This window comes from Pelobates fuscus, chromosome 8 (assembly GCF_036172605.1).
Source record: "Pelobates fuscus isolate aPelFus1 chromosome 8, aPelFus1.pri, whole genome shotgun sequence".
NCBI classification, from domain to species: Eukaryota; Metazoa; Chordata; class Amphibia; order Anura; family Pelobatidae; genus Pelobates; species Pelobates fuscus.
In genome coordinates, this window is record NC_086324.1 from 11,691,451 (window position 1) to 11,758,873 (window position 67,423).

Consider the following 67,423-nt stretch of genomic DNA (forward strand, 5'->3'; position numbering starts at 1 on the left):
TCTTTTACACTACACACACAGAAACAAAATGCATCTCTTACACAATCAATGCACCCTTACATACACACACTGCATTCAATTACATACACAGAAACACACCTTGCACCCCTTACACACACACATTCACACACAGAAACATACAATGCATTCATTACACGCAAACACACTGCATCCCCTGTAAACACACTACATCCCTTACACAAATTGGTATCCCTATACACTACATTCTATAAGAACACACACATTGCATCCTCTACAATAACACATAAAACATCCCCTACACACATACACTCCACTTCCTGTGAGAACTCATGGGTGGGCCATGTAGGTATTTATGGGTGGGCATTGTAGGCATACTCACGGTCAAGCCCTGGGGGACCAGACCTTGAGCTGTGTAAGGGGCCCTAAAAATGGAGCTGCTTCCTGTTCGTTAATTGTTGTCTCCAGAGAGCCACTTCTACACCAGACCTGTGGAGCCAGACTGAGCCCATCATCAGCCTCTTGTCCTCATCTGGTGGTAAGTAGGCAATCCAATATATTATTAGTGGCACTAATCTCACATTAAATGGATACTATAGTCACCAGAAGCACTACAGCATAATGTAGTGGTTCTGGTGTCTATAGCCTGTGCCTGTAGGCTTTTTAATGTAAACACACTGTCTTTTCAGATAAAAGACACTTTGTGAAGACTGGCGTTGGCCCATATGGCAGAGCATATGGGGGGGTGGGGCGGCAATTTTTTTTTTGCCTAGGGCGGCAAAAATCCTTGCACCGGCCCTGGTTCAGTGCTTTATAGGTGTGAATTAGTACCTTGAATTGACTCCTAAAGGATACAGGAAGCCAATGTAAGGACTGGTAGAGGGGAAAGGTGTGAGAGGACCGATTAGAGAGGAAAATCAGTCTGGCGGCAGCATTCATTACGGACTGTAGCAGAGCAGTATGGCTTTTGGGAAGACCAATCAGGAGAGGGTTACATAAATCCATGCAGAAAATTACTGGAGCATGGACAAGCTCCTTGGTAGCATCTTGTGTAAGAAAGGGGTGGATGCTGGCTATATTTTTAAGGTGAAATCTACAGGATTTGGCAACATACTGGATTACTGGATGTGAGACCAGAATTAAGTATGACACCAAGACAGCGCGCTTGCAAGGATGGACTGATGTGGATATCACTTACTTGAAGGGAGAGGGCAGGAGGAGTATCAGTATCAGGAGGAGGAAAGACAAGGAGCTCAGTTTTAGAGAGACTGAGTTTCAGAAAGTGGGAGGATATCAGTCAGAGATGGAAGAAAGGCAAGCAGTGACGTTGCAGGACGGCAGGAGAGAGGTCCGGTGAGGAGAGATATATCTGGGTATTATCAGTGTACAGGTGGTAGTGGAATCCAAAAGAGGTAATTAGTTTGCCAAGAGAGGCCGTATAAAGAGAAAATAGAAGGGGGACCAAGGACAGAGCCTTCAGGGACTCCAACAGAGACAGGACAGGCTGCGGTCTAACAATCTTTGAAAAGCTGCATCTCGTGTTATAAAATACTGATAACAGGTATATTGTATAACATTCACAAACAATATACATTCTGATTACAAATACATAATTAAAGAAGGCCTTGTTAATTCTGTGTTTCCTGATTCAGCCAGGCTGTCATTCTAGCATTCCAACGTGTCACAGTTTGTGTGGAGGGATGTCTGATAACATCTTTTTCAAAGCTTTGGCATTCTCTCCCTCTGGAGCTTCAGGCCACCTGTTGTGATCTGTGAAGAGAATAGTTAGATTTGTTTATATTTAGAATTATTGGAATGACCCAGTGCTTAGGTTTTATATTAAAATCTTTGATTAAATCAATAAAACCCCATTTATACCTGGCACTTCCCAGGAGGAATGGTACAAGCTCTGACCGGCATCCACCTTTACCGTCTCTCCAGTGATGTAGGAAGCAGCAGGAGAGAGTAAGAAACACACCATGGGTGAAATCTGTGGATTGACATATTAAATGAGATGCAAAACACATTATCAGTAAGACAAAGGCCACCAGAGATAGGGGGAACAGCCATCATTTGTTAATTGTGTCACCAGCATGCGGTGTGCAGACACCAAATATATTGTATGCACAGATTTCACCTAGCTAGCCAAGAACGCTCGTTCCAGGCAGGAAATGATGCAGCCGGAGGTGGACTTACTTCATCGCATACTTCTTTATAATTAAATACTGCACATACAGATTCCTTGCACCAGGACAACTTTAAATCACTGAAGTTTGGAGTAACCCTTTTAATGTGCCAATTCATAAACAATGTGTGTTCACTCACTGCAGTTAAACAAAATTGTAGTGAAATGAAATACGAATGTATAAATTTAGGCAAAAAGAGCTGATCTGTTTTCTAATTTGGCTCTAGTCACAGCTTAGTCATCTGTCACAGCCACCAAAAGGTCCCTTTACCTAGTTTCCAATGGCGGAGTGGTCCAGATGTGAGGACATCTGTTGCGCATGTGGTAACTCTGATCACATTGGTGTCACTGAGGCCACAAGTCACTTTGGCAAAAGTTGCTTCCTCTGCTATAATCGATCTCATGTTCTTGTAGTAACTGGCACCACAGAGGTCTCATGTGTCCTTAAAAATGGAATTGGAGTGCTTTGCACCCTTTTTTGGAATCGTTTATTTTCCACCCATGCGATGTGGCCTCCCAAATGGCACGAACAAGTGTTTAAAGCCCATATTGGTGCTCGGTTGGTCCGATTCATTTGCTGCAAAGATTCAGTGTTCTTTCCTGCTCCCTTTCTTGGACCACTGCCTATCTGCCTTTTAGTACAGACCATTGTCTATATTTGGACGTGGACTTGACTTCTTGCTTACAAACTGTGGCTGCTTTGACCCTCAAATCCAATTGACTACACTTTGCCTAGCCCTTCCTCGAGTGATGTCTTAGACCCACCATTCACTATTCGCTGATTAATAAAGTCCCCATGACAAAGGAGACCTTCTAGAGACCTATCCAAAACCTCAGGCCCTTCAAGGAAGTCGTGTTCACAAAGGTGTGCTGTTCTCTGCAATTTTATTCAAGTTAACTGGCCAACAAGTTTGCAACAGCTATTTTAGCTTAAATTTTTCTATTTGCATTTCAGTTTACAACAATGTGTTTTAGTGAATAATCCCCTTTGTGGGTACATATCAGTAAGTTCATTAGTCCATGGTCACAAATGTACATAATGTTACCTCTTCAGGAAGACCCAGTCGCTTGGCAGGTATTTTTGGGATATGGTTTCGAAACATACTTGGACCCATATCTTTGTAATTTTCAACAGCAGTCTTTGAAAAGATTGTTCCCTGCAGAACGAATAATCAAGGTATTAATATTTAGACATTGAAGCAAAAGGCGGATATCAAACTAGTTACATTGTAACAGTGTTAACAGTCACATAGCTAATAGTTAAATTCCACTAAGCATGAGCTCATGGAGTCCACTTGTTTGATCAGGGATATAACAGCTACACAAGTAACATGGGATAGTGATGCAAGTAAAAGATGCAGATGATATTTACTCACAGGGGCGAGGGAGTTGATCCGAACACCATTGTGTGCCCACTCGATATCTAGGCTCTTGGTGAGGTTATCCACAGCTGCTCGAGCTGCTGAAGAATGGCTGTTACGGACAAAGAAGAAGTATCTTAATTATTGACATGTTAAAACATCATATAAAAGAATGGAATTATAACTACAGGTGCAACTTGTGGAATAAAGGCAGGAAATGTAAGATTTAGATATGTTCGAGCACAAATTACGCTGACAAGGAGACATAAAAATGAAAGGGCGTGAGAGAAGCATTGACAGGGAGAGACTAAAGTTATACTATTGTTAAAACAAGACACAAAATGGCTTTATTAACCCCTTAAGGACCAAACTTCTGGAATAAAAGGGAATCATGACATGTCACACATCCTTAAGGGGTTAAACCTATAAACTATAAAAGCCAGTCTTGGGTTAAAGCACAAAACAAACAAATAAAAATAACAAAGAGAATCAAGAAAGTGCTGAAGACCAAGACCGGCATTAATCATGGTAATTTAATTAACAGAGATGCACAAATAATGCTGTAATATGTGCTTTGTGGCTGATTAATAAACTAATGGTGTAAACAAACAAAATAAATAAACATGCCTTTTATAGTGTCTGTTTTGTCGTTTTTGTTTTTTTCCAGGAAGACTGATAAAGCTTTGGATAGTTGGAGGAGCAGAATGGGATTTTGTACATTAACCCCTTAATTTCCTACCACTTTGAGTGAGACAATATCAGCATAATAGTTATTTGAAGTAAGGGATGCATAATTAGATTATAACAGGGCGATTTTGTGGATATATTGCTTTGATGGAAAATGTAAAAAATAGAATTATGTAAATTTACAACATTTTTATTCTTCACTTATTTGTTCAGCCTTTATAAAAATATTTGGGGAATGAAAAGTTTTACAGAGTAATTTATCTTGTAATATTACATACAGGGTCTGAAATGTTAGGTTAAAGTACAAATAAATTTTTACGTGTTTTTTGTTTTTTATTTTGTTTTTTACATACAGTAGAGGTGACAAAAATTGATAAATAAAAATGGTCAAATAGCCAGCTTGTAGGTATTTGTAAGGAACGCAAAGGCATTACAAACAGTACAGCTTACTGAAAGTGGCAACAAAATATAAAAAGAACAGACAGGACACTGACATGAAGTAGTCTGAGCGCCTATAGCTATATGCTATAGCAGTTTTTTTTTTTTATCAATCTCTGGACTAGATTTGTGCAGGGTTAATGCAACATTGTTTGTTTCTTTCATTAACTCCAGTTGACAATTTTGAAATATTAATTTCTGTGAAGCTTGTAGAGATGCATAATTAAAATTCTTACGCTATGCCAGGAAACCCCTTCCACATGTCTGCTACGATATTCACAATGGCTCCTCCGTGTTCCTTCATCCAGGCATTATACACTGACCCAGTGAGAGATTAGGGGGTTAGTAGATCAGAAATTATTTACCCAATTCTTTAAATCCCTGTCTCACACTCCCTGCACCATGGGAATAAATATATATTCACACACTTCTATTCCAAATATTCCTCTTTATAACAAGCCCATGGCTGGTCTACGTTTAAGACAATATACCATTCACACATCCTCCATATCTGCTTCATTCTCTCACTCACCTCCTTCATCGCCGATTCAGTCAATCCAGTCAACCTCTGTCCAGACTCAGATATCTGTAGCCATATTTATTGTTTACCTGCTTTACAGCAATAAAATGTTCCTGTGAGGTTAGTTTCTATCACCGCATTCCACCCTTTGGAACTGATTGCTTCGCTGGGACTCGGGAACTGACCTCCGCCATTGTTTACCAGGAAATCAATCCTCCCGTAGAGATCCAACGTAGATTTTACAAGGGATTCTACCTATAGAGGAAAATCTCTCAGTCTGTAAATACTAGCAGGAGTCGCTGTGTATTGTGTAACACTTTCAATATGTCAGCATGTTAGTAACCTTTATGAAGCTGCACAACCCAAAAATGCTATAAACATTATGATAATCTAATAACTTTCTTACTGGTTTGATGACATGATGTGACTCAAATGTCTGCTGTAAAGAAATTACACATTTTGAATTTCAAGTTTAAAGGACCACTATAGTGCCAGGAAAACATAGTATCAATAGGTCCCCCCCCACCCTCATGGCCCCCCTCCCGCTCAGCTGAAGGGGAGGAAGGGCTCCCTCGGCACTGGGGACTTTCCTCCGGTCGTCATCGACTGAATGCGCATGCGCGGCAAGAGCCGCACGCGCATTTAGTCCATAGTAAAGCATTACTCAATGCTTTCCTATGGACACTGGCGTCTTCTCACTGTGAAAAACCACAGTGAGAAGTGCGGAAGCACCTCTAGCAACTGTCAATGAGACAGCCACTAGAGGCTAGACTAACCCATATGTAAACATAGCAGTTCCTCTGAAACTGCTATGTTTACAGTAGGCAGGGCTAACCCTAGATGGACCTGGCACCCAGACCCTTTCATTAAGCTGAAGTGGTCTGGGTGCCTATAGTGGTCCTTTAAGGCCAAATAAGAATGAAACCAATTCAGCTATTTGGACTTTTACAATCATTTTTTTGGGGGGAGAAGCCCTTTCACTCATAATCTAACACAGAATATGAATAAAGACAATGAGATTTTATCATAAAAAGCCAAATTTGCATTCTAAAATGTAGGTGCGATGTTTCCCCATACCTCTTCCTCTTTGCGGATGTTACACTGAATTGGTGTCACTACAGAGGGAGTTGAAGGGGAGATTTTAGCTGTGAGATCTATCACGGCTTCTTTTAAACGTCCAAGGTTACGGGAGGCGATGACCACACTGCAACCTGGGAGACAAATACCAGGTCACTTCCAAAAATGATCAGGTCTACCATAAAGTTTTGAGAAAAAAAATTACAATTTATACAAAAATTATATATAAAACCCTGAAATAGAAATATGAAGGGATAAGATAAAGTCAGGCGCAGCAGAAATACAGTAGAAAAATACCTGAATATCCTGCCAATGCATTCTGTATATTTAAGGATTTATTCACTAAACATTGAATTTTCATTTTAATGTGAACATTGTCAAGATGGGAGTAGTTCAGATTCTGTTCACATTCCACAATAATAACCTACTTATTGAATAAACAAACCACTGTATTGCATGCCATGTGTAACTCTCCAATTTAACAACATAATAATGTGGGATGCCTGCAGTTAGTTTTGCTAAATGCATTGACACACACTGACATTGCTCTCTGTAAACTCTCAGTAAAAGCTCCTGGATGTTCTAGTACTCCTATAGAGGGATAGAACATCCTATATTAGAATTATTGGTATTTATATAGGGCCAGCTTATTCCGCAGCGCTTTACGATAAGAGGGGAATTTACCAAACGACACAATAACAAAGTGTAACAGGAACAAAAAGTAGTTTAGGATCCTGCCCAAACAAGCTTACAATCTAGAGCAGGTGGGGTATAAAAACACATTAGGAAGGGTATTGAGGGAGACAGCAAATAGACATGGTGGGAAAGTAGCAGAACTGGAGGGGAGAGCGAGAGATATATATCTTCTATCACATCTATATTGCTCTTTATTCCCCCTGCCTTACTGCCCTTGTTATACACTGCCTGCCCTTTAGGCTGGTGGCTGAGGCTGAAAGGAGGGTCAGTATCTGCCCTTCACATGGAGCTTGGCTGGGATCCCAGTGTCTGGCAGTGATGGCTGAGGGTGATGGCTGGAATATGACAGGGGCATGGCTGGAAATCCCAGTGACTGACAGTGAAAGGAGTGGCTGAAGGTGATGGGAGGGTAAAAGGAAAGGTCAGACTCTACCCTTCACATGAAGCTTGTCAGGGATCCAGTGACTGGCAGTAAGAAGGTTTGGCTGAAGGTGTTGGGAGTGATATTACACGGGCATGGCTGGGATCCCGGTGGCTGTCAGTGAGGTGGATGGCTGAGTGTGATATGGCTGTCAGTGGGAGGGATAGCTGTCAGTGGGAGGGATGGCTAAGGGTGATATGGCTGTCAGTGAGAGGGATGGCTGAGGGTGATGGGGATATGGCTGTCAGTGGGAGGGATGGCTGAGGGTGATAGGGATATGGCTGTCAGTGGGAGGGATGGCTGAGGGTGATATGGCTGTCAGTGGGAGGGATGGCTGAGGGTGATATGGCTGTCAGTGGGAGGGATGGCTGAGGGTGATTTGGCTGTCAGTGGGGTGGATGGCTGAGGATGATATGGCTGTCAGAGGGAGGGATGGCTGTCAGTGGGAGGGATGGCTGAGGGTGATATGGCTGTCAGTGGGAGGGATGGCTGAGGGTGATATGGCTGTCAGTGGGAGGGATGGCTGAGGGTGATATGGCTGTCAGTGGGAGGGATGGCTGACGGTGATATGGCTGTCAGTGGGAGGGATGGCTGAGGGTGATATGGCTGTCAGTGGGAGGGATGGCTGAGGGTGATATGGCTGAGGGTGATATGGCTGTCAGTGGGAGTGATGGCTGAGGGTGATATGGCTCTCAGTGGGAGGGATGGCTGAGGGTGATATGGCTCTCAGTGGGAGGGATGGCTGAGGGTGATATGGCTCTCAGTGGGAGGGATGGCTGAGGGTGATATGGCTCTCAGTGGGAGGGATGGCTGAGGGTGATATGGCTGTCAGTGGGAGGGATGGCTGAGGGTGATGGGTCTGACCTAGTTCCAGCAGCTCGGCCGCTATAGATTTGCCGATGCCGGTTCCTCCCCCGGTAACAATCGCCACTTTGTGCCTGAAGAGCCCCGGGCAGAACACACTGGGAGCCGCCATGCTGGAACTACTTCCGGGTGGGCGGGGCCACGGCTTGTTTCCATGGAAACCAATACAGGGAGGGAGTCTGGGTGGAGACAGTGAGAAACACTCACACACCATATACTAAGGTCACACTCACACCATACACTAAGGTTACACTCACACCATACACTAAGGTCACACTCACACCATACACTAAGGTCACACTCACACCATATACTAAGGTCACACTCACACCATACACTAAGGTCACACTCACACCATACACTAAGGTCACACTCACACCATACACTAAGGTCACACTCACACCATACACTAAGGTCACACTCACACCATATACTAAGGTCACACTCGCATCATACACTCACACCATACACTAAGGTCACACTCACACCATATACTAAGGTCACACTCGCATCATATACTAAGGTCACACTCACATCATACACTAAGGTCACACTCACACCATACACTAAGGTCACACTCACACCATACACTAAGGTCACACTCACACCATATACTAAGGTCACACTCACACCATACACTAAGGTCACACTCACACCATACACTAAGGTCACACTCACACCATACACTAAGGTCACACTCACACCATACACTCACACTCACACCATACACTAAGGTCACACTCACACCATACACTAAGGTCACACTCACACCATACACTAAGGTCACACTCACACCATACACTAAGGTCACACTCACACCATACACTAAGGTCACACTCACACCATACACTAAGGTTACACTCACACCATATACTAAGGTTACACTCACACCATACACTAAGGTCACACTCACACCATACACTAAGGTTACACTCACACCATATACTAAGATTACACTCACACCATATACTAATGTCACAGTCACACCATATACTAAGGTTACACTCACCATATAGAAGTTTTACAAACTTACTATTTGAGTTTTACCTTTTCACTCGCACTCACCATATACGTTTTACACTCACTCACATACAGACCATGTATAGCACAGTATGTAAATATTTCTATATTTTCTTCTCCTTACACTGAGGGTCTATAATAATAATAATGAGATGAGATAATAAGGGAGTGCCACACTGTTTCATGTTCTCAAATTTCATTTAATAATCTGTTATTTGTCTCTGCAGGTTAACAGAAATATATAAACATTATAGTGCAATTATTACAATTAAACTAATCAGATCAATCGGTTAGTTTTTTCCTCCCTGAATCAAAAATCCTTGTATATGGCTGCAGCCTGTCCCATGAAAGCCCAACGATCAAACCGAGCATTAATTCAATGTATCGCCCACACAGGCAGTAACGTACTGCTCTCTGCATTCCTTACACCGAAACAGAATCTTTTTTTCAAAATCACATGTGTTAATGCAATGTGATATATTAATATATGGCAATTTCCTTTACTGAAATCCGAAAATAGGGATATTTTATTCTCTACGGCTAGCTCTAGCACCCACACACCACTGAACACAGATACTGAAAGGTATCCCAACCTCTAAAAAAGGAAAAAACTGAAAAGTTAATCCCTATTCCATCGCTAGGCTAACGTTTCTTTATTATTATTACCATTTATATAGCACCAACAGATTCCGTAGGTCTTTACAATATTATTAGAGGGGGGAATTGAACTATAAATAGGACAATTACAAGAATACTTACGGGAACGATAGGTTGAAGAGGACCCTGCTCAAACGAGCTTACAATCTATAGGAGGTGGGGTGTAAAACACAATAGGACAGGAATTTGCAATCAAATAAGGTGGGAGTGAAGCAGAGCTGGAGGAGAGAGTAGAGTGCTGCCCTTTAGGAGAGAGCAAGAGACAGGTATGTGAGGTAGAGGTTACTCTGGGAGGCCATAAGCTTTCCTAAAAAGATGGCTTTTAAGGCACTTCTTAGATTAGGAGAGAGTCTGATGGCGGTAGGCAGGCTGTTCCATGGGAGGCGAGCCACCAGCGAGAAGTCCTGCAAACGTGAGTTGGCCGTACGGGTGCGAGTAGCGGACAGGAGAATGTCACGGGCAAAGCAGAGAGACCGAGAAGGGACATACCTATGGATCTGTGATGAGATATAAGAGGGGTTAGAATTGTTCAGTGCTTTATAGGTGTGAATTAGTACCTTGAATTGACTCCTAAAGGATACAGGAAGCCAATGTAAGGACTGGTAGAGGGGAAAGGTGTGAGAGGACCGACTAGAGAGGAAAATCAGTCTGGCGGCAGCATTCATTACGGACTGTCGCAGAGCAGTATGGCTTTTGGGAAGACCAATCAGGAGAGGGTTACATAAATCCATGCAGAAAATCACTGGAGCATGGACAAGCTCCTCGGTAGCATCTTGTGTAAGAAAGGGGTGGATGCTGGCTATGTTTTTAAGGTGGAATATACAGGATTTGGCAACATACTGGATTACTGGATGTGAGGCCAGAATCAAGTATGACACCAGACTTGCAAGGATGGACTGATGTGGATATCACTGACTTGAAGGGAGCGGGCAGGAGGAGTATCAGTATCGGGAGGAAAGACAATGAGTTCAGTTTTAGAGAGACTGAGTTTCAGAAAGTGGGAGGATAGAAAGTGGGAGGTCAGAGATGGAAGAAAGCCAAGCAGTGACACGTTGCAGGACGGTAGGAGAGAGGTCCGGAGAGGAGAGATATATCTGGGTGTTATCAGTGTACAGGTGGTAGTGGAATCCAAAAGAGGTAATTAGTTTGCCAAGAGAGGCCGTATAAAGAGAAAATAGAAGGGGGACCAAGGACAGAGCCTTCAGGGACTCCAACAGAGACAGGACTTCAGGCTGCGGTCTAACAATCTTTGAAAAGCTGCATCTTGTTTTATGAAATACTGATAACAGGTATATTGTATAACATTCACAAACAATATACATTCTGATTACAAATACATAATTAAATAATGCCTCATTAATTCTGTGTTTCCTGATTCAGCCACGCTGTCATTCTAGCATTCCAACGTGTCACAGTTTGTGTGGAGGGATGTCTGATAACATCTTTTTCAAAGCTTTGGCATTCTCTCCCTCTGGAGCTTCAGGCCACCTGTTGTGATCTGTGAAGAGAATAGTTAGATTTTTTTATATTTAGAAATATTGGAATGACCCAGTGCTTAGGTTTTATATTAAAATCTTTGATTAAATCAATAAAACCCCATTTATACCGGTCACTTCCCAGAAGGGATGGTACAAGCTCTGTCCTGCATCCACCTTTACCGTCTCTCCAGTGATGTAGGAAGCAGCAGGAGAGAGTAAGAAACACACCATGGGTGAAATCTGTGGATTGACATATTAAATGAGATGTAAAACACATTATCAGTAAGACAAAAGCATAAACAAAGGCCACCAGAGATAGAGGGAACAGCCATCATTTGTTAATTGTGTAACCAGCATGCGGTGTGCAGACACCAAATATATTGTATGCACAGATTTAACCTAGCTAGCCAAGAACGCTCGTTCCAGGTGTGGTGACATTCTGTCATCAAACTAGCATGGTGACCAGGGGTCATGTGATCAAGTTCATGTAGATCTTTCTTACAGGGGGATAAGCTTTACTTTGATATGGTAATTGATATGGTAATTTACAAGTCAGGAAAGAGATAGCCACTCCCCCTCTATCCTCATTCCTCTGTTCCTTCTTGGATGTGCTACTGAGCAGATGTGCAGACGCCATGTGCTATCTTGGTGAACCATGTTACACTCTGTTGCTTCCTTTTCTTCCTTGGTGGGTGTGATGTTGGACTTGCAGCAGTGAGCCATTACTAGATGTGAAGGCCTAACCGTGGGTGAGATCAAACGTGTGGGGAAGGGGATTACTATATAGATAGATAGATTTAAAAGGGTTGTTGCTCCGTGGGTCTGGGCTGTGTGTTTGTGATACATTTATAGTATTGTGTTGTTGCCTTCTAAATAAATACCTTTTAATGTAGACAAACCTTGTGTAATATATATATTAATTTGTGATACACCACACCAGGCAGGAAATGATGCAGCCGGAGATGGACTTACTTCTTCGCATACTTCTTTATAATTAAATACTGTACATACAGATTCCTTGCACCAGGACAACTTTAAATCACTGAAGTTTGGAGTAACCCTTTTAATGTGCCAATTCATAAACAAGGTGTGTTCACTCACTGCAGTGAAGAAAACAGAAATCTTTACTCACCGTAAATTCTTTTTTTCTTACTATGGTGGCAGTAACTCATGGGTTTTGCTCCTCCCTGTGGACAAGACATTTAACAAGCATCTTGATTAAAAAGGACCCTCCCCCTTTCCCTATAAGAAGCAGAGCCGCAAAACCTACCCCAGTACGTGACAAGTAAAGAAACAGACAAAAACTACTGCAAACAAACCGAATTTACGGTGAGTAAAAATGTCTGTTTTTTCTGTCATATGGTGGCAGTAACTCATGGGATATAGCAAGATACCCATCTGGGCGGGTCTTAGGCCACAACAGCTTGTAACACCTTTAGCCCAAAAGCAGCTTCAGAGGCAGAGAATACGTCTAGCCGATAGTGCTTGATAAAGGTGTTGAAAGACGACAAGCACGCTGCCTTGCAGATGACCTCTGGAGATGCAAGTGCTTTTTCTGCCCATGAGGTAGCCATTGCTCGGGTAGAATGGGCCTTGACTGTAGCTGGAGACTGAAGACCTGTCGAAGAATACGCCAATTCGATAGCTTGAATGAGCCAACGGGATAAGGTACCGCAGGAAGCTACCTTGCCCTCGAGGTGCCCCTGAAAATTAACAAATAGATGGTCAGAATTTCTGAATTCTTTTGTTCTGTCTAAATATACAAATAACGCTCTTCTGACGTCCAATATTTTCCATCTGAGCGCTTGAGGAGACGAGGCATCGCTAAAAAACAAAAGGTAATATAATTGGCTGATTCATATTCTTTGAAGACAATACTTTATGTAGAAAAGACGGTCTTGGATAAAGAACCACCTTGTCTTCGTGAAATTTGGTGAATTTATCCGAGGAGGATAGAGCGTGAAGTTCTCCCACTCTTTTGGCCGACGGGATGGCTACCAGAAACAAAACTTTAAGAGAGTAAATCTTTAATGGAACTTCCTCCAAAGGTTCAAAAGGATGAACACTAAGAGCTTGTAGGACCAGGGCCAAGTCCCAAGTTGGAAACACCGATCGCTTAGGTGGTCTTTTGAGGCTGATGGACCTAAAACAAATCTTCTGATGAAAACATTGGATGACAAATCCTTAAGTAGAAAAAAATTCAAGGCTGATATTTGAACTTTGAGAGTGGAGACTCCCAGGCCAGCTTCAAACCCATCTTGTAAAAAATGGAGAATGTTATCTATGGATGGATGTAAAACCGGGAACTGGTGATCCTTACACCAGTGAAGAAACTTAGACCAAATCCTAAAGTATATCTTAGACGTCGGTTTTCTAGTAAGACCGCTATTCTGTCTTCTTGCAAACCTTTGTTTCGAAGGATCAGCCTTGCAGTAGCCAAGCCGTCAACCTGAATATTTCAAGCACTTTCAAGGGCAGGTCCCTGTTCACGATGAGAAGGTTTGATCTGGGAAGCTCCCAATAATTGATGGTCATCTTCTTTAGAGCCGAAAACCAGACTCTGTTAGGCCAATAAGGGATTATTCCCAATATTCTCGCTCTGTCTGTTTGTATCTTGAGGAGGACCTTTGGGATTAATGGCAGAGGTGGAAAGACGTAAGCCAGGCGAAAGTCCCACTTTATTGATAGAGCATCTATCCAATTGGGTTGATCTGTTCTGAATAGGGAGACAAAATGGTAAACCTTCTTGTTTAAAGCTCTTGCCATCAAGTCTACATCCGGTACTCCGAATCTGTCAGGATTCTGAAAATGTCTGGGTTCAATGACCATTCCTTTTGGTCCCACTTAGATCGTCGGCTATTATATTGTCGCTGCCTCTTATGTGAACTGCCGCGATGTCTTCCAGATTTTTTGTGCCCATTCCATAATATCTGCACAAAGACTGTAAAGCTTCCTTACTTTGGTTCCTCCTTGGCGATTGATATAAGAGACTACTGTACGATTGTCTGATTGGATCTTGACCGCTCTTTGAAGTAACCAAGGGCTGAGGTGATGTAGAGCGTACAGAACTGCTAATAATTCTCTGAAATTTGTAGATTCCTTTGCCTCCCTGGACGACCATTTTCCTTGGAACATGGTGGAGCCTAAGTGCGCTCCCCAACCTGAGTTTGAAGCGTCTGTAGTGACTATTAGCCAGTCCTTTGGACGAAAAAATAATCCTCCTGAAAGGCACTCTGAGGTTTTCCACCAAGCAAGCTGAGTTTTCACTTGAGGGGATAACAAGAATCTTTCGTCTAGATCTTACTCTTTTATTGACCAGGTAGTCAGGATGTTCCACTGTAATGGTCTGACCTCTGACCTTGCCCATTTGACTGCCGGAAAAGTGGCAATTAGAAGTCCCAAAACGCCCATGGCCTGTCTGAAGGAAGAACTTCCCATCCTTTGGAGATTGGAAATCGTTTTTCGGATTTTCCTCCTTTTTCGTTTGGGAAGAAAAATTGACATGGAGACTGAATTGATCTTGAAGCCGAGAAACTCTATTTCTCTTGTTGGAACGCAAACTGACTTTTTTAGATTTAAGATCCAGCCATGGTCTTGAAGAACTCTTATAGTGACCTGCAGGTCCTTGCGCAGCTGTTTTTCTGTATGTGCCATTAGAAGCCAGTCGTCCAAATAAGGGCTAATTGAAATTCCCAATTCCTTCAAATGAGCTGTTAGAGGAAATAGGATCTTTGTAAATATCCTTGGAGCGGATGACAGACCGAACGGCAGAGCCCTGAAAAGGAAATGAACGGTGGAACTTCCTCTTTTTATCGCAAATCTTAAATATTTTCTTGAAGTGGTAGCAATTGGAACATGTAGATAAGCATCCTTTAAGTCTATTTTTACCATAACGTCGCCTCTTTGTAAGAGAAGAAAAATCAAAGCGATTGACTCCATGCGAAATCTGTGATAGGGGATAAACCGGTTTATATTCCTTAAATCCAGAATGGGCCGAAAAGAGAGGTCTGGTTTTGGAACCAGAAATAAATCTTGAATAGACTCCCCGAAACTTTTGTTGTCGTGGTACTCTTTCTATCACCCTTTTGTGTAGAAGAAGCATGGTCTGACAATATAGAGCCTGAGTTCTTTTTGAAGACTGGTATGTTGATAGCAGAAACATTGCTCTTGGTTTCTCCGTAAAAATAATCTTGTGTCCCCGTTGGATAAGCCTTAGAACCCACGGATTTTTTGTGGTCTGTTCCCATACTGGAAAAAAAATATTGGAGCCTTCCTCCCCCACTTCTGGCGTCAAAAACGTCTCTCTTTATGGGAACAATACGACATCTAAGACAAATAGAAATGACAGAACCGGGATAGCGAAATCTCACGTGCTTTTGAACTACTTAGTTTTATTTTATTTTAATATGGTTTATTATGCTATGAAATGTTACACTGTATGTGAAAAGAGAAAAAAGGAAAAAGCTGACAGATACTGGAGCAATAGACACCTTAACCGGCCTCTGCGCAGGTCACAGGCTACGAAACTCAAAAAGGTACCAATAACACTGTATTGCGTGCATTCATACCTACCGTTGAATCACAAAATAGGCTTCTGCGTAAGCCACTCATGTTCTTTTGAAACCGGTCAGCACGAAAAATAAAGAATATATTTAAAAAAAGGCTCTCTTTGTCTCTGAAGGTTCTTTTGACCTCACTTTGTTCAAATCTCCGATTTTTATCCTTTCTTTGAAAAAATTGTGGTCTCTCTTGATAAGATCTCCTATTTTTATACTGGTAATTCCTGTACCCTGGTTCTTTAAAGCTGAAGTCTCCCCTATAGGGATAGTGGTTTTTTTAGCAATCTGCGCCACCTGAACATCTACTTTTGGGAGATCTTCCCAGATAACTTCGCCAGCCAGTTTGAAGATATCCTTGAAGTGTCTGGAAATGAAGACACGTTTTTCAGGGTTTTTCCATTCCCTGAATATTAGATCAACCAGGCCTTGTTGAACAAAAACCTCTTTTGGGATTCTCAGATCCCTGAGGCAGGATTGTTCGATTAACCTCTTTAGTAAATTTTTGGATTGCATCCGAAGGAAACCCCGACGGTTCACTTAATGAGGATCCTGATTCATCCGAGTCTATAGAGGAAATACATTCTCCGGAATGATGATTCAGATGTAGATGATCTTCTTTTCTTGATCCTCTGTTGTATAGGGGATTCTACCTTTTTAGACTCTTTAATAGTCTCCAAGGTTTGGGCCAGATTCTCTTGGAACCAGGTTAGGAAAGATTACATATCCTTTTGCTTATCTCTTTCCAAAGAGTTTGCAGTCACTGACTGCATATTTTCTTCCTTGATCCGTCTGGAAGAGGAGTTGCACAATCACTGCAAACTAGATGTTTGGATTTTACCGTAGCCTTTCTAAGCATGGGGGTAGCTAGTTTTTCCTTGTCCATCTCAGGATAGGCTGGGCTAGACATATCTGTTAGAGAAATATAAAACGGAGGCTTAGAATGATTGTCAAATCCCATGATTCTTCAGAAAATATTTTAAAGTAATGATTTATATTAATCTTACCTCAAAATACCTCTGAGCCGTGTGGGGGGGGCAGGTGACACGGCGTACCTCTTCTGACCTGCATCCATGCAGTCAGTGGGTACCAGCACAGCTCTTTTTTTGCGCCAGAAATCAAATTTTCACGTTTTTTCTGTGCATATCTCTTTAAGCTTCCGGATTGCGCATGCGTTTTTGCGCACCCGGAAGCTTAGGTGGAACGCATCACCACCCGGGCATGCGTTCCACCACTGTGCGCTTGCTCAGCAACAAGCTCCGCCTCCCGGAAGCCTTTTGCCGGAACCATTCTCGGCATATAGAACACCAACCTCTGATTGCTCCGTAACGAAAAAAAAAGGAGCATGGGTCTCTCAGCTTACCGCCCGGGCAGCTCTCGGACCAGATCCCCCAGACAGACAGCCCGTGTGTCTCACCCAGTGTCATGCCCCAACTACTGGTAATTCCTTGTCTCTTCCGGGTTCACGGAGTTTAGCCACACCCCCTCTCTGACGCGGTCTCGCCACGCTACATAATGCGACCGCGCCAGATACAAGACGCTGGATTATTGAACAGCGTTACCGCGATATCAAACCGGCTAAAAGTTTCTCTGCAAACATACCTGTGTACCGAACCGGACTGGAACTCGAACTAACCTCCTTTTCCTCTCCTCGGCCATGGCTAGTATATGGACTTCTCTCATCCTGTCTCAGAAAGAGACTCCCCGGAGGAGAACTCCGGGAACCTGATTTCCACCCTCTGGAAGCTAAGTCAATTGTTTCATCTGTGATAAAAGCTTTCCCTCTCTCAAGCCTGCTGAGCATTCCTTCCATAGTCTGCTCTCAAGTCCGTTAAGCATTCAGGTTCCAGCTGCTTCCTGACCTGCTATCTCTAAACCCAAAACGAATCTCTTTTGTTACAACTTCAATTATAGCTCTCTACATTTCCCTAAAACTTGCAAACACCAATGTGCTAGATTGCATGTATATAGGAAGCTGCTTACTCCAATCAAACCAACAGCGAAGTAATTAAAGATACAGTACCTGTATTTTCCTATATCATAAAATACAATTCCTATATTATTCTCTAATTTTCCTAATCATCAATTTAAGTCCTAAGAAATCTGCAGTTGCGCTCCATATCAATCTATGTAAACGTGACACCCAGTGAATGTCCTGTCCTTCCCTATCGGGACAAGAAAGAAGACTGGAGTAGGTTTTGCGGCTCTGCTTCTTATAGGACAAGGGGGAGGGTCCTTTTTAATCAAGATGCTTGTTAAATGTCTTGTCCACAGGGAGGAGCAAAACCCATGAGTTACTGCCACCATATGACAGAAAAAAATACAAATTGTAGTGAAATGAAGTTTAAGCAAAAAGAGCTGATCTGTTTTCTAATTTGTCTCTAGTCACAGCTTAGTCATCTGTCACAGCCACCATAAGGCCCTAGCCACCATAAGCCCCTTAGTCATCTGTCAGAGCCACCATAAGGCCCCTAACTAGATACCTAGTTTCCTATGACGGAGGCGTCCAGATGTTAGGATATCTGTTGCGCATGTGGTAACTCTGATCACACTTGGTGTCACTGAGGCCACAAGTCACTTGGCAAAAGTTGCTTCCTCTGCGATAATCGATCTCATGGTCTTGTAGTAACTGGCACCACAGAGGTCTCATGTGTCCTTCAAAATGGAATTGGAGTGCTTTGCACCCTTTTCTGGAATCGTTTTTTTCCACCCATGCATTGTGGCCTCCCAAATGGCACGAACGAGTGTTTAATGCCTATATTGGTGCTCGGTTGGTCCGATGCATTTGCTGCAAAGATCCAGTGTTCTTTCGGTCCTGGTCTTTCCTGGACCACTGCCCTTCCCCCTCATATTACACACCATTGTCTATGTTTGGACGTGGACTTGACCTCATGCTTACGAACTGTTGCTGCCTTGACCCTCAAACCCAATTGACTACGCTATGCCTAGCCCTTCCACGAGTGATGTCTTAGACCCACCATTCACCGATTAATAAAGTCCGCATAACAAAGTAGACCTTCTAGATACCTATCCAAAACCTCAGGCCCTTCAATGAAGTCGTGTTCACAAAGGTGTGCTGTTCTCTGCAATTTTATTCAAGTTAATTGGCCAACAGGTTTGCAACAGCTATGTTAGCTTGCATTTTTCCATTTGCATTTCAGTTTAGAACAATGTGTTTTAGTGAATAATCCCCTTTGTGGGTACATATCAGTAAGTTCATTAGTCCTGGGTCACAAATGTACATAATGTTACCTCTTCAGGAAGCCCCAGTCGCTTGGCAGGTATTTTTGGGATATAGTTTTGAAACATGCTTGGACCCATATCTTTGTAATTTTCAACAGCAGTCTTTGAAAAGATTGTTCCCTGCAGAATGAATAATCAAGGTATTAATAATTAGACATTGAAGCAAAAGGCGGATAGCAAACTAGTTACATTGTAACAGTGTTAACAGTCACATAGCTAATAGTTAAATTCCACTAAGCATGAGCTCATGGAGTCCACTTGTTTGATCAGGGATATAACGGCTACACAAGTAACATGGGATAGTGATGCAAGTAAAAGATGCAGATGATATTTACTCACAGGGGCGAGGGAGTTGATCCGAACACCATTGTGTGCCCACTCGATAGCTAGGCTCTTGGTGAGGTTATCCACAGCTGCTCGAGCTGCTCCAGTATGGCTGTTACGGACAAAGGAGAAGTGGCTTAATTATTGACATGTTAAAAAATCATATAAAAGAATGGAATTATAACTACAGGTGCAACTTGTGGAATAAAGGCAGGAAATGTAAGATTTAGATATGTTCGAGCACAAATTACGCTGACAAGGAGACATAAAAATGAAAGGGCGTGAGAGAAGCATTGACAGGGAGAGACTAAGACCGGCATACCAAGACCGGCATTAATCATGGTAATTTAATTAACAGAGAAGCACAAAGAATGCTGTAATATGTGCTTTGTGGCTGATTAATAAACTAATGGTGTAAACAAACAAAATAAATAAACATGCCTTTTATAGTGTCTGTTTTGTCGTTTTTGTTTTTTTCAGGAAGACTGATAAAGCTTTGGATAGTTGGAGGAGCAGAATGGGATTTTGTACATTAACCCCTTCATTTCCTACCACTTTGAGTGAGACAATATCAGCATAATAGTTATTTGAAGTAAGGGATGCATAATTAGATTATAAACATAACTGGGCGATTTTGTGGATATATTGCTTTGATGGAAAATGTAAAAAATAGAATTATGTTAATTAACAACATTTTTATTCTTCACTTATTTGTTCAGCCTTTATAAAAAGATTTGGGGAATAAAAAGTTTTACAGAGTAATTTATCTTGTAATATTACACACAGGGTCTGAAATGTTAGTATAAAGCAAAAATGATGTGTTTTTTGGTTTGTTTGTTTTTCCATACAGTAGATGTGACAAAAATTGATAAATAAAAATGGTCAAATAGCCAGCTTATAGGTATTTGTAAGGAACGCAAAGGCATTACAAACAGTACAGCTTACTGAAAGTGGCAACAAAACATAAAAAGAACAGACAGGACACTGACATGAAGTGGTCTGAGCGCCTATAGCTATATGCTATAGCAGTTTTTTTTTTATCAATCTCTGGACTAGATTTCATGCAAATTACATGAAAATGTCAATGTTTACACTCAATTTGTGTATGGTTAATGCAACATTGTTTGTTTCTTTCATTAACTCCAGTTCACAATTGTGAAATATTAATTTCTGTGGAGCTTGTAGAGATGCATAATTAAAATTCTTACGCCATGCCAGGACACCCCTTCCACATGTCTGCTACGATATTCACAATGGCTCCTCCGTGTTCCTTCATCCAGGCATTATACACTGACCCAGTGAGAGATTAGGGGGTTAGTAGATCAGAATTTTTTTACCTAATTCTTTAAATCCCTGTCTCACACTCCCTGCACCATGGGAATAAATATATATTCACACACTTCTATTCCAAATATTCCTCTTTATAACAAGCCCATGGCTGGTCTACGTTTAAAACAATATACCATTCACACATCCTCCATATCTGCTTCATTCTCTCACTCACCTCCTTCATCGCCGATTCATTCAATCCAGTCAACCTCTGTCCAGACTCAGATATCTGTAGCCATATTTATTGTTTACCTGCTTTACAGCAATAAAATGTTCCTGTGAGGTTAGTTTCTATCACCGCATTCCACCCTTTGGAACTGATTGCTTCGCTGGGACTCGGGAACTGACCTCCGCCATTGTTTACCAGGAAATCAATCCTCCCGTAGAGATCCAACGTAGATTTTACAAGGGATTCTACCTATAGAGGAAAATCTCTCAGTCTGTAAATACTAGCAGGAGTCGCTGTGTATTGTGTAACACTTTCAATATGTCAGCATGTTAGTAACCTTTATGAAGCTGGAGAACCCAAAAATGCTATAAACGTTATGATAATCTAATAACTTTCTTACTGGTTTGATGACATGATGTGACTCAAATGTCTGCTGTAAAGAAATTACACATTATGAATTTCAAATTTAAGGCCAAATAAAAATGAAATCAATTCAGTTATTTGTACTTTTACAATCATTTTGGGGGGGGGGGGGGAAACCCTTTCACTCATAATCCAACACAGTATATGATTAAAGACAACGAGATTTTATCATAAAAAGCCAAATTAGCATTCTAAAATGTAGGTGCGATGTTTCCCCATACCTCTTCCTCTTTGCGGATGTTACACTGAATTGGTGTCACTACAGAGGGAGTTGAAGGGGAGATTTTAGCTGTGAGATCTATCACGGCTTCTTTTAAACGTCCAAGGTTACGGGAGGCGATGACCACACTGCAACCTGGGAGACAAATAGCAGGTCACTTCCAAAAATGATCAGGTCTACCATAAAGTTTTGAGAAAAAAAAATTACAATTTATACAAAAATTATATATAAAACCCTGAAATAGAAATATGAAGGGATAAGATAAAGTCAGGCGCAGCAGAAATACAGTAGAAAAATACCTGAATATCCTGCCAATGCATTCTGTATATTTAAGGATTTATTCACTAAACATTGAATTTTCATTTTAATGTGAACATTGTCAAGATGGGAGTAGAGTAGATTAAGTACTGGTTTTCAATCCCAGATATTGTGTTCATTTTCTGTTCACATTCCACAATAATAACCTACTTATTGAATAAACAAACCACTGTATTGCATGCCATGTGTAACTCTCCAATTTAACAACATAATAATGTGGGATGCCTGCAGTTAGTTTTGCTAAATGCATTGACACACACTGACATTGCTCTCTGTAAACTCTCAGTAAAAGCTCCTGGATGTTCTAGTACTCCTATAGAGGGATAGAACATCCTATATTAGAATTATTGGTATTTATATAGGGCCAGCTTATTCCGCAGCGCTTTACGATAAGAGGGGAATTTACCAAACGAGACAATAACAAAGTGTAACAGGAACAAAAAGTAGTTTAGGATCCTGCCCAAACAAGCTTACAATCTAGAGCAGGTGGGGTATAAAAACACATTAGGAAGGGTATTGAGGGAGACAGCAAATAGACATGGTGGGAAAGTAGCAGAACTGGAGGGGAGAGTGGAGTGTGGCCCTGTAGGAGAGAGCGAGAGATATATTGTGGTGGAATCTCGGTAAAAATAAATTTAGTAGGCCGAGATCACCAAGTGGCATGTGTACGTGCATATGCTGACGTATCGATCAGTTGGTTGCACGAGGCAAGATACGATCAGTAGTGTACGGAGCATGTGCAAGAATACAGGATGTAGTATTCCCCTCCTCCATTGTGCTGGACAAGCCATGCGGTCAAGCAGGAAGTTAATTCTTATTTGTATTGATTGGTCAAGAGAATGTGCGGGTGGAGCTTAATATGGGAGGAGTTATGTGCCTATATAAGGAGCCTGCACTATTGTCCGGGGCTCAGAACTTGTGGTATTTTGGTGACGCTAGTCCCTCTGAGTCCCGATCGGTGATCCAATAAAGAATCTCTTCCTTCCTGAAGAAACCTGTGTCCATCTCTCTGTGCTTCGCTTCCGTCAGTTTCTCCGGTATCATTTGGTGCATTGGCCGGGAAGCTCATCGTTCAACGGTAGCTGAGAGGCAGAGGCGTGAGACGGTCTATCTTTGCCCACGTTCTCTACGGCTGCACCCCTGAACTTCTGCGTGGACCTCCCTTCGTCTCGGCGCCACTGGTCTGTTGTCCAGGAGATCATCGGCCTCTACGTGAGAAGTGCTGGGGTGTCCCCGTCGATGAGTGTGAACTCAGGTTCAGGAACGAGGAGGTAAGACAACTGCTGTTTTAGACGGCAGGACCCACTAGGGGTATACCGATTGTGCGGTAGGCCCAAAGGGGTTTTGAATCTGTGTATCTGCCCCCTCTGTCGGAGGGAAGGAGCGAAGGCGCACCGCTCGATCGAACGCTCTTTAGTCAGACCGTTTGATTTTGTTAGTCAGGCGGGGCTCTGGTGTAAATAGCCCTAGCCGGACACCGGTGTCTTGTCTAGACTAGCGTTCTAGGGTGTATATTACGTTCGCTAGGTCGGAGGGACCGGGAGACTAAGCGGCGCCTGTGTAAATTCGGTTCGCTAGCTCTCAACCTATCTGGGCTAAGTGGGAAGGCGTGTAAATTTGGAACCCACTAGACTTTTGATAGTGCGACTAAGAGGCGCCTGTGTAAATTCGGTTCTCTAGCTCGCTATATGTGGTGATTGGGCAGTGTGGCTAACCAAAACGGGTGTATATAGTTTTAGGTAGTCCATTCAAGGTACTGGCCAATAGTTTAGTTGGGAATTGTAAATGTGTTAAAGATTGTTTAGTAAAGTGTATATCTTGTTAGATAGCGCGAGCTCAGCCGTCTAGCGAGAGTGTTAATAGTGTGTTGCTGTATTATAGTGCACGGTACCATAACCCTGTATATTTACTGACACTGTATATAAGTACTAATCATTGTCGTCCATTGCATGTTTAACACCATAACCACTAATAATTGTATTGTGACCTTAACTTGTGCTTTGACCTATGCTAACCGTACTGTAACCGCTATTTGTAAAAGACGATGTTACTGGGGTGTGTTATAGACGGGTAATTCATATATAGAGAATTATAGCGTGGGTGACTGTATAGTTACGCCAAAGGGCATAATATTGATTATTTAGTGACTGGTGTAACAGCTGTGTGTGTACGGGAATTCCCTGAGTGTTTATTGTGTTATTGTATACGTTTCACTTGGTAACTGTACCACGTGGTGCTGTTGCCAGAGGAAACGGGTGTGACTGTTGAATAGTACGCGTGCATAGTATTCGTTGTCAGCGACGTTCCATTGATAAGTATGGGCGCGTCGCAGTCAACGATTCCGGATCCCTTAGGTTGTATGGTGAAGAATTTTAAAAAGGGATTCAAAACTTGTGATTTTGGGGTTAAAATGTCTCCTGTACGTTTGGTCACTTTGTGTACTAGGGAGTGGCCTACTTTGGTTGCGGCATGGCCGCCACGTGGCAGTTTGGATCCAACTCTGGTACAGCGCTTACACGTGGCTGTATCGGGTAGGCCTGAACTTTACGGCCAGTTTCCTTATATTGATTGTTGGAGACAGGCCGTAAATGACTCGCCAAAATGGCTTCAGACATGCCACGAGGAGCAATGTCGCCTCATGGTAGCTAGGACTTGTTTGTCCACTAGGACTGGTGTTAGGCCCATTTTGGACACGCCCCCTGAGTCCGAGATCCCTTTGCCGCCCCCTTACTTTCCGTTAAGAGGAAGTGACGCAAATGCAGGAAGTCCTGCAACCCTCCCCTCATTACCCTCATCCACTTCCGCTTCCTCCTCCAGTACAGAATCCACCCCCTCTCGTACTAAATCTCCCCTTCCGGAATCAGAACCAACCCCCATTAAATCCGAATATCCTGATTTGGCGCCACTTCAGACTTCCGGTCAAGCTTCATCTAGCTCGGCTCGAAGTGTTTTATTTACAACCTTTTCCCAAAACCAAGCTCCCACATCCCCATACCCTATTTCTCCCCGACTGGAACCTATGACTGACGCCCCTCCACGTAGCCCCATACAGACCCGACAGTTGACCGGTGCCCAACAATTAAAACACTATCAGATGCCTCTTCGTCTGAATCCTGGGTCAGCCTATATCGATGCCGCAGGCCAAATGGCACATGCTGACCCAGTCTTTGTATATGTCCCGCTCACGACAACCGATCTCTTAAATTGGAAGACCCACAATTCCTCGTATACTGAGAAACCACAAGCTATGACTGATCTGTTCACCTCAATAGTACAGACACATAACCCGACATGGGCTGATTGCCAGCAATTATTAATGACTTTATTCAACAATGAGGAAAGGACAAGAATTAATCAAGCGGCCATTAAAGCACTAGAGGATAAAGCCCGTACTTTAAACCAAGCCAATCCATCAGCATGGGCCGCAACACATTATCCCAACACCGATCCCGATTGGAATGTAAATGGTGCTGATATGGTTCAACTCAGAGCCTATAGAGACGCTATAATTGCTGGCATGAAAGCCGGAGGAAAGAAAGCTATTAACATGTCGAAGACAGTTGAGGTGATTCAGAAAAGTGATGAAGCGCCCAGTGTCTTTTATGACCGATTATTGGAGGCATACCGCTTGTATACCCCCTTTAATCCGGAAGACGCAGATAATTCCCGAATGGTGAACTCCGCCTTTGTCAGCCAAGCTTACGGAGATATTAAGCGCAAGCTACAGAAGTTAGAAGGGTTTGCGGGTATGTCCATCACCCAACTAATGGAGGTAGCGAATAAGGTATATATGAATAGGGAAACAGAAAGTAAGAAAGAGGAAGAGCGCAAGATGCGTAGAAAGGCAGACATGCTAGCGGTAGCGATCGCAGGCGTAGATAGACGGGGCCCAGATAGAGGCGATAGTAGATGGAGTAGGGAGCCTTTGAGTAGGAATCAGTGCGCGTATTGCAAGGAAGAAGGGCATTGGAGGAACGAATGTCCACAAAGAGAGCAATACGAGAGAGACCAACCCAGGGCAGGTTACGGAAACTTTAGAGGCAGAGCGAGAGGTAGAGGAGGCCCCGGAGGGAGTAATGGTAATAGAGGGAGCAATGGGAACAGAGGAAGTGTTAGGGAAGATAGGTATATTCCAGCAGCGCAAAGGTCCCGCGATAGAGAAGGCAGGGACTTTGTAGGATTGGCTGACACGGTCATGGAGGACTATTGATACCGACCGGGCTCCATCCCCCTTGGTCGAGCGGAGCCTATGGTCGATGTATCAATAGGGGGAAAAAGGAGTGCGTTCATGATCGACACTGGTGCTGAACATTCAGTGGTGACTAATCTAGTTGCTCCTCCATCTGGAAGGACTATTACTGTGATAGGAGCGACTGGAAGAAGTGCTGAAAAAACGGTTCTTAAAAGTCGACTCTGTACATTGGGAGGCCACGTAGTAAAACATCAATTCCTTTATATGCCTGAATGTCCAGTCCAATTGCTGGGACGTGATATGCTATCTAAGTTACAAGCGCAGATTACGTTCCTACCAAATGGAACAACATCCTTAAAGTTTAATGGACCTTCAGTTATTATGACATTATCCGTACCAAAGGAAGAAGAGTGGCGACTTTATACAGCGTTGACTAGCCAAAACCCTAGGAGTGATGAGTCATTATTCAACATACCAGGAGTTTGGGCAGAGAACAACCCACCAGGACTGGCCCGCAATATTCCACCTATAAAAATTGAACTAAAACTTGGGGTTTATCCAGTAAGCCTAAGACAATACCACATCCCGCAGAAGGCTAAGAAGAACATCCAATCTTATCTGGATAAGTTCATACGGTATGGTATCCTAAAATTCTGTACTTCCCCCTGGAACACCCCATTGCTGCCTGTTCAAAAGCCCGGTACAGATGAGTATCGACCTGTGCAGGACTTGAGAGCAGTCAATGATGCGGTTGTTAGTATACATCCAGTTGTACCCAATCCATATAACCTGCTTGCTTTAATTCCGGGCGGGGCTACTTACTTTACAGTCTTAGACCTCAAAGATGCCTTCTTTTGCCTCCGAATTGCCGCAGAAAGTCAATGTATTTTCGCTTTCCAATGGGAGAACGCTGTAACGGGCTCAAAACGCCAAATGACTTGGACAAGACTGCCCCAAGGGTTTAAAAATTCACCTACCCTATTTGGTTCAGCCTTAAGTCAAGATCTACTGGATTTCGAGTCCATCCCAGGAGAGTGTGTATTGTTACAATATGTAGATGACTTGTTGATAGCAGCAGTTACAAAAGAAATCTGTCAGCAAGCAACGCACGATCTACTACAGATTCTCTGGAAGGCAGGATACAAGGTGTCTAGGAAGAAGGCTCAGTTGTGTTTGCCAACTGTCAAATATCTGGGATTCCATATCTCTGAAGGTCAAAGAATTATGGGGCCAGAGAGAAAAGAAGCTGTCTGCCAAATACCAATACCCAAGAATAGAAGACAAGTGCGAGAATTCTTGGGGGCAGCAGGCTTCTGTAGGATATGGATTCCCAGCTATGCGATACTGGCAAAACCTCTGTACGCAGCTATCAAAGGTACAGAGCACGACCCCTTCTTATGGACCCAAGAACAGCAAACGGCATTTGAAGATGTGAAGAAGGCTTTGATGAGTGCCCCAGCATTAGGTTTACCTGATCATACACGACCATTCTACCTGTATGTACATGAGCAAAGAAGAATGGCTGTGGGAGTATTGACACAGTACTTGGGATCATGGCAAAGACCTGTTGCCTACATGTCTAAGCAATTGGTTGCAGTGGCCAGCGGACTTCCACCTTGTCTAAGAGCCGTAGCTGCAGCCGCCCTGCTAGTAGCTGAAGCCGATAAACTCACTCTGGGTCAAGAACTTTATGTACGAGTCCCACATGCAGTACAGACGTTGTTGGATTACAAAGGAAATCATTGGTTTAGTAACAGCCGTATGACCAAGTATCAAGCAATGTTGTGTGAAAACCCAAGAGTGCATTTAGAGACTGTAAACACCTTAAATCCAGCTACCCTTTTGCCACAACCTACAGAAAGTCAACATGATTGTTTGGAAGTAATGGATGAAGTATTCTCAAGTAGACCAGATCTTCGTGATTTTCCCATCCAGAACCCCGATGTTCAATATTATACCGACGGCAGTAGTTATGTGAAAGAAGGGATCCGCTATGCAGGATATGCAGTAACAACAATAGACAAGGTGATAGAAGCTCGGCCACTGGCGAAAGGAACATCAGCACAAAAGGCAGAATTGATAGCACTGACACGAGCGTTACAATTGGCTGAAGGTTTAAGAGTGAACATCTACACGGACTCTAAATATGCGTTTTTAACCACTCATGCCCACGGAGCTTTGTATAAAGAAAGAGGACTACTGAATTCAGAAGGCAAAGAAATCAAGTACGCAGCTGAAATCCTACAACTATTGGAAGCAGTGTGGGAGCCGAAAGAAGTCGGTATCATACATTGTCGAGCGCATCTGAGAGGAGATGGTGATGTAACCAAAGGAAATCGGATGGCAGATAGTGCAGCTAAGCGTGCTGCTGAATCAGGAAGACAGGAATATGTGGGGTATATAGCTGCTCTTATACCAACTCCACTGTCCCAATGGACTCCAGTTTATACAGCTCAAGAAGAGGAGTGGTTAAAGACTGAACCAGGAAAGTATTTGGAGAACAAGTGGTATCAGCTAGAAGATGGAAGAATAGTCATACCAGCATCACTAGCGGTAGAAATTGTCCAAAATTATCATAACGGGACACATTCTGGGAGAGACAGCACTGAAGAATCTCTCAGAAAACATTTCTACATACCAAGATTGTCCAACTTGACTCAGGCCATTGTACGAAGATGTGTAACGTGTGCTAAAAATAATGCAAGACAAGGACCAGTAAAGCCACCAGGAGTCCAGTTTATGGGGGGACTCCCCATGTCCGATTTACAAATTGACTTTACAGTGATGCCTAAGTCGGGTGGACATCGTTACCTGCTGGTAATTGTGTGCACCTATTCAGGCTGGGTAGAAGCATGTCCTACTCGTACAGAGAAAGCAGGAGAAGTTGTGAGATTCCTGCTACGAGAAATAATACCCCGATATGGACTACCCTGTTCTATAGGATCGGACAATGGTCCAGCTTTTGTTCATCAGTGCCTACAACAACTGACTCATATGCTTGGTATAAAGTGGAGGCTTCATACAGCATATAGACCCCAGAGTTCTGGTAAGGTAGAGAGAATGAATAGAACTATTAAGAACCAGTTGGCTAAAATGTGTCAGGAAACCCAACTTAAGTGGAACGTTCTCTTACCCATAGCTCTATTGCGAATCCGCAGTACCCCTACCAGAAGGATGGGCCTCTCTCCTTTTGAAATTATGTATGGGCGACCACCTCCCGTACTTGGTAACTTAAGGGGGGATTTGAGTCAGTTGGGAGAAGGAATTACCCGGCAGCAGGTTGTAGAGTTGGGTAAGACTATGGAGGAGGTACAGAAATGGGTACAAGATAGATTACCTGTGAATATTTATCCCCCTGTTCATAGTTATCATCCAGGAGATCAAGTGTGGATTAAAGAGTGGAATAATGTACCGTTAGGGCCCAAGTGGAGAGGTCCTTATGTTGTTCTTTTGTCTACCCCTACAGCGATAAAAGTAGCCGAAGTGACTCCGTGGATACATCACTCCAGGGTTAAACCAGCAGCAGTCGATTCTTGGCAAGTTACAGCAGATCCAGAGAATCCCTGCAAGATCCGGTTAAAACGCACTACTCAGTCGGAGTAACGAGGAATTATTGTGGATTACAAATTGTATTATTTTTGGGATTTGGTGCGTGAGTGAGAAGGCCATAATAAAGCCTGTCCGCCCACCGACGTATAGTTTATAAGCCAGGGAAAGTCTCGAAGGGACTCCTGTGAGGACGAGCAGAACTCCATTCCCTGCAGCCCTTACATCCTGGAAGCTGAGGTGCCTTCGCACGGACGAAGACTGAGGATGACGGCGAAAGATGTGTTAATGATAGTGTTTATTTATGTGTGTTTTTATATTCAGGAAGGTAGAGGTACCGACACTCCTAGCTGTGAGGTATGCATTAAGACTACGAGAACAGGTAACCATATTTCCCAAACCCTAATTTGGCATTCACAATACGAGTGTAAAGGAGATGTATCGAGATGTAGATACCTAAATATAGACTATAGTGTGTGCCATTTAGGAGTAGGAGAACCTAGGTGCTTCAGTCCGGAGTATCAACCTCGTACAATTTGGTTGACTCTCAGGAATGGAGATCCTCAGGGGACCCTAATTAATAAGACAGTATTAGAATCCGTACATTCTTCGGGTGTTCTGCTATTTGATGCGTGTAAGGCGATATCAAGTGGTAGAAAGCCGTGGAATGTATGTGGGGATCTTAGATGGGAGAGGACGTATGGGTCTAATGATAAATATATTTGTCCCAGTAGTAAAAATAAATATGTAAGTCCTAGATGCCCAAATAAAGACTATAACTTTTGCCCATATTGGTCTTGTGTGGGGTGGGCGACTTGGGGACAGACAGTAGACAAAGACATGATAGTGACTAAGTTGCCGACTAGCCCATATTGTAAGTCTATGGAATGTAATCCCATCCATATACTTATAAATAACCCCGATAAGTTCTTAGACAAATATGGCAATTTATTTGGGTTTCAAATATACGGGACGGGTTTAGATCCTGGGACAGTATTGTTTATAGGGATAGAGACTGATACGGTATCCTCCCAAACTCATCAAGTATACCATTCCTTTTATGAAGAGATGAGTATAGATAATAAGATCCCCCATAATGCTAAAAACCTGTTTATTGATTTAGCCGAAAGTATTGCCGGTAGTCTTAATGTTACCAACTGCTATGTGTGTGGAGGTACTAACATGGGAGACCAATGGCCTTGGGAAGCAAAGGAGGTAATGTCCGGTTCTGAGGCAGTTGACCAATTAATATCTACACAAGCCGATTATCATATGAGTGTTAGAGGTAAATCTGAGTGGAGATTAAAGACCTCCATCATAGGTTATGTTTGCATAGCAAGGAAAGGAATAATGTATAATACTTCTGTAGGAGAATTAACTTGTCTAGGGCAAAAAGCTTATGATGATGATACAAAGAATACAACCTGGTGGTCGGCTTCCAATGTCTCAGAACCATCTAACCCGTTTGCTAGATACGCCAATTTAAAGGATGTGTGGTTTGATTTATCCATCACATCTACCTGGAGAGCCCCAGCAAATTTGTACTGGATCTGTGGTAAGAAAGCCTATTCGGAGTTGCCACAGGACTGGGAAGGGGCATGTGTGTTGGGTATGCTCAAACCATCCTTCTTCTTGTTACCGATTGAAACAGGTGAGACTTTAGGTGTTAAAGTGTATGATGTGAATCATAGGAAGAAAAGGGGACCCATAGAGATAGGCGCCTGGGAAGATGATGAATGGCCTCCCCAGCGTATCATAGATTATTATGGGCCAGCCACGTGGGCAGAGGATGGTACCTTTGGTTATAGAACCCCTATTTATATGCTCAACCGTATTATAAGATTACAGGCGGTGGTTGAGATTATTACTAACGAAACATCACAAGCGCTCAATCTTCTAGCGAAGCATAATACCAGGATGAGGACGGCAGTTTACCAAAATAGATTAGCCTTGGATTACCTTTTGGCAGTAGAGGGAGGTGTATGTGGGAAGTTTAACCTGAGCAATTGCTGTCTTCAAATAGATGACGAAGGGCAAGCAATAGCTGAGCTTACTAGCCATATGGTTAAACTAGCGCATGTGCCTACTCAGGTATGGAAAGGGTATAATCCAAGTAGTTGGTTTGGTAGCTGGTATGAGTGGTTTGGAGGGCTTAAGGCAGTGGTAGGTGGAGTCCTACTGATTTTAATGTTGTGTCTACTCCTGCCGTGTCTTATACCCTTAGTAGTTAGGTCTGTGCAAAGCCTGATAGAAAATATAGCAGAGAGGAAGGCTGCTGCACAGATAATGGCAATTTATAAGTATAAGGCTCTAGATCAGGGAGAACCAATGCAGGAAGATGAGTGTTGAAGATTCACATCATAAGTTAAGTCTGGTCTGGTTCAAGGTAACTTGCGGTGTATGCAAACCAAGGTTAAGTGATGCCTCAAGTAATTGTGAAATATCAAGAGGCATCAAAGGGGGGAATGTGGTGGAATCTCGGTAAAAATAAATTTAGTAGGCCGAGATCACCACGTGGCATGTGTACGTGCATATGCTGACGTATCGATCAGTTGGTTGCACGAGGCAAGATACGATCAGTAGTGTACGGAGCATGTGCAAGAATACAGGATGTAGTATTCCCCTCCTCCATTGTGCTGGACAAGCCATGCGGTCAAGCAGGAAGTTAATTCTTATTTGTGTTGATTGGTCAAGAGAATGTGCGGGTGGAGCTTAATATGGGAGGAGTTATGTGCCTATATAAGGAGCCTGCACTATTGTCCGGGGCTCAGAACTTGTGGTATTTTGGTGACGCTAGTCCCTCTGAGTCCCGATCGGTGATCCAATAAAGAATCTCTTCCTTCCTGAAGAAACCTGTGTCCATCTCTCTGTGCTTCGCTTCCGTCAGTTTCTCCGGTATCAATATATCTTCTATCACATCTATATTGCTCTTTATTCCCCCTGCCTTCCTGCCCTTGTTATACACTGCCTGCCCTTTAGGCTGGTGGCTGAGGCTGAAAGGAGGGTCAGTATCTGCCCTTCACATGGAGCTTGTCAGGAATCCAGTGACTGGCAGTAACAAGGTTTGGCTGAAGGTGTTGGGAGTGAAATTACACGGGCATGGCTGGGATCCCGGTGGCTGTCAGTGGGAGGGATGGCTGTCAGTGGGATGGATGGCTGAGGGTGATATGACTGTCAGTGGGAGGGATGGCTGAGGGTGATATGGCTGTCAGTGGGAGGGATGGCTGAGGGTGATATGGCTGTCAGTGGGAGGAATGGCTGAGGGTGATATGGCTCTCAGTGAGGTGGATGGCTGAGGGTTATATGGCTGGGGGTGATATTTCTGTCAGTGAGGTGGATGGCTGAGGGTGATATGACTGTCAGTGGGAGGGGTGGCTGTCAGTGAGAGGGATGGCTGAGGGTGAAATGGCTGTCAGTGGGAGGGAGGGCTGAGGGTGATATGGCTGTCAGTGGGAGGGATGGCTGAGGGTGATATGGCTGTCAGTAAGGTGGATGGCTGAGGGCGATATGGCTGTCAGTGAGGTGGATGGCTGAGGGTGATATGGCTGTCAGTGAGGTGGATGGCTGAGGGTGATATGGCTGTCAGTGGGAGGGATGGCTGAGGGTGATATGGCTGTCAGTGGGAGGGATGGCTGAGGGTGATATGGCTGTCAGTGGGAGGGATGGCTGAGGGTGATATGGCTGTCAGTGAGGTGGATGGCTGATGGTGATATGGCTGAGGGTGATATGGCTGAGGGTGATATGGCTGTAAGTGGGAGGGATGGCTGAAGGTGATATGGCTGTCAGTGGGAGGGATGGCTGACGGTGATATGGCTGTCAGTGGGAGGGAGGGCTGAGGGCGATATGGCTGCCAGTGGGGTGGATGGCTGAGGGCGATATGGCTGCCAGTGGGAGGGATGGCTGAGGGCGATATGGCTGTCAGTGAGGTGGATGGCTGAGGGTGATATGGCTGTCAGTGGGAGGGATGGCTGAGGGTGATATGGCTGTCAGTGGGAGGGATGGCTGAGGGTGATATGGCTGTCAGTGGGAGGGATGGCTGAGGGTGATATGGCTGTCAGTGGGAGGGATGGCTGAGGGTGATATGGCTGTCAGTGGGAGGGATGGCTGAGGGTGATATGGCTGTCAGTGGGAGGGATGGCTGAGGGTGATATGGCTGTCAGTGGGAGGGATGGCTGAGGGTGATGGGTCTGACCTAGTTCCAGCAGCTCGGCCGCTATAGATTTGCCGATGCCGGTTCCTCCCCCGGTGACAATCGCCACTTTGTGCCTGAAGAGCCCCGGGCAGAACACACTGGGAGCCGCCATGCTGGAACTACTTCCGGGTGGGCGGGGCCACGGCTTGTTTCCATGGAAACCAACACAGTGAGGGAGTCTGGGTGGAGACAGTGAGAAACACTCACACTCACACCATATACTAAGGTCACACTCACACCATACACTAAGGTCACACTCACACCATACACTAAGGTCACACTCACACACCATATACTAAGGTCACACTCACACCATACACTAAGGTCACACTCACACACCATATACTAAGGTCACACTCACACCATACACTAAGGTCACACTCACACCATACACTAAGGTCACACTCACACCATATACTAAGGTCACACTCACACCATACACTAAGGTCACACTCACACCATACACTAAGGTCACACTCACACCATATACTAAGGTTACACTCACACCATACACTCACACTGTAATAGATTAATTTTTGCAAACCAATAAGTTTGAATGACTATCTGTTCCTGTCCAAATTAAAAATAATAAAGTTGCGTGCACGCTGAAGTAAATTCACACTGAGACACGAGGTTCAGGTTAAATGAAAGAACTTCGAGAAAATTTAATGGCATCTGTTAAAAAGTGGGTGCGCAGACCCTTATAAAGGCATAATTACATCACTAAAGAAATTCAAGATAACAACAAGTAAACATTATTAATTGGTTTAGGTGTTAAGTGGTTAGTTAAATGCCCTCCCTACTGGGTGTTATATCTAGTGTCACAACTGTCGTCATGAACTTCTCCTCCAGATTCCAGCACCATCTTGTTAGCACGAGGAGCTTCACTCGATGGGAGGGGGGCTTTGGCAGCCATTTTGAGTAGTTTGGCACTGTTCGTTTTCAAGGTTAATTTCTCAAGGCTTTTAGTAACTTCACATTTTATTAAGACTAGTTGCTACAATGTTTCACTCAACAGGAACCTAACATTTCCTGCTGACACACAATTTCTATGAACAAAGCATTCTTGTAAGACTCTGAGGCCTGAGAAAGGAATATAAGAGTATAGATTTAAAGGGGCCTAATAATTCTACAACACCATACAGATAGGTCACACTCACACCATACACTAAGGTCACACTCACACCATACACTAAGGTTACACTCACACCATATACTAAGGTTACACTCACACCATATACTAAGGTTACACTCACCATATAGAAGTTTTACAAACTTACTATTTGAGTTTTACCTTTTCACTCGCATACAAGCCATGTATAGCACAGTATGTAAATATTTCTATATTTTCTTCTCCTTACACTGAGGGTCTATAATAATAATAATGAGATGAGATAATAAGGGAGTGCCACACTGTTTCATGTTCTCAAATTTCATTTAATAATCTGTTATTTGTCTCTGCAGGTTAACAGAAATATATAAACATTATAGTGCAATTATTACAATTAAACTAATCAGATCAATCGGTTAATTTTTTCCTCCCTGAATCAAATCCTTGTATATGGCTGCAGCCTGTCCCATAAAAGCCCAACGATCAAACCGAGCATTAATTCAATGTATCGCCCACACAGGCAGTAACGTACTGCTCTCTGCATTCCTTACACCGAAACAGAATCTTTTTTTCAAAATCACATGTGTTAATGCAATGTGATATATTAATATATGGCAATTTCCTTTACTGAAACCCTAAAATAGGCATATTTTATTCTCTACAGCTAGCTCTAGCACCCACACGCCACTGAACACAGATACTGAAAGGTATCCCAACCTCTAAAAAAGGAAAAAACTGAAAAGTTGACCCCTATTCCATCGCTAGGCTAACGTTTCTTTATTATTGCCATTTATATAGCACCAACAGATTCCGTAGGTCTTTACAATATTATTAGAGGGGGGGAATTGAACTATAAATAGGACAATTACAAGAATACTTACGGGAAAGATAGGTTGAAGAGGTCCCTGCTCAAACGAGCTTACAGTTTATAGGAGGTGGGGTGTAAAACACAATAGGACAGGAATTTGCAATCAAATAAGGTGGGAGTGAAGCAGAGCTGGAGGAGAGAGTAGAGTGCTGCCCTTTAGGAGAGCGCAAGAGACAGGTATGTGAGGTAGAGGTTACTCTGGGAGGCCATAAGCTTTTAAGGCACTTCTTAAAAGATGCAAGATTAGGAGAGAGTCTGATGGCGGTAGGCAGGCTATTCCATGGGAGGCGAGCCACCAGCGAGAAGTCCTGCAAACGTGAGTTGGCCGTACGGGTGCGAGTAGCGGACAGGAGAATGTCACGGGCAACGCAGAGAGACCGAGAAGGGACATACCTATGGATCTGTGATGAGATATAAGAGGGGTTAGAATTGTTCAGTGCTTTATAGGTGTGAATTAGTACCTTGAATTGACTCCTAAAGTATACAGGAAGCCAATGTAAGGACTGGTAGAGGGGAAAGGAGTGAGAGGACCGACTAGAGAGGAAAATCAGTCTGGCGGCAGCATTCATTACGGACTGTCGCAGAGCAGTATGGCTTTTGGGAAGACCAATCAGGAGAGGGTTACATAAATCCATGCAGAAAATTACTAGAGCATGGACAAGCTCCTTGGTAGCATCTTGTGTAAGAAAGGGGTGGATGCTGGCTATGTTTTTAAGGTGGAATCTACAGGATTTGGCAACATACTGGATTACTGGATGTGAGGCCAGAATCAAGTATGACACCAAGACAGCGCGCTTGCAAGGATGGACTGATGTGGATATCACTGACTTGAAGGGAGCGGGCAGGAGGAGTATCAGTATCGGGAGGAGGAAAGACAATGAGTTCAGTTTTAGAGAGACTGAGTTTCAGAAAGTGGGAGGATATCAGTCAGAGATGGAAGAAAGGCAAGCAGTGACGTTGCAGGACGGTAGGAGAGAGGTCCGGAGAGGAGAGATATATCTGGGTGTTATCAGTGTACAGGTGGTAGTGGAATCCAAAAGAGGTAATTAGTTTGCCAAGAGAGGCAGTATAAAGAGAAAATAGAAGGGGGACCAAGGACAGAGCCTTGGTGGACTCCAACAGAGACAGGACTTCAGGCTGCGGTCTAACAATCTTTGAAAAGCTGCATCTTGTTTTATAAAATACTGATAACAGGTATATTGTATAACATTCACAAACAATATACATTCTGAATACAAATACATAATTAAATAATGCCTCATTAATTCTAGGGATCGACCGATTATCGGTTTCACCGATATAATCGGCCGATATCCGGTATTTTCGGCAATATCGGTATCGGCCAATATAGATACCGATAATACCTCCTAGGACCGCCGGGCTTATTACAAGCCCGGCGGTCCTGGGGGGGCGGGCAGCAAGCGCTGACTTACCTTTCCTGCAGCTCCATGTCTAAATCTCGCGAGACCCGCGGCCGCAGAGCGTTGCCATGGGTTTCCATGGCAACGCTCCGCGCGGCACTAAGGGCCGCGAGATTTACACTGGGGAGCTGGAGGAGCTACTGGCAAGGTAAGTCAGCTTGCTGTCGGCCCCCCACAGTACTTAACAAACCACCGGACAACCAGGGAATACTATAGCCCCCCTCCCTGGTAAGAAGCAGAGAGAGGGGACAAAAATTAACAAAAGACACCATTTAAATATTTTTAAAAACTAAATAAAAACTAACAAAAAAAACTCCCCCCACCCACATTTTACACAAATCACATCACTACATAAACACACACGCTCCATTACACACACTGCACAAACACACACACGCTCCATTACACACACTGCACAAACACACACACGCTCCATTACACACACTGCACAAACACACACACGCTCCATTACACACACTGCACAAACACACACACGCTCCATTACACACACTGCACAAACACACACACTGCATTACACACACTCACTGCATTACACACACTCACTGCATTACACACACACACTGCATTAACTATATATACACACTACACAAACACAGCTCCCACTACATGTGGCATGTATATTTTGTGCATTTACCTTTAGGATTAGTTTATTTTTTTCAAAATGGTAAATGTACAGAATATCGGCAAGTTATCGGCTATCGGCCTGAAAGTTCACAGATTATCGGTATCCGTATCGGCTCTAAAAAATCAATATCGGTCGATCCCTAATTAATTCTGTGTTTCCTGATTCAGCCACGCTGTCATTCTAGCATTCCAACGTGTCACAGTTTGTGTGGAGGGATGTCTGATAACATCTTTTTCAAAGCTTTGGCATTCTCTCCATCTGGAGCTTCAGGCCACCTGTTGTGATCTGTGAAGAGAATAGTTAGATTTGTTTATATTTAGAATTATTGGAATGACCCAGTGCTTGTGTTTTATATTAACATCTCTTTGATTAAATCAATAAAACCCCATTTATACCTGGCACTTCCCAGGAGGAATGGTACAAGCTCTGTCCGGCATCCACCTTTACCGTCTCTCCAGTGATGTAGGAAGCAGCAGGAGAGAGTAAGAAACACACCATGGGTGAAATCTGTGGATTGACATATTAAATGAGATGCAAAACACATTATCAGTAAGACAAAAGCATAAACAAAGGCCACCAGAGATAGGGGGAACAGCCATCATTTGTTCATTGTGTCACCAGCATGCTGTGTGCAGACACCAAATATATTGTATGCACAGATTTAACCTAGCTAGCCAAGAACGCTCGTTCCAGGCAGGAAATGATGCAGCCGGAGATGGACTTACTTCTTTGCATACTTCTTTATAATTAAATACTGCACATACAGATTCCTTGCACCAGGACAACTTTAAATCACTGAAGTTTGGAGTAACCCTTTTAATGTGCCAATTCATAAACAATGTGTGTTCACTCACTGCAGTGAAGAAAACAGAAATCTTTACTCACCGTAAATTCTTTTTTTCTTACTATGGTGGCAGTAACTCATGGGTTTTGCTCCTCCCTGTGGACAAGACATTTAACAAGCATCTTTATTAAAAAGGACCCTCCCCCTTTCCCTATAAGAAGCAGAGCCGCAAAACCTACCCCAGTACGTGACAAGTAAAGAGACAGACAAAAAAAACTACTGCAAAAAAACCTTTAATAAAGAGGGAGGGAAGCAGTACTGCCACCACATTAAGAAAAAAAAGAATTTACGGTGAGTAAAAATTTCTGTTTTTTCTGTCATATGGTGGCAGTAACTCATGGGATATAGCAAGATACCCATCTGGGCGGGACTTAGGCCACAACAGCTTGTAACACCTTTAGCCCAAAAGCAGCTTCAGAGGCAGAGAATACGTCTAGCCGATAGTGCTTGATAAAGGTGTTGAAAGACGACAAGCACGCTGCCTTGCAGATGACCTCTGGAGATGCAAGTGCTTTTTCTGCCCATGAGGTAGCCATTGCTCGGGTAGAATGGGCCTTGACTGTAGCTGGAGACTGAAGACCTGTCGAAGAATATGCCAATTCGATAGCTTGAATGAGCCAACGGGATAAGGTACTGCGGGAAGCTACCTTGCCCTTGAGGTGCCCCTGAAAATTAACAAATAGATGGTCCGAATTTCTGAATTCTTTTGTTCTGTCTAAATATACAAATAACGCTCTTCTGACGTCCCATATTTTCCATCTGAGCTCTTGAGGAGACGAGGCATCGGTAAAAAACAAGGTAATATAATTAGCTGATTAATATTCTTTGAAGACAATACTTTAGGTAGAAAAGACTGTCTTGGATAAAGAACCAGCTTGCCTTCGTAAAATTTGGTGAATTTATCCGAGGAGGATAGAGCGTGAAGTTCTCCCACTCTTTTGGCCGACGTGATGGCTACCAGAAACAAAACTTTAAGAGAGTAAATCTTTAATGGAACTTCCTCCAAAGGTTCAAAAGGATGAACACTAAGAGCTTGTAGGACCAGGGCCAAGTCCCAAGTTGGAAACACCGATCGCTTAGGTGGTCTTTTGAGGCCGATGGACCTAAAAAAAAAAAAATCTTCTGATGAAGACATTGGATGCCAAATCCTTAAGTAGAAAAAGATTCAAGGCTGATATTTGAACTTTGAGAGTTGAGACTCCCAGGCCAGCTTCAAACCCGTCTTGTAAAAAATGGAGAATGTTATCTATGGATGGATGTAAAACCGGGAACTGGTGATCCTTACACCAGTGAAGAAATAAAGTATATCTTAGATGTCGGTTTTCTAGTAGCGTGGAGTAAGACCGCTATTCTGTCTTCTTGCAAACCTTTGTTTCGAAGAATCAGCCTTGCAGTAGCCAAGCCGTCAACCTGAATATTTCAAGCACTTTCAAGGGCAGGTCCCTGTTCACGATGAGAAGGTTTGATCTGGGAAGCTCCCAATAATTTTTTTTTTTTTTTTTTTTTTTTTAAATTCTTTATTTTTTACGTGCATGAGTTAGTTTAACAAGCAGTCGTGTCTTGCCCCAACAGCAGGAACATATATTGAAATAGACAAAGCAGAACAGTTGTGGCACAGAAAATCGGTGCACATTTTTTGTATAAAAGTTATATGAACATATATGCATTTAACTAGTAATATTTTCGTTACATCTAGCTGTTTGCTGGCTTTCCAGGGTGTGTGGAGCCCGGTGGAGGCCCTACATAACTCGCTAAATTTAGTGCTTATGTGTTGTACCACTCTAATAAAAAGTAGGATCTAACCGGCTAGTTAACTTTGTACACTTTCAAAATATAAAAAGCTGAGCTAGGTGGCTCGCACATTTCGTCATATTTATGTCTCGAACGTATTGAGTTATCACCGCTTGCAGTACTTAAATACTAAAAATCATACATGTTATTAAGCATTTGGAAACCGTTAATTGCAAAATGATAAGCAAAGAAATACTTATGTAGCTCTGCTGACCGAAGTGGTGGCAGGGAGAGAGGTTACTGCAAACCTTCACCCTACGCCACTGGTGTGCTGGAGTAAGTAGTCCGTGTAGTGACTTGTCGATGATGGCAGTTCAAAAGTCTGTACTGTTTGTAAGGAGCAGTTCTCATGTAAAAAGGCATGATGGAGGAGCCCCACTTTACCAGGATGTGCCTGCCGGACCCTGCGCCGTCTCCTGGGCTCATCCTATCCCTTCTGGGTGCCGCTCGCTGATCGTGTGAGTCTTTGGTTCCTGGGGCTTCTGTAGCTGGTGTGTGGCTGAGAGCCAGGCATCCGGCGTGCGATGATGTTTCCCGCGGTTCAGCAGGTCGGAGCAATGTTCTAGATCTCTGAGCTTCGGGCGTGACATGTGGAGCCAGTCAGGTCTGCGGGTTATGGTTGATGAGGGTGTCTGAAATCTGCAGCGCTGGGCATAAGGAGTTTTCGCTTGTCGGAGGTCTTGCTTCTGCTGTAGCTTGCGTTGGGGTGATGCGCAGGGCCCAGTCCGCTGCCTCTGTGTGAGTTTCTTCCCTGCGGGAGCCGCTTGTATTTTCTGTGAGCTGAATACCTGCAGGGGGTCTCCATAGTAGCGTCTGCGGGTCACTGGCCTAATCCACCCGGCCACTGCCTGCGCCGCATGGGAGTGAGGTATACCCCTGCTGCATTGTAGGTTATAGAAGGCAGAGCACAGCCAGTCGAGGACTTCCAAGGAGGAAGGCATTCTTTGAGTGCTCGCGGCTTTCCTCTGTGAACCGTTACGGGCGGCCATCTTGGACTTGCCTCGCTTGACTCGTGTGTCTGCCAGATTAACGAGATCGATCGCCGTCGCTTGTCCGCTTGCTTTGCGGGGACCGGGATGACCCCCACCGGTCCAGGGGGGGGGGAGGGTTCAGCGGCTAGTCGTGCTTGTCGGGGTGTCCGGCTCCGGAGAGAGCGGCCGCCTCTCCCCAGCTCCATCTCCCGCAGGCCTCAGATAGCTTATTGGGCGGTATGTCCCGAACAGCTTCAGATGGGTATCCCCCGTTTCCTTGGTGTGTCCCCGATGTGGGTGGCACACGTTGGGGGGTCTTTGGGCTATAAAGCCGTAGTTTTTGCCCGTTGTTCCGCTTGTCCGTCGGGAGCTCTGTCCCTGCACGTCTGTTCACCTCGGCGGTCAGACTCCGCCCCCCGGAAGCTCCCAATAATTGATGGTCATCTTCTTTAGACCCGAAAACCAGACTCTGTTAGGCCAATAAGGGATTATTGCCAATATTCTCGCTCTGTTTGTATCTTGAGGAGGACCTTTGGGATTAATGGCAGAGGTGGAAAGACGTAAGCCAGGCGAAAGTCCCACTTTATTGATAGAGCATCTATCCAATTGGGTTGATCTGTTCTGAATAGGGAGGCAAAATGGTAAACCTTCTTGTTTAAAGCTCTTGCCATCAAGTCTACATCCGGCACTCCGAATCTGTCAGGATTCTGAAAATGTCTGGGTTCAATGACCATTCCTTTTGGTCCCACTTTCCCCTGCTTAGATCGTCGGCTATTATACTGTCGCTGCCTCTTATGTGAACTGCCGCGATGTCTTCCAGATTTTTTGTGCCCATTCCATAATATCTGCACAAAGACTGTAAAGCTTACTTACTTTGGTTCCTCCTTAGCGATTGATATAAGAGACTACTGTACGATTGTCTGATTGGATCTTGACCGCTCTTTGAAGTAACCAAGGGCTGAGGTGATGTAGAGCGTACAGAACTGCTAATAATTCTCTGAAATTTGTAGATTCCTTTGCCTCCCTGGACGACCATTTTCCTTGGAACATGGTGGAGCCTAAGTGCGCTCCCCAACCTGAGTTTGAAGCGTCTGTAGTGACTATTAGCCAGTCCTTTGGACGAAAAGATAATCCTCCTGATAGGCACTCTGAGGTTTTCCACCAAGCAAGCTGAGTTTTCACTTGAGGGGATAACAAGAATCTTTCGTCTCGATCTTACTCTTTTTTTGACCAGGTATTCAGGATGTTCCACTGTAATGGTCTGACCTCTGACCTTGCCCAATTGACTGACGGAAAAGTGGCAATTAGAAGTCCCAAAACGCCCATGGCCTGTCTGAAGGAACAACTTCCCATCCTTTGGAGATTGGAAATCGTTTTTCGGATTTTCCTCCTTTTTCGTTTGGGAAGAAAAATTGACATGGAGACTGAATTGATCTTGAAGCCGAGAAACTCTATTTCTCTTGTTGGAACGCAAACTGACTTTTTTAGATTTAAGATCCAGCCATGGTCTTGAAGAACTCTTATAGTGACCTGCAGGTCCTTGCGCAGCTGATTTTCTGTATGTGCCATTAGAAGCCAGTCGTCCAAATAAGGGATATCGAAATTCCCAATTCCTTCAAATGATAGGATCTTTGTAAATATCCTTGGAGCGGATGACAGACCGAACGGCAGAGCCCGTTCTTATATTATATATTTTCTTGAAGTGGTAGCAATCGGAACATGTAGATAAGCATCCTTTAAGTCTATTTTTACCATAACATCGCCTCTTTGTAAGAGAGGAAAAATCGAAGCGATTGACTCCATGCGAAATCTGTGATAGGGGATAATCCGGTTTATATTCCTTAAATCCAGAATGGGCCGAAAAGAGAGGTCTGGTTTTGGAACCAGAAATAAATCTTGAATAGACTCTCCGAAACTTTTGCTTTTGTGGTACTCTTTCTATCACCCTTTTGTGTAGAAGAAGCATGGTCTGACAATATAGAGCCTGAGTTCTTTTTGAAGACTGGTATGTTGATAGCAGAAATCTTGTGTCCCCGTTGGATAAGCCTTAGAACCCACGGATTTTTTGTGGTCTGTTCCCATACTGGAAAAAAAATATTGGAGCCTTCCTCCCACACTTCTGGCGTCAAAAACGGTCTCTCTTTATGGGAACAATACGACATCTAAGACAAATAGAAATGACAGAACCGGGATAGCGAAATCTCACTCGTGCTTTTGAACTACTTAGTTGTATTTTATTTTAATATGGTTTATTATGCTATGAAATGTTTCACTGTATGTGAAAAATGAAAAGGAAAAAGCTGACAGATACTGGAGCAATAGACACCTTAACCGGCCTCTGCGCAGGTCACAGGCTACGAAACTCAAAAAGGTACCAATAACACTGTATTGCGTGCATTCATACCTACCGTTGAATCACAAAATAGGTTTCTGCGTAAGCCACTCATGTTCTTTTGAAACCGGTCAGCACGAAAAATAAAGAATATATAAGAAAAAAAGGCTCTCTTTGTCTCTAAAGGTTCTTTTGACCTCACTTTGTTCAAATCTCCGATTTTTATCCTTTCTTTGAAAAAAATTGTGGTCTCTCTTGATAAGATCCCCTATTTTTATACTGGTAATTCCTGTACCCTGGTCTCCAGGAGAACTTCTTATCTTGAGGAAGCGCCTTTTTGGTTTCTGACATTTGCCGAATGATTTCCTCTAAGGGAGCGCCGAATAATGTTGGTTTTTCCAGTGGGAGTTCACTAAGGACCGATTTGGAAGCTGTATCCGCCGACCAAAACCTTAACCATAAGGCACGTCTTGTTACAGAAGACAAACCCATAATTCTGGATGCCAATTTAAGAACTTCTACCGACATATCCAAAAGGTATTCGTTTGCCAAATGCATGTTCTGAAACATGTGGCTAAGTTCATTAACCTGGTCAGAAGATAACATTTCTTGGACCGTATTTAGCCAAACGCCATTTACTCTGGCGACTGCTGCTCCTGCCAGTAAAGCTCTGCATTGAAAACCGGAACGTCTGATAAGCCCGCCTACAAGAGGTTTCGGCTCTTTTATCCATAGGATTCTTTAAAGCTGAAGTCTCCCCTATAGGGATAGTGGTTTTTTTTTTAGCAATCTGCGCCACCTGAACATCTACTTTTGGGAGATCTTCCCAGATAACTTCGCCAGCCAGTTTGAAGATATCCTTGAAGTGTCTGGAAATGAAGACACGTTTTTCAGGGTTTTTCCATTCCCTGAATATTAGATCAACCAGGCCTTGTTGAACAAAAACCTCTTTTGGGATTCTCAGATCCCTGAGGCAGGATTGTTCGATTAACCTCTTTAGTAAATTTTCGGATTGCATCCGAAGGAAACCCCGCCGGTTCACTTGATGAGGATCCTGATTCATCCGAGTCTATAGAGGAAATACATTCTCCGGAATGATGATTCAGATGTAGATCTTTTCTTGATCCTCTGTTGTATAGGGGATTCTACCTTTTTAGACTCTTTAATAGTCTCCAAGGTTTGGGCCAGATTCTCTTGGAACCAGGTTAGGAAAGATTACATATCCTTTTGCTTATCTCTTTCCAAAGAGTTTGCAGTACACTGACTGCATATTTTCTTCCTTGATCCGTCTGGAAGAGGAGTTGCACAATCACTGCAAACTAGATGTTTGGATTTTACCGTAGCCTTTCTAGGCATGGGGGTAGCTAATTTTCCTTGTCCATCTCAGGATAGGCTGGGCTAGACATATCTGTTAGAGAAATATAAAACGGAGGCTTAGAATGATTGTCAAATCCCAATATAAAGTAACGATTTATATTAATCTTACCTCAAAATACCTCTGAGCCGTGTGGGGGGGCAGGTGACACGGCGTACCTCTTCTGACCTGCATCCATGCAGTCAGTGGGTACCAGCACAGCTCTTTTATTGCGCCAGAAATCAAATTTTCGCGTTTTTTTTGTGCATATCTCTTTAAACTTCTGGATTGAGCATGCGTTTTTGCACACCCGGAAGCTTAGGTGGAACACATCACCACCCGGGCGTGCGTTCCACCGCTGTGCGCTTGCTCAGGAACAAGCTCCGCCTCCCGGAAGCCTTTTGCCGGAACCATTCTCGGCATATAGAACACCAACCTCTGATTGCTCCGTAACAAAAACAAAAACAAAAAAAGGAGCATGGGTCTCAGCTTACCGCCCAGGCAGCTCTCGGACCAGATCCCCCAGACAGACAGCCCGTGTGTCTCACCCAGTGAATGTCCTGTCCTTCCCTATCAATACAAGAAAGAAGACTGGGGTAGGTTTTGCGGCTCTGCTTCTTATAGGAAAAGGGGGAGGGTCCTTTTTAATCAAGATGCTTGTTAAATGTCTTGTCCACAGGGAGGAGCAAAACCCATGAGTTACTGCCACCATATGACAGAAAAAAATACAAATTGTAGTGAAATGAAGTTTAAGCAAAAAGAGCTGATCTGTTTTCTAATTTGTCTCTAGTCACAGCTTAGTCATCTGTCACAGCCACCATAAGGCCCCTAACCACCATAAGCCCCTTAGTCATCTGTCAGAGCCACCATAAGGCCCCTAACTAGATACCTAGTTTCCTATGGCGGAGGCGTCCAGATGTTAGGATATCTGTTGCGCATGTGGTAACTCTGATCACACTTGGTGTCACTAAGGCCACAAGTAACTTTGGCAAAAGTTGCTTCCTTTTGCGATAATCGATCTCATGGTCTTGTAGTAACTGGCACCACAGAGGTCTCATGTGTCCTTCAAAATGGAATTGGAGTGCTTTGCACCCTTTTCTTGAATCGTTTTTTTGGCCTCCCAAATGGCACGAACGAGTGTTTAATGCCCATATTGGTGCTCTGTTGGTCCGATGCATTTGCTGCAAAGATCCAGTGTTCTTTCGGTCCTGGTCTTTCCTGGACCACTGCCCTTCCCCCTCATATTACAGACCATTGTCTATGTTTGGACGTGGACTTGACCTCATGCTTACGAACTGTTGCTGCCTTGACCCTCAAACCCAAATGACTACGCTATGCCTAGCCCTTCCACGAGTGATGTCTTAGACCCACCATTCACCGATTAATAAAGTCCCCATAACAAAGTAGACCTTCTAGAGACCTATCCAAAACCTCAGGCCCTTCAAGGAAGTCGTGTTCACAAAGGTGTGCTGTTCTCTGCAATTTTATTCAAGTTAATTGTCCAACAGGTTTGCAACAGCTATGTTAGCTTAAATCTTTCCATTTGCATTTCAGTTTAGAACAATGTGTATAATAATCCCCTTAGTGGGTACATATCAGTAAGTTCATTAGTCCTGGGTCACAAATGTACATAATGTTACCTCTTCAGGAAGACCCAGTCGCTTGGCAGGTATTTTTGGGATATAGTTTTGAAACATGCTTGGACCCATATCTTTGTAATTTTCAACAGCAGTCTTTGAAAAGATTGTTCCCTGCAGAACGAATAATAGAGGTATTAATATTTAGACATTGAAGCAAAAGGCGGATATCAAACTAGTTACATTGTAACAGTGTTAACAGTCACATAGCTAATAGTTAAATTCCACTAAGCATGAGCTCATGGAGTCCACTTGTTTGATCAGGGATATAACGGCTACACAAGTAACATGGGATAGTGATGCAAGTAAAAGATGCAGATGATATTTACTCACAGGGGCGATGGAGTTGATCCGAACACCATTGTGTGCCCACTCGATAGCTAGGCTCTTGGTGAGGTTATCCACAGCTGCTCGAGCTGCTCCAGTATGGCTGTTACGGACAAAGGAGAAGTGGCTTAATTATTGACATGTTAAAACATCATATAAAAGACTGGAATTATAACTACAGGTGCAACTTGTGGAATAAAGGCAGGAAATGTAAGATTGAGATATGTTCGAGCACAAATTACGCTGACAAGGAGACATATAAATGAAAGGGCGTGAGAGAAGCATTGACAGGGAGAGACTAAAGTTATACTATTGTTAAAACAAGACACAAAATGGCTTTATTAACCCCTTAAGGACCAAACTTCTGGAATAAAAGGGAATCATGACATGTCACATGTCATGTGTCCTTAAGGGGTTAAACCTATAAACTATAAAAGCCAGTCTTGGGTTAAAGCACAAAACAAACAAATAAAAATAACAAAGAGAATCAAGAAAGTGCTGAAGACCAAGACCGGCATTAATCATGGTAATTTAATTAACAGAGAAGCACAAAGAATGCTGTAATATGTGCTTTGTGGCTGATTAATAAATTAATGGTGTAAACAAACAAAATAAATAAACCTGCCTTTTATAGTGTCTGCTTTTTTTTTTTCCAGGAAGACTGATAAAGCTTTGGATAGTTGGAGGAGCAGAATGGGATTTTGTACAACCCCTTAATTTCCTACCACTTTGAGTGAGACAATATCAGCATAATAGTTATTTGAAGTAAGGGATGCATAATTAGATTATAAACATATAACAGGGCGATTTTGTGGATATATTGCTTTGATGGAAAATGTAAAAAATAGAATTATGTAAATTTACAACATTTTTATTCTTCACTTATTTGTTCAGCCTTTATAAAAATATTTGGGGAATGAAAAGTTTTACAGAGTAATTTATCTTGTAATATTGCACACAGGGTCTGAAATGTTGGTATGAAGCCAAAATGATGTGATGTGTTTTTTTTGTTTTGTTTTTTTACATACAGTAGAGGTGACAAAAATTGATAAATAAAAATGGTCAAATAGCCAGCTTATAGGTATTTGTAAGGAACGCAAAGGCATTACAAACAGTACAGCTTACTGAAAGTGGCAACAAAATATAAAAAGAACAGACAGGACACTGACATGAAGTGGTCTGAGCGCCTATTGCTATATGCTATAGCAGTGTTTATCAATCTCTGGACTAGATTTCATGCAAAATACATGAAAATGTCAATGTTTACACTCAATTTGTGTATGGTTAATGCAACATTGTTTGTTTCTTTCATTAACTCCAGTTCACAATTTTGAAATATTAATTTCTGTGGAGCTTGTAGAGATGCATAATTAAAATTCTTACGCCATGCCAGGAAACCCCTTCCACATGTCTGCTACGATATTCACAATGGCTCCTCCGTGTTCCTTCATCCAGGCATTATACACTGACCCAGTGAGAGATTAGGGGGTTAGTAGATCAGAAATGATTTACCTAATTCTTTAAATCCCTGTCTCACACTCCCTGCACCATGGGAATAAATATATATTCACACACTTCTATTCCAAATATTCCTCTTTATAACAAGCCCATGGCTGGTCTACGTTAAGACAATATACCATTCACACATCCTCCATATCTGCTTCATTCTCTCACTTACCTCCTTCATCGCCGATTCAGTCAATCCAGTCAACCTCTGTCCAGACTCAGATATCTGTAGCCATATTTATTGTTTACCTGCTTTACAGCAATAAAATGTTCCCGTCAGGTTAGTTTCTATCACCGCATTCCACCCTTTGGAACTGATTGCTTCGCTGGGACTCGGGAACTGACCTCCGCCATTGTTTACCAGGAAATCAATCCTCCCGTAGAGATCCAACGTAGATTTTACAAGGGATTCTACCTATAGAGGAAAATCTCTCAGTCTGTAAATACTAGCAGGAGTCGCTGTGTATTGTGTAACACTTTCAATATGTCAGCATGTTAGTAACCTTTATGAAGCTGCACAACCCAAAAATGCTATAACGTTATGATAATCTAATAACTTTCTTACTGGTTTGATGACATGATGTGACTCAAATGTCTGCTGTAAAGAAATTACACATTTTGAATTTCAAGTTTAAAGGACCACTATAGTGCCAAGAAAACAAACTCGTTTTCCTGGCACTATAGTATTAATAGGTCCCACCCTCATGGCCCCCCCCCCCCCCCCCCGCTCGGCTGAAGGGGAGCAAGGGGTTAATCCCTTACCTTTCTCCAGCGCCGGGCTCCCTCGGCACAGGGGACTCTCCTCCGGTCGTCATCGGCTTAATGCGCATGCGCGGCAAGAGCCGCGCGCGCATTCAGTCCATAGTAAAGCATTACTCAATGCTTTCCTATGGACGCTGGCGTCTTCTCACTGTGAAAACCCACAGTGATAAGCGCGGAAGCGCCTCTAGCGGCTGTCAATGAGACAGCCACTAGAGGCTAGATTAACCCATATGTAAACATAGCAGTTCCTCTGAAACTGCTATGTTTACAGTAGGCAGGGCTAACCCTAGATGGACCTGGCACCCAGACCACTTCATTAAGCTGAAGTGGTCTGGGTGCCTATAGTGGTCCTTTAAGGCCAAATAAGAATGAAACCAATTCAGCTATTTGGCCTTTACAATAATTTTTTTGGGGGGAGAAACCCTTTCACTCATAATCTAACACAGAATATGAATAAAGACAATGAGATTTTATCATAAAAAGCCAAATTTGCATTCTAAAATGTAGGTGCGATGTTTCCCCATACCTCTTCCTCTTTGCGGATGTTACACTGAATTGGTGTCACTACAGAGGGAGTTGAAGGGGAGATTTTAGCTGTGAGATCTATCACGGCTTCTTTTAAACGTCCAAGGTTACGGGAGGCGATGACCACACTGCAACCTGGGAGACAAATAGCAGGTCACTTCCAAAAATGATCAGGTTTACCATAAAGTTTTGAGAAAAAAAAATTATGATTTATACAAAAATTACAAATATATATATAAACCCCTGAAATAGAAATATGAAGGGATAAGATAAAGTCAGGCGCAGCAGAAATACAGTAGAAAAATACCTGAATATCCTGCCAATGCATTCTGTATATTTAAGGATTTATTCACTAAACATTGAATTTTCATTTTAATGTGAACATTGTCAAGATGGGAGTAGTTCAGATTCTGTTCACATTCCACAATAATAACCTACTTATTGAATAAACAAACCACTGTATTGCATGCCATGTGTAACTCTCCAATTTAACAACATAATAATGTGGGATGCCTGCAGTTAGTTTTGCTAAATGCATTGACACACACTGACATTGCTCTCTGTAAACTCTCAGTAAAAGCTCCTGGATGTTCTAGTACTCCTATAGAGGGATAGAACATCCTATATTAGAATTATTGGTATTTATATAGGGCAAGCTTATTCCGCAGCGCTTTACGATAAGAGGGGAATTTACCAAACGAGACAATAACAAAGTGTAACAGGAACAAAAAGTAGTTTAGGATCCTGCCCAAACAAGCTTACAATCTAGAGCAGGTGGGGTATAAAAACACATTAGGAAGGGTATTGAGGGAGACAGCAAATAGACATGGTGGGAAAGTAGCAGAACTGGAGGGGAGAGTGGAGTGTGGCCCTGTAGGAGAGAGCGAGAGATATATATCATCTATCACATCTATATTGCTCTTTATTCCCCCTGCCTTACTGCCCTTGTTATACACTGCCTGCCCTTTAGGCTGGTGGCTGAGGCTGAAAGGAGGGTCAGTATCTGCCCTTCACATGGAGCTTGGCTGGGATCCCAGTGTCTGGCAGTGATGGCTGGAATATGACAGGGGCATGGCTGGAAATCCCAGTGACTGACAGTGAAAGGAGTGGCTGAAGGTGATGGGAGGGTAAAAGGAAAGGTCAGACTCTACCCTTCACATGAAGCTTGTCAGGAATCCAGTGACTGGCAGTAAGAAGGTTTGGCTGAAGGTGTTGAGAGTGATATTACACGGGCATGGCTGGGATCCCGGTGGCTGTCAGTGGGAGGGATGGCCGAGGGTGATATGGCTGTCAGTGGGAGGGATGGCCGAGGGTGATATGGCTGTCAGTGGGAGGGATGGCCGAGGGTGATATGGCTGTCAGTTAGGTGGTTGGCCGAGGGTGATATGGCTGTCAGTGGGAGGGATGGCTGAGGGTGATGGGTCTGACCTAGTTCCAGCAGCTCGGCCGCTATAGATTTGCCGATGCCGGTTCCTCCCCCGGTAACAATCGCCACTTTGTGCCTGAGGAGCCCCGGGCAGAACACACTGGGAGCCGCCATGCTGGAACTACTTCCGGGTGGGCGGGGCCACGGCAACAGGAGGAGGGGCCGGGGAGGAGCTGTCAGTCTGGATTGTCACAGCCAGAGAGACCACCAGCACAACCACCACATATACTGCCCCCCCCCTATACCACCACAATAATACATACTGCCCCCCTATACCACCACAATAATACATACTGCCCCCCTATACCACCACAATAATACATACTGCCCCCCTATACCACCACAATAATACATACTGCCCCCCTATACCACCACAATAATACATACTGCCCCCCTATACCACCACAATAATACATACTGCCCCCCTATACCACCACAAAAATACATACTGCCCCCCTATACCACCATAATAATACATACTGCCCCCCTATACCACCACCACAATAATACATACTGCCCCCCCTTATACCACCACCACAATACATACTGCCCCCCCTTATACCACCACAATAATACATACTGCCCCCCTTATACCACCACAATAATACATACTGCCCCCCTATACTGATACCGGAGAAACTGACGGAAGCCAAGCACAGAGAGATGGACACAGGTTTCTTCAGGAAGGAAGAGATTCTTTATTGGATCACCGATCGGGACTCAGAGGGACTAGCGTCACCAAAATACAGCAAAGTCTGAGTACTGAATACATAGAGTACATTCCTTATATAGCACTGTAGCTCCTCCCACAATTAACTACACCCACACATACCCTTAACCTATTTAATGAATAGAGTCTAAACTCATCCATCCGGTCTAACCACGTGGCTCATCTGATACAAAGGAGAGGGACGCGTAATTCCAGTTCTTACATTCCTGCACCTGGTCAGTACAGTGATGACAGTATCTTAGCTACGTGTTATTAACTAACTGATACTACAAACACATATACATACATATGCCTTGTGGCAATCTTAGCCTGCTAAACTTGTATTTTACTGGAATTACATCACATTCCCCCCTTTGATGCCTCTGATATTTCACAATTACTTGAGGCATCACTTAACCTTGGTTTGCATATACCTCAGGTTACCATGAACCAGACCAGACTTATCTTATGATGTGAATCTTCAACATTCATCTTCTTGCATTGGTTCTCCCTGATCTAGAGCCTTATACTTATATATCGCCATTATCTGTGCAGCAGCCTTCCTCTCTGCTATACTTCCTATCAGGCTTTGCACAGACCTAACTACTAAGGGTATAAGACACGGTAGGAGTAGACACAACATTAAAATTAGTAGGACTCCACCTACCACTGCCTTAAGCCCTCCAAACCACTCATACCAGCTACCAAACCAACTACTTGGATTGTACCCTTTCCATACCTGAGTAGGCACATGCGCTAGTTTAACCATATGGCTAGTAAGCTCAGCTATTGCTTGCCCTTCGTCATCTATTTGAAGACAGCAATTACTTAGGTTAAACTTCCCACATACACCTCCCTCTACTGCCAAAAGGTAATCCAAGGCTAATCTATTTTGGTAGACTGCTGTCCTCATCCTGGTGTTATGCTTCGCTAGAAGATTGAGCGCTTGTGATGTCTCATTTGTGATAATCTCAACCACCGCCTGTAATCTTATAATACGGTTGAGCATATAAATAGGGGTTCTATAACCAAAGGTACCATCCTCAGCCCACGTGGCTGGCCCATTGTAATCTATAATACGCTGGGGAGGCCATTCATCATCTTCCCAGGCGCCTATCTCTATGGGTCCCCTTTTCTTCCTATGATTCACATCATACACTTTAACACCTAAAGTCTCACCTGTTTCAATCGGTAACAAGAAGAAGGATGGTTTGAGCATACCCAACACACATGCCCCTTCCCAGTCCTGTGGCAGCTCCGAATAGGCTTTCTTACCACAGATCCAGTACAAATTTGCTGGGGCTCTCCAAGTAGATGTGATGGATAGATCAAACCACACATCCTTTAAATTGGCATATCTAGCAAACGGGTTAGATGGTTCTGAGACATTTGAAGCCGACCACCAAGTTGTATTCTTTGTATCATCATCATAAGCTTTTTGCCCTAGACAAGTTAATTCTCCTACAGAAGTATTATACATTATTCCTTTCCTTGCTATGCAAACATAACCTATGATGGAGGTCTTTAATCTCCACTCAGATTTACCTCTAACACTCATATGATAATCGGCTTGTGTAGATATTAATTGTTGAACTGCCTCAGAACCGGACATTACCTCCTTTGCTTCCTAAGGCCATTGGTCTCCCATGTTAGTACCTCCACACACATAGCAGTTGGTAACATTAAGACTACCGGCAATACTTTCAGCTAAATCGATGAACAGGTTTTTAGCATTATGGGGGATCTTATTATCTATACTCATCTCTTCGTAAAAGGAATGGTATACTTGATGAGTCTGGGAGGATACCGTATCAGTCTCTATTCCTATAAACAATAATGTCCCAGGATCTAAACCCGTCCCGTATATTTGAAACCCAAATAAATTTCCATACTTATCTAAGAACTTGTCGGGGTTATTAATGAGTATATGGACTGGGTTGCATTCCATAGACTTACAATAAGGGCTAGTCGGCAACTTAGTCACTATCATGTCTTTGTCTACTGTCTGTCCCCAAGTTGCCCACCCCACACAAGACCAATATGGGCAAAAGTTATAATCTCTATTTGGGCATCTAGGACTTACATATTTATTTTTGCTACTGGGACAAATATATTTATCGTTAGACCCATACGTCCTCTCCCATCTAAGATCCCCACATACATTCCACGGCTTTCTACCACTCGATATCGCTTTACACGCATCAAATAGCAGAACACCCGAAGAATGTACGGATTCTAACACCGTTTTATTAATTAGGGTCCCCTGAGGATCTCCATTCCTGAGAGTCAACCAGATTGTACGAGGCTGATACTCCGGACTGAAGCACTTAGGTTCTCCTACTCCTAAATGGCACACACTATAATCTATATTTAAGTATCTACATCTCGATACATCTCCTTTACATTCGTATTGTGAATGCCAAATTAGGGTTTGGGAAATATGGTTACCTGTTCTCGTAGTCTTAATGCATACCTCACAGCTAGGAGTGTCGGTACCTCTACCTTCCTGAATATAAAAACACATATAAATAAACACTATCAAAAGCACATCTTTCGCCGTCATCCTCAGTCTTCGTCCGTGCGATGGCGCCTCAGCTTCCAGGATGTGAGGGGCTGCAGGGAATGGAGTTCTGCTCATCTTCACAGGTGTCCCTTCGAGACTTTCCTGGCTTATACACTATGTGATGGTAAGCGGACAGGCTTTATTATGGCCTTCTCACTCACACCTGTAACAATAAAATTTGTAATCCACAATAATTCCTCGTTACTCCGACTGAGTAGTGCGTTTTAACCGGATCTTGCAGGGATTCTCTGGATCTGCTGTAACTTGCCTAGAATCGACTGCTGCTGGTTTAACCCTGGAGTGATGTATCCACGGAGTCACTTCTGCTACTTTTATCGCTGTAGGGGTAGACAAAAGAACAACATAAGGACCTCTCCACTTGGGCCCTAACGGTACATTATTCCACTCTTTAATCCACACTTGATCTCCTGGATGATAACTATGAACAGGGGGATAAATATTCACAGGTAATCTATCTTGTACCCATTTCTGTACCTCCTCCATAGTCTTACCCAACTCTACAACCTGCTGCCGGGTAATTCCTTCTCCCAACTGACTCAAGTCCCCCCTTAAGTTACCAAGTACGGGAGGTGGTCGCCCATACATGATTTCAAAAGGAGAGAGGCCCATCCTTCTGGTAGGGGTACTGCGGATTCGCAATAAAGCTATGGGTAAGAGAACGTTCCACTTAAGTTGGGTTTCCTGACACATTTTAGCCAACTGGTTCTTTATAGTTCTATTCATTCTCTCTACCTTACCAGAACTCTGGGGTCTATATGCAGTATGAAGCCTCCACTTTATACCAAGCATATGAGTCAGTTGTTGTAGGCACTGATGAACAAAAGCTGGACCATTGTCCGATCCTATAGAACAGGGTAGTCCATATCGGGGTATTATTTCTCGTAGCAGGAATCTCACAACTTCTCCTGCTTTCTCTGTACGAGTAGGACATGCTTCTACCCAGCCTGAATAGGTGCACACAATTACCAGCAGGTAACGATGTCCACCCGACTTAGGCATCACTGTAAAGTCTATTTGTAGATCGGACATGGGGAGTCCCCCCATAAACTGAACTCCTGGTGGCTTTACTGGTCCTTGTCTTGCATTATTCTTAGCACACGTTACACATCTGCGTACAATGGCCTGAGTCAAGTTGGACAATCTTGGTATGTAGAAATGTTTTCTAAGAGATTCTTCAGTACTGTCTCTCCCAGAATGTGTCCCGTTGTGATAGTTTTGGACAATTTCTACTGCTAGTGATGCTGGTATAACTATTCTTCCATCTTCTAGCTGATACCACTTGTTCTCCAGATACTTTCCCGGTTCAGTCTTTAACCACTCCTCTTCTTGAGCTGTATAAACTGGAGTCCATTGGGACAGTGGAGTTGGTATAAGAGCAGCTATATGCCCTACATACTCCTGTCTTCCTGATTCAGCAGCACGCTTAGCTGCACTATCTGCCATCCGATTTCCTTTGGTTACATCACCATCTCCTCTCAGATGCGCTCGACAATGTATGATACCGACTTCTTTCGGCTCCCACACTGCTTCCAATAGTTGTAGGATTTCAGCTGCGTACTTGATTTCTTTGCCTTCTGAATTCAGTAGTCCTCTTTCTTTATACAAAGCTCCGTGGGCATGAGTGGTTAAAAACGCATACTTAGAGTCCGTATAGATATTTACTCTTAAACCTTCAGCCAATTGTAACGCTCGTGTTAGTGCTATTAATTCTGCCTTTTGTGCTGATGTTCCTTTCGCCAGTGGCCGAGCTTCTATCACCTTGTCTATGGTTGTTACTGCATATCCTGCATAGCGGATCCCTTCTTTCACATAACTACTGCCGTCGGTGTAATATTGAACATCGGGGTTCTGGATGGGAAAATCACGAAGATCTGGTCTACTTGAGAATACTTCATCCATTACTTCCAAACAATCATGTTGACTTTCAGTAGGTTGTGGCAAAAGGGTAGCTGGATTTAAGGTGTTTACAGTCTCTAAATGCACTCTTGGGTTTTCACACAACATTGCTTGATACTTGGTCATACGGCTGTTACTAAACCAATGATTTCCTTTGTAATCCAACAACGTCTGTACTGCATGTGGGACTCGTACATAAAGTTCTTGACCCAGAGTGAGTTTATCGGCTTCAGCTACTAGCAGGGCGGCTGCAGCTACGGCTCTTAGACAAGGTGGAAGTCCGCTGGCCACTGCATCCAGTTGCTTAGACATGTAGGCAACAGGTCTTTGCCATGATCCCAAGTACTGTGTCAATACTCCCACAGCCATTCTTCTTTGCTCGTGTACATACAGGTAGAATGGTCGTGTGTGATCAGGTAGACCTAATGCTGGGGCACTCATCAAAGCCTTCTTCACATCTTCAAATGCCGTTTGCTGTTCTTGGGTCCATAGGAAGGGGTCGTGCTCTGTACCTTTGATAGCTGCGTACAGAGGTTTTGCTAGTATCGCATAACTGGGAATCCATATCCTACAGAAGCCTGCTGCCCCCAAGAATTCTCGCACTTGTCTTCTATTCTTGGGTATTGGTATTTGGCAGACAGCTTCTTTTCTCTCTGGCCCCATAATTCTTTGACCTTCAGAGATATGGAATCCTAGATACTTGACAGTTGGCAAACACAACTGAGCCTTCTTTCTAGACACCTTGTATCCTGCCTTCCAGAGAATGTGTAGTAGATCGTGCGTTGCTTGCTGACAGATTTCTTTTGTAACTGCTGCTATCAACAAGTCATCTACATATTGTAACAATACACACTCTCCTGGGATGGACTCGAAATCCAATAGATCTTGACTTAGGGCTGAACCAAATAGGGTAGGTGAATTTTTAAACCCTTGGGGCAGTCTTGTCCAAGTCATTTGGCGTTTTGAGCCCGTTACAGCGTTCTCCCATTGGAAAGCAAAAATACATTGACTTTCTGCGGCAATTCGGAGGCAAAAGAAGGCATCTTTGAGATCTAAGACTGTGAAGTAAGTAGCCCCGCCCGGAATTAAAGCAAGCAGGTTATATGGATTGGGTACAACTGGATGTATGCTAACAACCGCATCATTGACTGCTCTTAAGTCCTGCACAGGTCGATACTCATCTGTGCCGGGCTTTTGAACAGGCAGCAATGGGGTGTTCCAGGGGGAAGTACAGAATTTTAGGATACCATACCGTATGAACTTATCCAGATAGGATTGGATGTTCTTCTTAGCCTTCTGCGGAATGTGATATTGTCTTAGGCTCACTGGATAAACCCCATGTTTCAGTTCAATTTTTATTGGTGGAATATTGCGGGCCAGTCCTGGTGGGTTGTTCTCTGCCCAAACTCCTGGTATGTTAAACAATGTCTCATCACTCCTAGGGTTTTGGCTAGTCAACACTGTATAAAGTCGCCACTCTTCTTCCTTTGGTACGGATAAAGTCATAATACCTGAAGGTCCATTAAACTTTAAAGATGTTGTTCCATCTGGTAGGAACGTAATCTGCGCTTGTAATTTGGATAGCATATCACGTCCCAGCAATTGGACTGGACATTCAGGCATATAAAGGAATTGGTGTTTTACTACGTGGCCTCCCAATGTACAGAGTCGACTTTTAAGAACCGTTTTTTCAGCACTTCTTCCAGTTGCTCCTATCACAGTAATAGTCCTTCCGGATGGAGGAGCAACTAGATTAGTCACCACTGAATGTTCAGCACCAGTGTCGATCATGAACGCACTCCTTTTCCCCCCTATTGATACATCGACCATAGGCTCCGCTCGACCAAGGGGGATGGAGCCCGGTCGGTATCAATAGTCCTCCATGACCGTGTCAGCCAATCCTACGAAGTCCCTACCTTCTCTATCGCGGGACCTTTGCGCTGCTGGAATATACCTATCTTCCCTAACACTTCCTCTGTTCCCATTACTCCCTCTATAACCATTACTCCCTCCGGGACCTCCTCTACCTCTCGCTCTGCCTCTAAAGTTTCCGTAGCCTGCCCTGGGTTGGTCTCTCTCGTACTGCTCTCTTTGCGGACATTCGTTCCTCCAATGCCCTTCTTCCTTGCAATACGCACACTGATCCCTACTCAAAGGCTCCCTACTCCATCTATTATTGCCTCTATCTGGGCCCCGTTTATCTACGCCTGCGATCGCTACCGCTAGCATATCAGCCTTTTTACGCATCTTGCGCTCCTCCTCTTTCTTGCTTTCTGTTTCCCTATTCATATAGACCTTATTAGCTACCTCCATTAGTTGGGAGATTGACATACCTGCAAACCCTTCTAACTTTTGTAGCTTGCGCTTAATATCTCCGTAAGCTTGGCTGACAAAGGCGGAGTTAACCATTCGGGAATTGTCTGCGTCTTCCGGATTAAAGGGGGTGTACAAGCGGTACGCCTCCAATAATCGGTCATAAAAGACACTGGGCGCTTCATCGCTTTTCTGGATCACCTCAACTGTCTTCGACATGTTAATGGCTTTCTTTCCTCCGGCTTTCATGCCAGCAATTATAGCGTCTCTATAGGCTCTGAGTTGAACCATATCAGCACCATTTACGTTCCAATCGGGATCAGTGTTGGGATAATGTGTTGCGGCCCATGCTGCTGGATTAGCTTGATTCAAAGCACGGGCTCTATCTTCTAATGCTTTAATGGCTGCTTGATTTATTCTTGTCCTTTCCTCATTGTTAAATAAAGTCATTAGTAACTGCTGGCAATCAGCCCATGTCGGATTATGCGTCTGTACTATTGAGGTGAACAGATCAGTCATGGCTTGTGGTTTCTCAGTATACGAGGAATTGTGGGTCTTCCAGTTTAAAAGATCGGTTGTAGTGAAGGGAACATATACGAAGACAGGGTCAGCTTGTGCCATTTGACCTGCGGCATTAATATAGGCTGACCCGGGATTCAGACGAAGAGGCATCTGATAGTGTCTCAATTGTTGGGCACCGGTCAACTGTCGGGTTTGGATGGGGCTACGTAGGGAAGCGTCAGTCATGGGTTCCGGTCGGGGAGAGATAGGGTATGGGGATGTGGGAGGTTGGTTTTGGGAAAAGGTGGTAAATAGAACACTTCGGGCCGAGCTAGATGAAGCTTGACCGGAAGTCTGAAGTGGCGCCAAATCAGGATATTCGTTTCTAATGGGGGTGGGTTCTGGTTCCGGAAGGGGAGATTTAGTACGAGGGGGGGTGGATCCTGTACTGGAGGAGGAAGCGGAAGTGGATGAGGGTAGTGAGGGAAGGGTTACAGGACTTCCTGTATTTGCGTCACTTCCTCTTACCGGAAAGTAAGGGGGCGGCAAAGGGATCTCGGACTCAGGGGGCGTGTCCAAAATGGGCCTAACACCAGCCCTAGTGGACGAACAAGTCCTAGCTACCATGAGGCGACACTGTTCCTCGTGGCATGTCCGGAGCCATTTTGGCGAGTCATTTACGGCCTGTCTCCAACAATCAATATAAGGAAACTGGCCGTAAAGTTCAGGCCTACCTGATACAGCCACGTGTAAGCGCTGTACCAGAGTTGGATCCAAACTGCCACGTGGCGGCCATGCCGCAACCAAAGTAGGCCACTCCCTAGTGCACAAAGTGACCAAACGTACAGGGGACATCTTAACCCCAAAATCACAAACTTTGAATCCCTTTTTAAAATTCTTAACCATACATCCTAAGGGATCCGGAATCGTTGACTGCGACGCACCCATATTTAACAGTGGAACGTCGTCGACAACGATTACTATACACGCGTACTATTCAACAGTCACACCCGTTTCCTCTGGCAACAGCACCACGTGGTACGGTTATCAAGTGAAACGTACACCATAACAATAAACACTCAGGGAATTCCCGTACACACACAGCTGCTACACCAGTCACTATATAATCAATATTATGCCCTTTGGCGTAACTACACAGTCACCCACGCTATAATTCTCTATATACGAATTACCCGTCTATAACACACCCAGTAACATCGTCTTTTACAAATAGCGGTTACAGTACGGTTAGCATAGGTCAAAGCACAAGTTAAGGTCACAATACAATTATTAGTGGTTATGGTGTTAAACATGCAATGGACGACAATGATTAGTACTTATTATACAATGTCAGTAAATATACAGGGTTATGGTACCGTGCACTATAATACAGCAACACACTATCAACACTCTCGCTAGACGGCTGAGCTCGCGCTATCTAACAAGATATACACTTTACTAAAACAATCGTTAACACATTTACAATTCCCAACTAAACTATTGGCCAGTACCTTGAATGGACTACCTAAAACTATATACACCCGTTTTGGTTAGCCACACTGCCCAATCACCACATATATAGCGAGCTAGAGAACCGAATTTACACAGACGCCTCTTAGTCGCACTATACAACGAGCTAGAGAACCGAATTTACACAGGCGCCTCTTAGTCGTACTATCAAAAGTCTAGTGGGTTCCAAATTTACACGCCTTCCCACTTAGCCCAGATAGGATGAGAACTAGCGAACCGAATTTACACAGGCGCCGCTTAGTCTCCCGGTCCCTCCGACCTAGCGAACGTAATATACACCCTAGAACGCTAGTCTAGACAAGACACCGGTGTCCGGCTAGGGCTATTTACACCAGGACCCCGCCTGACTAACCAAATCAAACGGTCTGACTAAAGAGCGTTCGATCGAGCGGTGCGCCTTCGCTCCTTCCCTCCGACAGAGGGGGCAGATACAGATTCAAAAACCCCTTTGGGCCTACCGCACAATCGGTATACCCCTAGCGGGTCCTGCCGTCTAAAACAGCAGTTATCTTACCTCCTCGTTCCTGAACCTGAGTTCACACTCATCGACGGGGACACCCCAGCACTTCTCACGTAGAGGCCGATGATCTCCTGGACAACAGACCAGTGGCGCCGAGACGAAGGGAGGTCCACGCAGAAGTTCAGGGGTGCAGCCGTAGAGAACGTGGGCAAAGATAGACCGTCTCACGCCTCTGCCTCTCAGCTACCGTTGAACGATGAGCTTCCCGGCCAATGCACCAAATGATACCGGAGAAACTGACGGAAGCCAAGCACAGAGAGATGGACACAGGTTTCTTCAGGAAGGAAGAGATTCTTTATTGGATCACCGATCGGGACTCAGAGGGACTAGCGTCACCAAAATACAGCAAAGTCTGAGTACTGAATACATAGAGTACATTCCTTATATAGCACTGTAGCTCCTCCCACAATTAACTACACCCACACATACCCTTAACCTATTTAATGAATAGAGTCTAAACTCATCCATCCGGTCTAACCACGTGGCTCATCTGATACAAAGGAGAGGGACGCGTAATTCCAGTTCTTACATTCCTGCACCTGGTCAGTACAGTGATGACAGTATCTTAGCTACGTGTTATTAACTAACTGATACTACAAACACATATACATACATATGCCTTGTGGCAATCTTAGCCTGCTAAACTTGTATTTTACTGGAATTACATCACAATACCACCACAATAATACATACTGCCCCCCTATACCACCACAATAATACATACTGCCCCCCTATACCACCACCATAATACATACTGCCCCCCTATACCACCACAATAATACATACTGCCCCCCTATACCACCACAAAAATACATACTGCCCCCCTATACCACCACCACAATAATACATACTGCCCCCCCTTATACCACCACCACAATACATACTGCCCCCCCTTATACCACCACAATAATACATACTGCCCCCCTATACCACCACAAAAATACATACTGCCCCCCTATACCACCACCACAATAATACATACTGCCCCCCCTTATACCACCACCACAATACATACTGCCCCCCCTTATACCACCACAATAATACATACTGCCCCCCCTTATACCACCACAATAATACATACTGCCCCCCTATACCACCACAAAAATACATACTGCCCCCCTATACCACCACCACAATACATACTGCCCCCCCTTATACCACCACAATAATACATACTGCCCCCCCTTATACCACCACAATAATACATACTGCCCCCCTATACCACCACAATAATACATACTGCCCCCCTATACCACCACAAAAATACATACTGCCCCCCTATACCACCACCACAATAATACATACTGCCCCCCTATACCACCACAATAATACATACTGCCCCCCTATACCACCACAATAATACATACTGCCCCCCTATACCACCACAATAATACATACTGCCCCCATACCACCACAATAATACATACTGCCCCCCTATACCACCACCACAATAATACATACTGCCCCCCTATACCACCACAATAATACATACTGCCCCCTATACCACCACCATAATAATACATACTGCCCCCCTATACCACCACCATAATAATACATACTGCCCCCCTATACCACCACCATAATAATACATACTGCCCCCTATACCACCACAAAAATACATACTGCCCCCCCTTATACCACCTCCATAATAATACATACTGCCCCCCTTATACCACCTCCATAATAATACATACTGCCCCCCTTATACCACCTCCATAATAATACATACTGCCCCCCTTATACCACCTCCATAATAATACATACTGCCCCCCTTATACCACCTCCATAATAATACATACTGCCCCCCTTATACCACCACCACAAAAATACATACTGCCCCCCTATACAACCACCGTAATAATACATACTGCCCCCTATACCACCACAAAAATACATACTACCCCCCTATACCACTATAATAATACATACTGCCCCCCCTTATACCACCACAATAATACATACTGCCCCCCTTATACCACCACCACCATAATAATACATACTGCCCCTCTATACCACCACCATAACAATACATACTGCCCCCCTATACCACCACCATAATAATACATACTGCCCTCCTATACCACCATAATAATACATACTGCCCTCCTATACCACCATAATAATACATACTGCCCTCCTATACCACCATAATAATACATACTGCCCTCCTATACCACCATAATAATACATACTGCCCTCCTATACCACCATAATAATACATACTGCCCTCCTATACCACCATAATAATACATACTGCCCCCCTATACCACCATAATAATGCATACTGCCCCCCTATACCACCACCATAACAATACATACTGCCCCCCTATACCACCACCATAATAATACATACTGCCCTCCTATACCACCATAATAATACATACTGCCCTCCTATACCACCATAATAATACATACTGCCCTCCTATACCACCACCACAATAATACATACTGCCCCCCTATACCACCACCATAATAATACATACTGCCCTCCTATACCACCACAATAATACATACTGCCCCCCTATACCACCACCATAATAATACATACTGCCCCCCTATACCACCACCATAATAATACATACTGCCCCCCTATACCACCACCATAATAATACATACTGCCCTCCTATACCACCATAATAATACATACTGCCCTCCTATACCACCATAATAATACATACTGCCCCCCTAAACCACCACCATAATAATACATACTGCCCTCCTATACCACCACAACAATACATACTGCCCCCCTATACCACCACCATAATAATACATACTGCCCTCCTATACCACCATAATAATACATACTGCCCTCCTAAACCACCACCATAATAATACATACTGCCCTCCTATACCACCATAATAATACATACTGCCCTCCTATACCACCATAATAATACATACTGCCCCCCTATACCACCATAATAATACATACTGCCCCCCTATACCACCATAATAATACATACTGCCCCCCATACCACCACAATACATACTGCCCCCTTATACCACCACCACAATACATACTGCCCCCCCTATAACCACCACCACAATACTTACTGCCCCCATACCACCAGCACAATACATACTGCCCCCCATACCACCACCACAATACATACTGCCCCCCATACCACCACCACAATACATACTGTCCCCCATACCACCACCACAATACATAATGCCCCCACTACTACCGTTAAACATGCTGCTACTATTATACATACAGCCCCCATACTACTTCCATTATACATGCTGCCCCTATAGATACCACTGGTGTTGTAAAGTCTGCCCCTATAGGAATCCCTTCCATTGCATACTGCCCTGTAGATATCAATTATTATTTATTACCATAATACCTGCTTCCCATGTATATAACTAGCTTTGCACATACTGCTTACCCTTATAACAACTGCCCCCTATAGATATCCATACCAGTATACAGTGAGGGGGTAAAGTATTTGATCCCCTGCTGATTTTGAACGTTTGCCCACTGACAAAGAAATTATCAATCTATATAATATTAATGGTAGGTGTATTTTAACAGTGAGAGACAGAACAACAACACCACAAAATCCAGAAAAATGCATGTCAAAAAAGTTATAAATTGATTTGCATGTCAATGAGTGAAATAAGTATTTTATCCCTTCAACTTGGTGGCAAAACCTGTTGGCGATCACAGAGGTCAGACGTTTCTTGTAGTTGGCCACCAGGTTTGCACACATCTCAGGAGGGATTTTTTTCCCACTCCTCTTTGCAGATCCTCTACAAGTCATTAAGGTTTCAAGGCTGATGTTTGCAAACTCGAACCGTCAGCTCCCTCTACAAATTTTCTATGGGATTAAGGTCTGGAAGCTGGCTAGGCCACTCTAGGACCTTAGTGTGCTTCTTTTTGAGCCACTTGGCTGTGTGTTTTGGGTCATTACCATGCTGGAATACCCATCCACGACCCATTTTGAATGCCCTGGCTGAGGGAAGGAGGTTCTTACACAAGATTTGATGGTACAAGGCCCATCCATCGTCCCTTTGATGCGGTGCAGTTGTCCTGTACCCTTAGCAGAAAAATACCCCCAACGCATAATGTTTCCACCTCCATGTTTGACGGTGGGAATGGTGTTCTTGGGGTCATAGGCAGCATTCCTCCTATCACTACCACCAGTATACATACTGCCCCCTATAGATATCACTACCACCAGTATACATACTGCCCCCTATAGATATCACTACCACCAGTATGCATACTGCCCCCTATAGATTTCACTAGCAGTATACATACTGCCTGCCCCTATAGATATAATTACCATTATACATGCTTCCTCTATAGATACCACTTGCTTTGCACATACTGCCTGTCCCTATAGTTATCACTACTGGCATACATACTACCCCCTATAGATATCACAACCCGTATACATACTGCCTGTCGCTATACATATCACTTCCAGTATACATACTGCCCCCTATAGATATCACTACCACCAGTATACATACTGCCCCCTATAGATATCACTACCACCAGTATGCATACTGCCCCCTATATATATCACTACCAGTATACATACTGCCCCCTATAGATATCACTACCACCAGTATACATACTGCCCCCTATAGATATCACTACCACCAGTATACATACTGCCCCCTATAGATATCACTACCACCAGTATGCATACTGCCCCCTATAGATATCACTACCAGTATACATACTGCCCCCTATAGATATCACTACCACCAGTATGCATACTGCCCCCTATAGATATCGCTACCAGTATACATACTGCCCACCCCTATAGATATCACCACCAATATATATACTGCCCCTATAGATATCACTACTGTGGTGGAATCTCGGTAAAAATAAATTTAGTAGGCCGAGATTACCGCGTGGCATGTGTACGTGCATATGCTGACGTATCGATCAGTTGGTTGCACGAGGCAAGATACGATCAGTAGTGTACGGAGCATGTGCGAGAATACAGGATGTAGTATTCCCCTCCTCCATTGTGCTGGACAAGCCATGCGGTCAAGCAGGAAGTTAATTCTTATTTGTATTGATTGGTTAAGAGAATGTGCGGGTGGAGCTTAATATGGGAGGAGTTATATGCCTATATAAGGAGCCTGCACTATTGTCCGGGGCTCAGAACTTGTTGTATTTTGGTGACATTAGTCCCTCTGAGTCCCGATCGGTGAACCGAATAAAGAATCTCTTCCTTCCAGAAGAAACCTGTGTCCATCTCTCTGTGCTTGGCTTCCGTCAGTTTCTCCGGTATCACTACCAGTATACATACCGCCCCTATAGATATCACCACCAATATATATACTGCCCCCTATAGAAAGATATCACTACCTGTACACATACTGCCTGCCCCTATAGATATCACCACCAATATATATACTGCCCCCTAAAGAAAGATATCACTACCTGTACACATACTGCCTGCCCCTATAGATACTGTACACTATTCCCTGTATTTGTCACTAGTTAATTTTAACTTTACTTATTCCTGCAGTTAGCTAATAGACTATCTGGAATTTATCTGCTGCTGAGGGAATAAATTAATCACAGTCCCAAATAGTGTGGATTTTACAACTGGGAAGGACTATGTGTGTCACACCCAACTGTGTGCGGAATTCATTCCTGTTTCGGAGTTATTCACAAAAATGTTAATTCAAGAGAAAATAGGAATCACTAGAAAGACCACACTTGTAAACAGTCGCCAAATGTGTCACATGTCTTATCGAGGATAAAAATGGAAATACATTTTAAAGACTTAGCAACTGATATCACAATGCAGTTCAGTCCTGGCACAGGCAGGGCACACATTGCCCTGGAGGAGAAGATATAGAAACATTGTTTCTGCTTATCTCTCTATTCGCTCTCTATGCTGCTTGAAATGTGCTTTGGGTGGAGCTTATAACAATGACTGACAGGCAGCCAAAATGGAGGCGCTCAATTGCAG

General features: G+C 43.7%; 3 protein-coding genes across 3 annotated transcripts; all 3 read right to left on the minus strand.

Moving 5' to 3' along the window:
• Nucleotides 1–319: 319 nt before the first annotated feature.
• Nucleotides 320–8,340, minus strand: LOC134570611 (peroxisomal trans-2-enoyl-CoA reductase-like). Its single transcript, XM_063428540.1, has 8 exons — nt 8,229–8,340; nt 6,248–6,381; nt 5,260–5,425; nt 4,887–4,968; nt 3,541–3,637; nt 3,211–3,321; nt 1,858–1,969; nt 320–1,749 (listed from the first exon to the last, which is right to left on the minus strand). The coding sequence occupies exons 1-8, from the start codon at nt 8,338–8,340 to the stop codon at nt 1,661–1,663; spliced, it is 903 nt and encodes a 300-aa protein (XP_063284610.1). The 3' UTR covers nt 320–1,660.
• Nucleotides 8,341–10,975: 2,635 nt separating this feature from the next.
• LOC134570612 (peroxisomal trans-2-enoyl-CoA reductase-like) lies at nt 10,976–34,028 on the minus strand. Its single transcript, XM_063428541.1, has 8 exons — nt 33,896–34,028; nt 21,649–21,782; nt 21,088–21,253; nt 20,715–20,796; nt 19,522–19,618; nt 19,192–19,302; nt 11,512–11,623; nt 10,976–11,403 (listed from the first exon to the last, which is right to left on the minus strand). Exons 1-8 carry the CDS (start codon nt 34,005–34,007, stop codon nt 11,315–11,317), a joined length of 903 nt encoding a protein of 300 aa, XP_063284611.1. The 5' UTR covers nt 34,008–34,028; the 3' UTR covers nt 10,976–11,314.
• A 3,974-nt stretch (nt 34,029–38,002) lies between these two features.
• Nucleotides 38,003–51,541, minus strand: LOC134570613 (peroxisomal trans-2-enoyl-CoA reductase-like). Its single transcript, XM_063428542.1, has 8 exons — nt 51,419–51,541; nt 49,992–50,125; nt 48,953–49,118; nt 48,581–48,662; nt 47,204–47,300; nt 46,874–46,984; nt 38,337–38,448; nt 38,003–38,226 (listed from the first exon to the last, which is right to left on the minus strand). Exons 1-8 carry the CDS (start codon nt 51,528–51,530, stop codon nt 38,138–38,140), a joined length of 903 nt encoding a protein of 300 aa, XP_063284612.1. The 5' UTR covers nt 51,531–51,541; the 3' UTR covers nt 38,003–38,137.
• Nucleotides 51,542–67,423: the final 15,882 nt, after the last annotated feature.

What these genes read in the sequence shown, in the direction of transcription:
- LOC134570611 (XM_063428540.1), bottom strand. Translation starts at nt 8,340, where the DNA reads ATGGCGGCTCCCAGTGTGTTCTGCCCGGGGCTCTTCAGGCACAAAGTG. An exon ending in GGATCAACTCCCTCGCCCCT is followed by an intron (nt 3,322 to 3,540) that starts GTGAGTAAATAT and finishes TTCGTTCTGCAG; the next exon opens with GGAACAATCTTTTCAAAGAC. An exon ending in GACTGGGTCTTCCTGAAGAG is followed by an intron (nt 1,970 to 3,210) that starts GTAACATTATGT and finishes GTCAATCCACAG; the next exon opens with ATTTCACCCATGGTGTGTTT.
- LOC134570612 (XM_063428541.1), bottom strand. Translation starts at nt 34,007, where the DNA reads ATGGCGGCTCCCAGTGTGTTCTGCCCGGGGCTCTTCAGGCACAAAGTG. An exon ending in AAGGGGTGTCCTGGCATGGC is followed by an intron (nt 19,619 to 20,714) that starts GTAAGAATTTTA and finishes TGTCCGTAACAG; the next exon opens with CCATACTGGAGCAGCTCGAG. An exon ending in GGATCAACTCCCTCGCCCCT is followed by an intron (nt 19,303 to 19,521) that starts GTGAGTAAATAT and finishes TTCATTCTGCAG; the next exon opens with GGAACAATCTTTTCAAAGAC.
- LOC134570613 (XM_063428542.1), bottom strand. Translation starts at nt 51,530, where the DNA reads ATGGCGGCTCCCAGTGTGTTCTGCCCGGGGCTCCTCAGGCACAAAGTG. An exon ending in GGCCGAGCTGCTGGAACTAG is followed by an intron (nt 50,126 to 51,418) that starts GTCAGACCCATC and finishes TTTGTCTCCCAG; the next exon opens with GTTGCAGTGTGGTCATCGCC. An exon ending in TTCCTCCTGGGAAGTGCCAG is followed by an intron (nt 38,227 to 38,336) that starts GTATAAATGGGG and finishes TTCTCTTCACAG; the next exon opens with ATCACAACAGGTGGCCTGAA.